The 72089-nt window shown below is 37.0% G+C and overlaps 1 protein-coding gene and 1 long non-coding RNA gene across 5 annotated transcripts; both read right to left on the bottom strand.

Annotated features, from left to right (window-relative positions):
- Nucleotides 1–23569: 23569 nt before the first annotated feature.
- Nucleotides 23570–27359, bottom strand: LOC145568860 (uncharacterized). 3 transcript variants are annotated; one of them, XR_014095990.1, is made up of 6 exons: nucleotides 27144–27359; nucleotides 26458–26601; nucleotides 24828–26352; nucleotides 24649–24747; nucleotides 24194–24255; nucleotides 23570–23786 (listed from the first exon to the last, which is right to left on the bottom strand). It is a non-coding gene; the product is annotated as an uncharacterized LOC145568860 (long non-coding RNA). The 3 variants fall into 3 exon arrangements; XR_014095989.1 differs by having other exon boundaries at nucleotides 24649–24981; nucleotides 26292–26352; XR_014095988.1 differs by having other exon boundaries at nucleotides 24649–26352.
- Nucleotides 27360–39052: 11693 nt separating this feature from the next.
- Nucleotides 39053–47735, bottom strand: LOC145567562 (uncharacterized). 2 transcript variants are annotated; one of them, XM_081626867.1, is made up of 10 exons: nucleotides 47651–47735; nucleotides 47248–47319; nucleotides 47077–47151; nucleotides 46278–46361; nucleotides 44528–44608; nucleotides 42207–42276; nucleotides 40975–41066; nucleotides 40055–40096; nucleotides 39852–39932; nucleotides 39053–39479 (listed from the first exon to the last, which is right to left on the bottom strand). In XM_081626867.1, the coding sequence occupies exons 1-10, from the start codon at nucleotides 47675–47677 to the stop codon at nucleotides 39408–39410; spliced, it is 696 nt and encodes a 231-aa protein (XP_081482993.1). In that variant the 5' UTR covers nucleotides 47678–47735; the 3' UTR covers nucleotides 39053–39407. The 2 variants fall into 2 exon arrangements, with proteins under 2 accessions (XP_081482993.1, XP_081482994.1); XM_081626868.1 differs by lacking the exon at nucleotides 44528–44608.
- Nucleotides 47736–72089: the final 24354 nt, after the last annotated feature.

Raw genomic sequence — 72089 nt, 5'->3', positions numbered from 1 at the left:
TACACTATTAAAAATTAGAAAAATAAAACCCAAACAAACTATATTCCACTTGTTTGCAGAATTCACTATTATCTAACTATAATTTTCCAATAGTGTTTTAACCAACACTTCCATTATTACTGTCACCTTTACGCCTTCATAAACAGTCTTTGCCACCTCAATGACTTCCTTTACCACCTATGACATTAAATTCAACAATTGACTTGATTAATAACAATAATAATAGCTACTACAATAGAACTAATAGAAAAACTATCATCAAAGAAGAAAAAAAAAAAAATCCCTCTACCTTTCCCTCTCCTCCACATCAAATTTTAACGAAATATTTTTTTTTCATCCCACCAACTAAGAGTATTGTCAATGGTTTCCCATTTTGGGTAGGTATGAAGAGAGAGAAAAAAACAAAAAAAAAAAACTTAAAATAATAAAATAAAGTACTTTTGTGGGAAATGGTCCATGACCAAGTCATGACCATGCCCACTTGTTAATTATGGCATTGAATGTTATTTTGACACTTGTGCAACATAGAGTGGTTGCTGAGATTTTTTATTATAATTTTTTGAATGTGTATGAGCTCACATGGGAATTGGGAGGAGAAGAGAAGGATGGGTAAATTTTTTTGGGAAGTGTCACATGGTAGCAGATTGTTGATTTTGCAATTTTAAATCTAATGGTTTGAAATTAAAATGAAACATGAACATTGTAAATTTTGCAATGGTCATAACTTTTAAAATACAAACTTTTTTTTTTAAAAAAAAAAAAAAATATACCAAGAACTCTAATTTTTTCCCTTGTATAAAATGAGTGTAATTTTGCGGTATTTTAACCACACTTTTTTTTTTCATCAATTATTACTCCCATATTTAGTAAGCAAAATTTTGTGGTAACCCAAGCCTAGTAAAATTAAAACTTTTGGAGATGAATATCCCAAATTCCCAAAGGAATAAAATCCCACAAAATCCAAAAACTCATCACAATTCCAAAATAATCCAAATATTCATCCTTTTTTTTTTTAATCATCCCATTGATCTCAACTCTTATTTGGAAACTAATTTAACACAATTGAGTGAAAGTAGTAGTAGTAGTAATAATAATAATAATAATAATAATAATAATAATAATGAAAAATTACAAAAAACCACCTTTTATAACAACTTTTTTGTAAAAATACACCTTATAATTTTTTTTTTATTGTAAAAACACACCTAAAACCACATTTTTTTTCGAGGTCACACCTTAGCCCGGTTTCTGACCTTTGACTTGGTTTTCAGGTGTTGACCTGCACGTGAGGAGCACGTGTTCCGGTCACACCCCCCTTTTATTATTCTTTCCCCCTTTTTTTCCCTCCAACTTTACCCTCTAATTTAAGTTTCTCTCTCCTCTCTTCCCTCTTTACTTCACTCTGTCTTCTCACATCACCATTACTACTCTGCAAGGGAGTTCTAAAAAGTATGAAGCGGGTTAAGTATGAAGCTCGATGTCAGGCAATTGGATATGGTTTCATTCCCTTCTCCTTTTCTTCGCTTGGGGAATTAGAGAAAGAGGCTGTTGCGTTACTGAAGCGGATTCAAAGGTTCTCGATGACGCAAGACATTGGGGCTCGTGCTGCAGCTCATATCTTCACTAGGGTAGGATTTGCAATAGCTAGAGGAGTGGGGGCCCAGATTGTATCTCGGCTTCCCACTAATTTATTGTAGGTTGTATGGCTTTTGGTTTTGAGATAATAATAATAATGCCAATAATTATAATAAATAATAATATTAATAATAATTTTTTGGTAGGTTTCTCGGCATATTTCAGGCGTACTTCAGTCAGGTGAAGTGTTCGTGGCAGCGACTTCGGTTTCTTGTTGTTCAGGGTTTGATTTCCGGGCACAATTCAAGACAAAATCTGGTTTCTTTCGTGCGGTTTTCAGGCTTGCATGTTATAGCGTTACGGTCACTTCGTAGGGTTTCTATTTTGGATTCAGCGTGCGTGTTATCAGGCCCTTTTTACGGCAATCTAGTCGAGTTTTTCCGGCGGTCTTTTAAGGTGTGTTTCTGCTGCGTTTTCCGGCGTGTTTCTGGTGTGTTTTCAGGCTTCATTTCAGGCTGCTATTGCGGGTGTTTTAGGCTGCGGTTTTCTGGTGCAGTTTCGAGTGCATATTGTGGTTGTTTCTGGCATTTTTGGGGCGTGTTTTTTGGTGCAATTCTTTGGCAGTGGTTCGATTTTTGGTGCTGTTTAGCAGCTTTCAAGGGCTGTTTTTGGGGGCAGTTTTGTGGTTCGTCTAGGTGCTGTTCGGTGGTCCATTTGGGTTCTTCTTAGGTGCAGTTTTCTGGTCGGTTTTCTAGTCATTATGGTGCAGTATTGAGGTGTTTTTGGTGCTGTTTTTGGCGAGTTTTGCGGCAATCAGCGTTGGTGCAGTTTTAGTGTGGTTTTGGTGCTGTTTTTGGTGTAAATTTGGATGCAGTTTTGGTGTGGTTTTGGGGCAGTTTTGGGTACTGTATTGGTGTGATTTTAGTGCTGTTTTGGGTGCAGTTTGTTGTATTTTTGGGTCATTTTTGGTGTAGTTTGTGTGGTACTAGATTGTGTGATCTTCTCGTGGCAAGTTGGGCCCATTTGTGGGTCTTAATGGGTGTCGTGATGGCCGGGGTAATGGGCTCACAAAAACCTCTTTGACCACTCATCTTTGTGACCGTCATTGTTGTGCAAATGCGCGGGATATGACCCGACACTCTCTTACTTCTGATTTAGCTATTTTCTTGGAGGCTGAGTCAACCTTTTGTCGTATGGGCATTTGGCTTTGTGGGGAGTGTTTCAAGACACATTCTCTTCGTATGAAGTGTCGACATGGTTCTGGTTTTGATAATTTCGAGGCCCCTCCTGATTCTGGGGATAGTGTTGTTCGGTTTGTTCTTTTTGGTTTTCCTAAACCGCATGGTCCTGCTTCTGAGGTATCTAATCCTGTTCTGAGGGTGCCTAGTGAGCCTCATTTAGCTTTTGATGTTGCTCTTCTTGATGGTTTGCTTTCTAAGCGATTTCGTTCGGTGAAATCTATCCCTCCTAAGTGTCGCTTGGGTTTTTCTCGGGTTCTCAAAGGTGCCCTTGATAAGGTGATTGGAAAGTCTGATGACATCTCTTGTTGGGTTCTATTGCTTGTGTTGCCTCTTTGTGTCCTTAAAACCTTTTCTCCGAGGAGTAGTCGAGAGTGTTCTTTAGGGGTCAGGCGACAATGGCAGGAAGAGAGTATCACCGCTGCTATTTGTTCTTTGGTGTGAGCCTGGTGGTTTTGTGCAGCTTGTGTGAGACACATTGCCTGATGTGTCTCCAACTTTGTTGGATGCTGACGAGGACCATGATTTGTCCGAGCGTAATATTAAGCAGTGTAAGAGAAAGATTTCTGACGGACATTACACTGCTGCGGTTAGGTTTCGTCTTCTGGTCTTGCCCCTTACAATGATGCTACTCTTGTAGATTTGCACGCTAAGCACCCTTCCTTTCCTGCTCCTATCTTACCGGATATTCCCATTGATCAACACCTTATTGCTACTCCTACTGTTGTTTTGGATCAGATTAGGGGTTTTCCATGAGGTACATCATGTGGTAGAGACGGTTTGCATGCTCAACACCTTATGGATTGTTTGAGTGGTGCTGCAGTTGCTATTTCAGATGAGTTGGTGGACTCTATTACGCAGGTGGTTAATCTTTTTCTCGCTGGGAAATGTCTTGCTGAGTTGGGAGAATACATTGCTAGTGCTCCTCTTACACCACTTGTTAAGCCTGGCGGTAGTACTCGACATATTGCTGTGAGTACCGTTTGGAGGCATCTGGTTTCAAAGGTTGGGGCTGCTTTAATTGGTCCGCGTCTGGGAAGCTATCTAGGACGTCTTCAGTTTGGTGTTGGAGTGCCTGTGGGTGGTGAGGCTATTCTTCATGTTGTTAATTGATTGGTTGAGGTGCGTGGTGATGATGTTGGCCTCTCCATGTTGCTAGTGGATTTCCAGAATGCATTTAATTTGGTAGAGTGTTGCATGAGGTTTGTCTCCGTTGTCCAGCCCTCTCGCGATGGGTTGAATTCTGTTACTCTACTCCAGTTAGACTGTTTTACGGGGAGCATATCTTATGGTCATGTCAGGGAGTGCAACAGGGTGATCCTCTAGGCCCTTTGCTTTTTGCTTTGGTTCTACATCCGTTAGTGTGTCAAATCAGGGATTCTTTTGACTTGTGCTTGCAAGCTTGGCATTTAGATGACGAGACTATTATTGGTGACACCTTAGTGGTAGGAAAGGTTTTGGAGTTAATTTTATCGGAGGGACCTCGTCTCGGACTCCATGTCAACGCTGAGAAAACAGAAGTATTCTGGCCATCGGAGGATCCTCGTAGCCGTCTTGCGGCGTCTTTCCTCCGGATATTGGTCGACTTGTGCATGGTGTTAAGTTGCTGGGTGGTCCTGTCAGTGCTAATTCCTTTTTCTGTGGTGAGCTTGTTTCGCAGAGAGTGTTGAAGACCGTTGTGCTAATGGATGCTGTTGCTAAGCTCGATGATCCCCAACGCGAGTTGTTGCTTCTCCGTGTGTGTACTGGGGTTTCAAAACTCTACTTTGCTATGCGCACTTGTCCTCCTCGTCTTTTTGAAACAGCACAGGTTTCTTTTGACGTGGCCCTTCGGGCTTCTTTAGAGCGCATTGTAACAGCTTCGGGGCTTGGTTTTGGTGATTGGCAATGGCGACTTGCCACCTTACCTTTTGCTTATGGTGGTTTGGGTGTCTATTCAGCAGGTGATGTTCGGCATTATGCTTTCCTTGCGTCGCGTCTATAGTCCTTTAGTCTTCAAGCTACACTTCTTCGCGATTTTGGAATTATTGGTCTGGGACCGGCTTTCGATGGTGCTCTCGGTCTTTTTGACAAGACTGTGGAAACTGACCTTATGAGTAACCCTAGTGAGATCGCTGCCCCCAGACTCATGAAAAAGTTGGCAGATATATATTTCACGAAGGTCACTGCATCTGCGGATTCCACTTTCTCCTTAACTTCGCGTTAGGTAGCCTTATGGAAGTCCCAGCAGGGGGATCACTCTTCTACCTGGTTGCGGACAGTCCCGATATCGGGTTTGGGTCAGACTATGAATGGTAAGACTTACCGTAGTGTTCTTTGCTACCGGTTGGGTGTTCCTTTATTCTCCGTTTCAACACCGTGTTCTGCTTGCTCAAGGGTTTTTGATGGGGATATTTATGGGGATCATGAAGTGTCTTGTGCTGGGATGGTGGGTATTAAATATCAGCACAATGTTGTTCGTGACACCCTTGTTGATATTTGTTTTCGGTCTGGGATTTCTACTCGAAAGGAGGTTAACGTTGGGTTGACTGGAGCGAATGACGGGGCTCTACGACCAGCAAATGTGTTGCTTTATTCCTGGGATAGAGGCCTTGATGTATGTGTTGACTTGACGGGGTCTTCACCTTTGACACAATCGGGGTTGTCTGACTTCGTTCCTGGTCGTATTGTGTTGGCGGCGGCTCAGCGGAAGCGGGACAAGTATGGGGTGCGTTGCAGGGCTATTGGCTATGGTTTTCTTCCTTTCTCCTTTTCTTCATTGGGGGAATTAGAGAAGGATGCTATTGCGTTGCTAAATCGGGTTCAGGCGTTCGCTAAGACTCAGGATATTGGTGCTCGTGCAGCTACTCACATCTTCAGTAGGATTGAGTTCACTATAGCTAGAGGGGTGGGGGCCCAGATTGTATCTCGGCTCCCCACCAATTTCTTGTAAATTGATTGGCTTTGTAGGTTTTTTGATATTTTATAATAATAATAATAATAATAATAATAATAATAATAATAATAATAATAACAATAATAGGAAGTACCTAGTAGTGTAATAATGATATGTAGGTAGTTGTAGGTAATGTTTAGTAGAATCAAGTAGTGTAACCATAGATTATAGTAGTAGTATACGTAATTAGTAAAGTAGGAGTAGTATGTAAGTAGTAGTAATAATAATAATAATAATAATAATAATAATAATAAGGTAGTAAAAATATAGGAATATGAAGTAGTAAGCCATAATAATAAGTAGTTTAGCTCTCCTTTCTACTACTACCAAAATTCAACGACTAACTGGTCTTTGATTGAAACAGGTGCACGAGAAAGAATAGGGGAGTAGGAGAAGGAAAGTGAGAAGAAGAGTTTAGAGAAGGAAATGGGGTGAAGCATGCGGTTCACCTCTCATGGCTATTTATAGCTCTAACTTAGCACTATTACAACTACATCCATTAATGCAAGGAGTTGGACTTATTAATACAATTAGAAGACTCCTTAGTCTCCTACTTGCCGACATGAGCTTATATGGTTTCAATTTTTTTAGTAGTATTGAAGAAGAATGCTAGGTTGGTTGACATACTTTTGTGTAGTACTAGTGTACTACAAATATGAATTGGGCTTGAGTATATTAAGAATTAAATTTGGTACTTTGTTGCTTGTATCGGAAACAAGTGTTTTGATCGGGAACATAGCAGTGATAGCACTAAAGGTTAAAAATCTGATTTTTGGTTACGACAAATTTTTTACTTGACTCGTATAATTAAAACCTTTATGAAGTATAATTATGAAATTATCTTTGTAAAATCATATAAATATTTTTGTATAATAAAATATTTCGGAAAAATCCATAGTTAATAATTAGTAAACGGCTTAAAAAATACGGGGTATTACATATTGGGTGTTCAAGCTTCCCTTCAAGCAATGAATCTAGCAAAAACAAAGGTAAGAGTTAAATGACGAATATGCCATCAGGAGTATGGCAAAATTGGTTGGACACAGTCCAAAACATTAACATAACACGACAAATTGAAACAGAAATTGAACTTACAAGATTGAAGTATCGAAGAGAAAAAGAAGTAGAGTTGTTTCAAGTGGAAAGAGAAAAAGACTCAGTTAGAAAGAGAAAGAGAAGAAAGAAAGCAAAGGAAAAGTAATTTGAATTTGTTCAAACATCTTGATTCGAAGCCATACTTATATGAAGCAGATCAGGAGCTGAGGAATAGTTTGTTGAAGAAGATATTTCCATCAGATTAGTTCAAGTGTTCGCTTTAAGTTATTGTGTTTGGTTCTAATTAGTTATGTTTACCATTGTTGTATTTCTTTTTTTCCATAATTAATAAATTTAAGGTCAAGTGTGTTTTAGATATTAATAATTGTTTTTATTGTATTGTAGTTTTAATTAATAATACATGTTTAATTAATGGTGTTCTTTTTGAATAAATATATTATTTTATGAATTATTTACTAATGTACTGGTGCATTGATGTACATATCACTGCAAAATGTATCAATTATTTTTTGAAGTGTATAGTGCATTGATGTATATATCACTGCAAAAAGTATTAATTATTTTCTCAAACGTATAGTGTATTAATATATGTATTACTGCAACAAGTACTAATTATTTACTGAAAAAATTGGTGCATTGATAATATACTGCAGAAAGTATCAATATATAAGCATCTTTGCAGATATAAATTATCACAAAAACAATTGATATGATTACTCAGTGGAAGACATTTATTGTTTTGAGTAATGTAGTTATTGTGTGTACGTATGTGTATTGTGTATTGATAACATACATACACCATTGTTCTATAAAATGGTTTATATCAATTTGCATTTCATTCAACCTTTTATTCTCAAATTAATCTGTCTTTCATAAAATAGGTCTTCAAAGGAAACTTCTAATTCCTCTTCCAGTTCTTCAATTCTGAAAATGTTTCCAACCTACTCACCTAATTATCGAATGACAGTGATGATGGACATTATGAAAGGCGTAGACAAGCAAATAGAGTGTTGATTGAATGATGGATCAAGTAATAATGTCAAATCCAATTTTGATATATATTAAGCTTTAATTAAAATTCCGAGGGCATCAAGGAAACATGTTGAAAGAAATCGTGAAGATGGACAAGCTCATTTATGTAATGACTACTTTGCAAATCCTCCCATGTTCCTCGCACATTTATTCGATCGAAGATTTTGAATGAAGCAACATGTCTTTTTCCGTATAAAAAATACTTTGGAAGAACGTCAACATTGTAGAAATGCACATCGGCATGATGTTAATAGCATACTGCACCTCAACTGATTCTATGGATGACTACATTTGGATTAGTGGACCTCTTGCAAGACATTGCTTACAACATTTTGTAGAAGGTATTGTCTCTTATTTTAGCGATGAATACCTTAGGAAACCCAATGAAGAAGATTTGGTAAGACTACTAAGAATTTGAGAATGAAGAGGTTTCCCAAGAATGCTCGGATCTATCAATTGCATGCATTAGCGGTGGAAGAATTGCCCTCTTAGAGTGAAGGGGTATTTTCTGGAAAAGCCGGTAAGCCCAGATTAATTTTGAAAGCTGTGGCGTCATATGATCTTTGGATCTAGCATGCTTTTTTCGGGATACCAGGTAGTCGTAATGATACCAATGTTCTTGATAGACCTCCATTATTTAATGATTTGTTTGAAGGTGGTGCATCACCTATTAATTATGTCGTAAACAACCACTAGTACAATATGGGATATTACCCCACTGATGCCCGCTATATATCCTAAATGAGCGGCATTTATTCCCACCATATCCCTCCCACAAAATGAAAAAGAGGATCTTTTTACTAAGAAACAAGAAAGTAAGCGGAAGGACGTTGAGCATGCTTTGGGGTAATACAGACTCGCTTTGCAATAATAAGAAATCATACTCTTGCTCGTGATGTATCAATGTTAGGAAAAATTATGCTAGCTTTGCAATATGATCATTGAGGATAAAGGAGCTGAGATACACGTGCAACGTATAGGTATTATGATACGACTATATATGATCAAGCATCACCTCCATCCTCAAGTAGCAGAAATAATAATGAACTCTTCCAATTCCAAAATAGTGAAAGTCGAATTGCAAGTTTGGATAATTACATGTGTAATAGAACTGGTGTTCGTGATGAAGATATGCATATAGCCCTAAAGTCGGATTAAGTGGAATATTTATGGCTAAAGTTTAGGGGTAGTGATAGACATAATAATCGACAATAATGTATTATTGCAATTTTAACATTAACTTCATCTAAATAATCATGATTTCTTTTGTTTTATAAAGGTTCTATGTATCATTGTATTTTTAATATTTGTTATTGTATCATCTTATCATTTTTTTAATCACTTAACGATTATTAGATCACAATTTACATTAGAAATTAATAATTAATAATTACATTTAATTAACGATGATTAAATAATTTAGGAAAATTTGAGAAAAGTAATCCCAACTTTCGCTTGTTCGTTCAAAATAATCTCAACTTTGGATTATTTTTAAATAATCCGAATTTTTGGAGTCATTCGCTCAAAATGATCCCAACTTGTCACCCAACCTGTTAAATCAGGTTAATATGACATGTGTCATCACGTCATTGGTTGAAAATAAAAAAAATTAAAAAAAATCAAAAATAAAGGAAAAACTTCAAAAATAAAAAATAAAAAATTAACCCCAACCACCGACCACCTCACCACCACCCTCTTCTTCCCAGCCAGATCTGCCTCCGGAGATCCCGACCACCGCCAACAACCCTCCTTCATGCTAGCACCGACTCCCAGACTATCCCTCCCTCACGCCGGCACTATCACCTCTCTCCTCCTTCCCCCTAAATCACATAAGCTCCACTGCAACCCGAAACCGTAAAAACACACAGCCCACCGCACAAACCCCCAAATCGTCTCTCCCCCACTCTCGGAACACTAGCGGGTGGGGGAACGACGAATTAGGGGTTTTGTGCGGTGGGCTGGGTTTTTTATAAAGAGTTTTCGGGTTTAGTGTAGGAGGTTTTGGGGGGAAAAGCGTTGGAAAAGGATGATACTGGTGGTAGGGGAGGGGGTCTTGGTTGCATCGGTAGGAGAAGGTTCTTTGCGCCTGTGGGGGAAGGGGTCTGGCCGTCTGGGCTGAGTTGGTGAGAGGAGGGACGCCGGAGGTCGGTGGTGGTGGGGTTGTTGTGGGTTGGGGCTGGGTGTTTCTATTTATTTTTTTTTTTGTTTTTTTTAAAAATTTTTTCAACCTTTCACATGGTGACACGTGTCACAAACACTAAAAATTTTTTACCTCTTGAGTCGGTTACCAGTCAGTTTGGGTTATTTTGAGCGAATGACCTCCTAAGTTTGGATTATTTAAAAATAATCCAAAGTTGAGATTATTTTGAGCGAACGGGCGAAAGTTGGGATTATTTTTTTTTTTCATTTTTTCCAATAATTTTATCATTTATTATTAATTATTTAATTCATTAATGCATTAATTGTAGTGGTGAGGTAGAGTAAAAGTAGGAAAGAGAAAATCAATGATTACAAACTAGAAGGATAACCAATGGGAGGGCATGGACATAAGTAGGCATGAGAGTGGCATGAATGAGGTGAAAGAGAAAGCAATTGATAAAAAATGTAATGACCATGGTGCCCATTGACATGGTGGTCATCCATTGGCTATAATCTAACAATAAACCCAAAAATTCCCTCACCACTCTCTTTCTTACTTTTTACCATACCCCACCATATTCTCTCTCTTACTTATTTTCAATTTTTATTTTATTAATTACTAAATCCATAATTTTTCTTACCCATATAATTGCCAATAATTAATTGTAATTTATTAATATTATGTCTTTAATTAATTATGAACTAATTAAAGAACAATGATTAATTTAACGTATAATAGTTATGAATTAGTGAAAGAATTACTTGAAGAAATCAATTACGAATTATTTGCTAAATATGTAAGAAAGACACAAGTAATAAAACTAGAAATGCATTACAAAAAAAAAAAAATAAATAAATAAATAAATAAATAAAAATAAATAAATAAAAAAAATAAATAAAAAAAAATAAAGTGAAATAAGATTACGATACATGAATATTAAAGCGTCATTACAAAATAATGAAAGTAAAACAACGACAAATAAATTTCATTTCTAATTGAGATGCTGATAGATTTTAAGGATTATTGTCACCAAACTTTTGTCAAATGTGCTTTATCAAGTCATCTTTTAGGGATTGGTGAATTCATCTATTACGCATATTGTCCCTTTTATCCAAGTATTTGTTAATGTCGATAGGACGCCCTATTTGAAACTGAAAAGTCTCATCATTAATTATGGCATCACTTGTACTCGCTTCACCTCTACAAAGCATACTCGAAATTATGGTACCACTTGTACTCGTTTCGTAATATCTTGTTATTACTTCAACATTCTTATAAGTATCTCATTCATCCTCTACTATCATGTTATGAATGATTATACAAGCCTTCATGATGTCATCTAGCACATTTTCATTATAAGCAAGAGCTGATTGTCGTACAATTATGAACCTACACAAAATGCATGTTCAACATCTTTAAGGGTAGCGGCTTGCTGTTCAGCAAAAAATATATGCTTAAGAGTTTGAGGATTCGTAAATCCTTGCACAAAAGTAGCCTAACACGGATAAATACCATCGTCTAGGTAGTAAGCCATGCATGTTGTATTCATAGTCGTTGACACTAAACTTTATTGGAAGTGCACAACTTTGCTAAACATCAGTAATAATCGGTGAACGATAAAGTACATTAAGGTTATTAGAAGAACCTAAAATACCGAAAAAAGAATGCCCTATCCATAGATCTTCATCTGCGACTGCTTCTAAATTGAGGGTTGCATTCTTATTTCGTCCACAATATTGACCTTTCCGTGCATATTGGGCAATTCTTCCACTCCCAATGCATACAATCAATACTGCCAAAGTGCTAATCATGTATGGAAAACCTCGTAAGTCAATTCTGTAAAGGATCTTTTGTAGGTCTTTGTTTATCGGGTTTCGTAAATATTTAGCTTCAAATTCCTTGATTATCCCTTCATAAAATTATTTTAGACATTTCCGCGCAGCTGTTTGACCTATACATAGATACTCGTCAACTGTGTTTGGAGCCACCCCATAGGCTAACATTCTCATTGCCATAATGCATTTCTGGAGTCCAGATAATCCCAACTTCCCAACTCCATTTCGCTTTGCTGGAAAACTCATCATTTTCTACAATCTTAATCACAATCTTACAATACAGTGGCCACTTAATTCGAAGCTAACCTTCGGAGAAACTGATTCTCATTATATTATATACTGGAGGATCCGCAAAGAAGTCTTTGAAAATTTGGCTATGCCCTTGATCTTGATTTCTACACATTTGAACCACAACATGAACATCTGTATTATTACGACGTTGGTTTTGTGGGTGGAGGTGTTGGGTACAATATATATGGTAAGTGATTGTTGGCAAGGTCGTTAATGACTTAATTGGTGAAATCCTTCATTACTATCAGATGAACTTGAGCTTGAATAGCTTTTTAAAAACAACATTATTTGTGTTAAATTTAGTAAAAATTCTGTGGATGTTTTGAGTGTGTATTGCAAACCATTCACATAGTCTTTATATAGAATGAAATGGGCACATTTGTTCAGATACTACGATTCACATAGTTGGTATAACAATTTTCAATCTTAAGGTGATTATGACTACACAATGCCAACAAATAACATAGATGTGACTATAGAGGCACACATTTCATTGTGATAAGGATTACACAATCCATAAATAGACATGTATGCGACTTTCAGAGGCACACAAACATTGTGAAAAGGACTTTACAAAACCATAAAGACTAAACAATGTTATAAAACATGCATTACACAATACCGTAAAGATTACACAATGTTATCGATAAGTGTACGATAAGTGTACACAATGTCATAAACAAGACTACACAATGTCATAAATAAGATTACACATAGTATAGGGGCGTAATCAAGAGGGGGTTAGGGTAAGCCATGGCCACCCCCTTGATTTGATTTAAGAATTAATTTTCTATCTTAGTATGATATAAATTCCATAGTTAAGTTGGTTAAGATGTGAGATTTTAAGGATTTCTTTTTTACAGCTAGAGTTAGACTCCTTACACCACTATTATTTTTATTTTTTTAATCTTCCAATCATTAGATATCAACGCATCACTGATTATTCCCCAACTTTCACATTATTTATTAGCGGGCTTGTTTCATTTTGGATATGTAAGGAGGGTGTGTCCATCGTAGGGGATCCTTCTCCTTATACACCCATGACCCTTTAAAAGCCTAGGACTTTACACTTGTTAAGGTGTATTAGGATTTGAATTTCTGACTGTTTAGGGGACCTTGAATTAGAGTTGATCCTATCATTAAGATTTTTTGTAAGAAACAAGTAAGGAGTCGCCAATGAGTTTTAGGAAAACTCATAAACCTCGTTTTTTCCTTTCTCCCAAGTAGAGTTCAAGGGATATTTAGCATGAATCATAAGTTTACCCCATGCCCAAATTGGTCTACGTGTACCAGAAATGAGTTCAGGAGCGAGGGTAATAAAATAACGTTTCCTTTAGAGGGAATCGCTATTCTAGCCCTAGTGCGGCTTCTACTAGCTCTTCCTTTTCACAATTTCATCACCAACAATATATGCAACGTGGCTCTTAAAAACTAAGTTAGTTGATTTTATTTACAAGCATTAATCATGTAGGAATTACATTGTAAAAGTCGTTATTCTTTTGTTATTCAAATTCGTGAAAAGAACAAGAAATAAACAATGTTCGCCTTGACTTAGGTGATAAAACAATCGATTAATTATTCAAATTCTAGTCTTGATTAACACAAGAATGCTCTATGTGAATTAAATTAATTAAAAGTTTGTTTAAAGTTGATCAAACAACACTATTTATTCATTTAAATTTATTTAAACAATAAAAGAAAAGTGATTTATCTATGTGCTCTAGAAACTAAACGTTCTTCTTTTATATTAAATCTCCGTTTAATTCGTTTATGGAATTTCTTTCTTCTTCTTACCTCCAAGGACTTCAATGGATTCAATTAAGGTTGGAAAGTATTTGGGAAGAGAGAAGAAAAGTAGTATGATAGTAAGAGAACTTGAGAGATTAGGGTTTTGAGAATGCCAGGGTTAGAGTTCTGATTTTTCCGTCCCCTTTAGGGTTGAACGAAGACCCCTATTTATAGGTGTAGGAATATAGGTTTAGGGTTTTAGATCCGCGCCATCAGGTGGTGTGCACAACTCGGTGAGTCACACTTGGTGCAGGCGCGCGCATCTCACTGAGTTGCGCTCGGTGCGGTTTGCCTTATACGAAAATCGTTTTTAAAACTTCCATAACTTTTGATTGCAAAGTCGGATTAAGGCATGTGAGATATCATTGGAAATCTATGAATGTCTACTTTCCATAGTCATTATAATTAGGTTAAGATATGTTATGGATCAAAAGATATGGTTGTTGGAGTGTAAGGGTGTCGGTTTTAGGATCCGGTTTAATGTTTTGATCATAACTTCTTCGTTTTAACTTGGAATTGGGCTTATAATATACCTTTGGAAAGCTCTTTTAAAGTTCTATCCATCTTTATTATCCTTGCATAGAAATTTGTAGGTTGGTTTATCTGATTGGCTCGGTTTTTAACAATGTAAGATCCATTGGATCCAATCATTGTATTTGACGCATTTTGGGTCCGTTATTAATCAAGTTTAAACATTTATAAGCATGTTTTAGGCCTAATTATTAATCGGATAAGGCTCTAAGATAACTTGGTCTCAAATATGGGTTTTACCTTACTTCATAATTATTTCTTAGTCCATAAACACTTCAACTTTGATCTAGCATGAAGAACGGATTTTTGTAACATCATCGCACTTCCTGTCAAGACAAGAGGCCAAAAGTAGGTTTCTACAGGATCTTATTAAGTTCTTGTCTAAAAAAATATATGGAGTATTAAAAAAAAGTCAATTATTAGTATTTAGGTAGTATTTAGCTTTTTTTTTTTATTCAATTATGTTTAACCTTAGCCTCCTTAATGTAAAATTTTTGGTTCTGCTTTGACATAGTACCATGAATAAACAACACTACATAATGCCAAGCTAAGAGACTAAGTGTTTACTTTATTAAATAATTACCTGTACAGTTCCTTGACTAATTTCTACTTAAACTTCTCTTCCATTTTGTTCAGCGATGTCTTAGACAACAATGCTTGCAACGTATCGAATTTCTTATTTAGTTTATCTGCCTGCATCTTTGCTTGTTGGATTTGGTGATTTTTCTCCTCCAACTCTATTTGTCTTTGCCTTTTCAATTTCCTTCTCCATATCAAAATCTAGCTAGTTTCTTTTGTTTAAGAGTAACCTATACATTGCGTTTATCATTGTAGTTTATCATTGTAAACTTTCATTTGTTCACCCATAACAATAAAATCTTTTGATGCTACCCATTTGCCTTTTCTTCTGACCTTAGCTTTCTTACATCATCTAGGCAACTTAAATTATACCTCCAAATGCGAAGCAACTAGTAACATCATCTCTTGTTCTCTTACCACTACCGCTGCTATTTTCGAGATCAGTTTTTGCCTTGTGTTCAGCATTAACTTTCTTCCTTTCTTCCTTATTCTGACCCCACCTCATGAACTTTCTCCACTTTGGATATTCGTTCACCTTACCCAACGGATATTGATATTTGAAATTCCTTGATGCATTTTGACAAGACCTTCGAAACAGTTCAAGGGCATTTTTAATGACATCCTTTTCATTATATCCACTTCTCATTATTTTACACGCTTCTTTCATAACACTTGCCCAGATGAGTATGTTGGCACCATCCTCTTCCAATGAGTCTCCAACATGTTCTTGTTCCACTTCAGAATCTTATGTGGTCGAGATGGATGAGCCGCTTCATTTACTTGATGTATATCACTCCAAAGGCCAGCAAATTTTCTATCTTTGGTAATAATTTTGTCAAAGAAATTAGTGAAGTAAGCCTCAATTAGAGCCTCTTCTTATTTAATAGACCAATCATGGGTATTTGTTACAACTAGAAGTGGCTTATTTCATTCCGGAGGACACTATGGTGTCTCTTGAACGGTTTCTTCTTCGTCACTGATCAGTTTGTTGACTATTGCTTCCTTGATAGTTGTAGACACCCAAATGTGTCTCCCCAAAAACCAAACCCAGTGATGAATACCTTTCACGTCATTAATTATCGAACGAAGTGAAAGTGTGAAAAGTCTTGTGATGCGGTCATTTTTAATAAATTATTTTCTTTCTATTTTCGAAAATGTACTCTATTTATGAAAATAGCCAGTCTAATTTAGTTTGGTCCATGATATAGATCCAATAATAGTGTAGTTGGATGGGGCTTGAACAGACCTTTCCAACGATATATTATAAGCCCAATTCCGATGAATAATGAGGAAGTTATGGCCAAAATACTAAACTGGGCTTAAACTGGATTTTACCTACGACCCAATGATCATGTGGAGGGTCCAAAGGTTTAATCCCATTCCTAAACTAATTAGGATTTATTAGAAGCTTCTATATGTTTCTAAAAGATCTTAATTATCCTTTTTGAAAAGATAAGATCAAAGAATTTGATATTGAATAAAACTTCTCTTTTTGAGAGTCCTTGTTCTGTGCGAAATGGAATATGTTCAGATATTATTTTCGTGCCTCATAATTTTTATCTAAATCTTATATATTTGGATAGATCTTGAAATTATCTTTCCAATGATATATTATAATATTAATTCCGATCTATAACGAAAAAGATATGAAAGAAATACAAAACTCTATCCAAAATTGAAACCTGCCACTTTTCCGGCCATATCTTTTATTCTACAAAAGATTTTAATCTGATTTTAATTGGGTTGGAAAGTAGACTTCAAGAGCTTCCCAATGATATATTATATGACTTATTTTGACTTTTGGATCAAAAGATTTGATAAAAACAAAATCCGCAAAAAACTATCGCAGAGCCAAACGACAGCCTTGTCGCACGACGAAAGACTCTGTCGCCATGCGTGATTCTTGTCGTTTTGCGCCAACTCTATTCCGATTTGAATTCTAACTCTTTTCTATCGTTTCGGACTATTTTCTCTATAAATAGGGTCGATATTCCTCGTTTTGAAATCACCAACAATCACCAATCATCTATCTTCTCTCTCTATGTTAAAGCTTATTCTCTCTCTATTCTTTTTCTAAGCCTAGCCCTTTACAAAATACATCATTCACGAGACTTAGACACACCTAGCCAAGTTCGAAGTTGTCTTCGCCCTAGACGTGAAAGGTTAATACTTTCTGAGGGTGTGGTCCCAAATCTGTATTTCAATTATTTAATTTAATTGTTTGATTTAATATTTTCCTTGAAGTTACTAACATGTGTATTTGTTATTAGAAAGAGATACGAGGCATCGAAGTAAGTAATTACTTTAATCATTCTTTTGATGTAGAAAAGCATGTATATTATTTTATTCCTAGTATCATGTTAGGATGTTATTTATTGCTTTCTAGTATCATGTTTAGGTTGCTTCCTATTTCTTCTATCATGTTAGTATCATGTTCGGGCTAAAGCTTTGATCTTTATTGTTTAGTGACATGTTAGGTTTTGTTATTAATCTTGTTAGTATCATGCCTAGGATCTTGCTAATATTATTATGCTTTATTGAGATTATTATGATGATGATTGTTGTTATTATGTTGCTTGATATATATTATTGTTATTACTTGATCACGCCCTCTCTTGCAGGATCAAAGGGAATTTGTACTTGTAATCACGCTTAATAAGATAATTAATAATCTTGTTTAGGTTAATTTGATTATAATTCAAGTGATCGCCAATAATTTGCTTGTGTATTAATATTCAACCAACATAGATTAAACAGGTTTAGGATTAATATATTGATTGTATGTTAGCCAGAAAACGCACATGAATATGAGAAGAATAAAGTACAGGCCTATTTTTAGGGCAGGTTCAATCTCTTTTAGGTTGGATTTGTACCTTCATCCCCGAATATCCAGTCATGGTTCCAGACCACTATGGAGTTAGCGATCTCATGGATCGTGAAGGGGTGTAGCCTTCACCCTGTGAACGGTTTACAAATTCCTAAAACTTGTTGGCGACTCTTTTGCTCTACCTTCCTTCCCTTTGGACGCCACCATGCTTAAGTGTACGATCACAGTGGGGCTCACTTGTGGGATGCTTGAAATATTCCCTACGATAGTTTTGTAGAGATTGGTTGTAATTTTGAGAACTAGGGAAATTTTTTTGGTAAGTGGGTGGAGTTGTTTCTTCTGGAGGTGGTTGTTATGGAGAAATATTAGGAAAATTTCATTCCTCCATATAAGTGATGAAGGATAAAAGTCGTTTACATTTTGTCAATGATTGAAATTAATAGGATCCATTTTTACTTTAAAAAATTTGAACAAAATATCAAAATTAATATTTAGGGGATGATGTTTGATTAAGCACTTAAATAATATAGTTAAGGAATTTAAAGAGCGGAAAATGACTTTTGTATCTGTGTCAAAATATGGAAAAATGGGTGTCTACTTATAGAGAAAAAAAATTATAACCATTAGTGAATTTTAATATTTTATTTTTTTTTAAAAAAATAAATGATTGAATACAAAATAGTTGTTTTGAACTAAAATGGTAACATTTGTACCGTTAGAATAAGGCTCGTCCCGAAAGGGACATGTATAAGCCTTTCATTGGCTAACAATTTATTTTACTTTAGCATTTGTATTTGTACCGTTGCTGAATTTTTTTTATGATTAATTGTAGGTGGGGCCCACAATTAATTAATCAAAAAGATCTACAAACTATACCCCACCCTTTGTCGGTAAACTTCAGCACGAGAGAAAATGAGAATTTTTTCTCCAAAAAATCTCTAGATTTTTTTGGGGATATTCTTTGGTGGGGTAATATTTTATCCAAAAAAAATAATTCTAGAATAGAAAAACACATTGGTGTAAATGCTCTTACATGCTTTTTCTTCTTCTTTCCCCTATGTTTGTTATTTGTATTCAATATTTTTCTTTCTTGGTTTCACATTAGAACTCTTCACAAACATTTTGTGGACCTTCTAAAAATTGTGGATAAAACTATCATTTTCAGAGCTCTGCCCCTGTCTACAATTAGGATCGGAAACTGAATCATCGTGATCTTCAAGGTAAAATTTAGCGTACGATCCGCTTTCTTCATTGTCACCATCATACGCCTCAAGTGGTTGCTTTTAGCTTAGTTTCCCCTTTTTTGCTTGCCAATGTTACTTGCACTAGCCATAGGTTGATACTGTTGGGTTTCGGAAAGTTCGACTTTCCGAGGAACAAACCCGACCCCAAGACCTGCTCACAATTAATATAACTAAAAAGCGTAATTAACAAGATAAAGAGAAAAGACAATATTACCCTTGATGTGCGCTTCGCTCGCTCAACGAGCTCTTACTTAGAAAGCTTCGAGTTTCGCACGTGTGTAGACCTCCGATATATTTCCACCCACAACTCGACCCGTCCGGCCTCTACTCGGAGTTTAGCCAAGCTAGACCAAAAATAAACTTACTCGAGTTTTTAATTAACTTAAAGGTTTTCTCTCTCTTTAGAGATGCCTTATTGAGTTCAACTCAAGTGAATTTCTCAAATCCCAATACATGGGTATTAATAGAGAATTCCCACCAACATTCCTCTTTCCCATCAATGTGGGAGAGTTGGTAAAAAATCATTTTTCCATTTTATTTTTAATTCAAAAACAAAAGAAAAAAGCAAAGCAATAATTAATCAACAAGTGACAAGCAAGGAGGGAGAGAGTAGGTGACGACCACAAGGGGGGGACCAAAGCCTTGCCCCCCATAGCATCCCCAAACCGCCTCACACATGCACAAAACCGAAGCCACTCACACGGCGCCACATAGCGCCTTACCTTGGGCACCAAGGCGTGCCCAACTGGCAGTCTTGTGCTCAGTTGGGCCTGCTCGTGTGCGTGTGAGTGTGCGGGCTGCTTGCTGCCTTGGCCCACCAAGTCGTGCATGCTTGCGAGCTGTTGGCCGAGGCTGCTGCGTGCCTGCTGCTAGTAGTGCTAGCACACTTGCACGCTGCTAGCTCGCTGGCGTTGCTATCTTGCTAGTTGTGTGCACTTGCTAGCGTTGCTAGCATTGGCGTGCTAGCATGCCGTGACACGCACTTGCCAACACTGCTAGCAGGCTCGGCTTGGTGCGGCGCGCATGCTAGCTGCCATGCTAACACCACTTGCCCCTAGCATTCGGTTTGCTCGGGGCATTTCGATGTTCGGGTAATTTTGTAATTGTTGAATAATTGATTTTTTACCGTCTCGTCTTTTATTAATTCGACTCGACTTGCGACCCTCGGTCTCGACGCTCCTAGCTCAATTTCCGATGTCTATGTTCATAATACTCGAGAGACTCATTAATTCCTTTTGGATTAATTCGTCGTGACAGATCGTTAGTTGCTTGGTCATTCTTATCAATCTCCCACTTGTCCTTCCCGGCGCAAGTGCGCTTTTGTATATAGCCTATTTCCTATGTCACTTAATGTCTCTTCATGAACTATAAGGTAAGATTATTCATCATCCTTATTACTTCCAGAAGTGTTTCTCGAAATCCGAGTTCGACTATCAATAAGCAGCTGATTTCTTAAAATCCATCTTAGCACGGCCATGCATTTTCACAATCTCGCTTTTCGAGAGGCCTTGTAAACAACAAAGACATGTTCCCTATGGTTAATAGGGGGACATTCCCAGTCTTGTACTTTTAGTAAGAGAACCTAGCCACCCGAGTGTTGGCGTTATAATCCCCATGTACGGCAGACATGACAAACATCAAAACGGACTAGTAATCAAACAAGAGAACTCACAATACTCACAAATCTTTTAAAGTATTCTCATAGGTCGATTCGATATGGTTCTAAACCAATACCCGTGCAAATGATTTATGACAATCATCTCCTTATAGCACAATAAACGGTGCTATAAATCAAACTACACACTAATCTCAAGTGGTCATTAATCGTCCATCATTTAAATGACCTCTATTAGGGATAATTTTCGATTAATAATATTCAATGTTCACTTAATAGATGTTTCTTTATCTAAGACTGGTCTTGATACCTTATTTTGAATATTCTCATAATCAAATGGACTCAATATTTAATCGTAAACAACAATTAAATAGAAACAGAGTGATAAAATTGCATGAAATTAAATTACTCCAAAATTTGAATGGTTCATCATAATGTTTTACATTAAAATGTTCAAAATTAATTAAAATACCTAACAAGGAAATCAAAGCTAATCACCAACGTGCTTGATTCCCATTGCCTTAACGTGCTTGTTGTGCTTCACTTGAGGCAAGGTTTAGTAAGTGGATCTGCTACATTGTCATCCGTTCCAACTTTACAAATTCTGATTTCACCCTCTGACTTCCATTCCCTTATAATGTGAAACCGCTGCTTGACATGTTTGACCTTCTAATGTTCCCTTGGCTCTCTAGCCTGAGCAATAGCTCCATTGTTGTCACTATAGAGGGCTATTGGACCCTTGATTGAGGGTACAATATCAAGTTCACCAATGAACTTACGAATCCAAACTGCCTCCTTAGCTGCTTCAGCAACTGCCAAGTATTCGACTTCAGTTGTAGAATCTGCAGTTGTGCTTTGCTTAGCACTCTTCCAACTAAACGCTCTTCCATTTAGACTAAATAGTTATCCTGACTGCGATTTGAAATCATCTCTGTCTGTTTGGAAGCTTGCGACGGTGTAACCTTCAACTAATTTATTTGAGCCACCATATACCAGGAATTTATCCTTGTTCCTTTTTAGGTACTTTAGGATATTCTTGGCCACAGTCCAATGCGCCTCTCCTGGATCTGATTTGTATCGGCTCGTAGCACTCAAGGCATATGATACATTTGGCCTAGTACATATCATGTCATACATGATCGATCCAATAAGCGAAGCATATGGAATCTGGTTTATCCTTTCTCGCTCATCAGGTGTCTTTGGACACTGCTTCTTGCTTAGGGTTATGCCATGTGACATGGGTAGGTGACCTCTCTTGGCCTCCTCCATGTTGAATCGTGCCGATACCTTATCAATGTAAGTACTTTGGCTCAATCCAATAATCCTTTTAGATCTATCCTTGTAGATCATGATGCCCAATATATATTGTGCCTCTCCCAAGTCTTTCATTAAAAAACATTTTCCAAGCCAGGCCTTTACAGACTCTAGCATCAGAATGCTATTTCCAATGAGCAATATGTCATCGACATATAAGACTAGGAAGGCGATGTCACTCCCACTAATCTTCTTGTAAACACAAGATTCATATGGATTCTTGATAAAACCAAACTTACCGATGGCTTCAGCGAATCGCAGATTCTAACTTCTGCTTGCTTGCTTTAACCCATAAATGGACTTCATACCTTCCCATTATTGTTTTGGTCGACAAAACCTTCAGGCTGTGTCATGTACACAGTTTCTTCCAAAATTCCATTTAAGAAGGCGGTTTTGATGTCCATCTGCCATATTTCATAATTGTAATATGCAGCAATTACTAGGATGATCCGAACGGACTTGAACATTGCGATAGGAGAAAAGGTTTCATCAAGATTAACACCATGAATTTGCCTATAACCTTTTGCTAGCGGTCTAGCTTTGTAAATGAATGCATTTCCATCTTTATCGGTTTTCAATTTGAAATTCCATTTACATCCGATAGGTGTATAACCTTCGTGTAAATCAACCAAGTCCCGTACGGTACTTGATTTTCAAACATGGAGTCCATTTCAGATCTCATGGCTTCTTGCCATTTAGAAGAGTCGGAGCTTTCCATAGCTTGCTTGTAGGTTCGTCTCCATCCCCAACTAGGATGTCTTGATTCTCGGTTAATACGACACCAAGATATCTATCAGGTTGAGACTTTGGCCTATGTGACCTACGTAGGATAATGGACTGAGCATTTGCAATGTCGGTTGACTTTGCATAGTTTGACCAATGTCAACAGATGCTGTTTGAGCACTTTGACTATCAATTTGATTTTGTTGCTCGTCCTCTCGAACTTCATCGAGTTCGATTTTCTTCCCACTTATCATTTTGAAAAGGTGTTCCTTCTCCAAAAAGACACCATCGTGAGCAACAAACACATTGTTGTAGAAGTAATACCCCTTGGTTTCTTTTGGGTAGCCCATAAAAAAAACCTTGTCAAATTTGGGGTGAACTTTGTCATAGATTAATCTTTTGACATATGCTTCGCATCCCTAGATCTTGAGAGAAAATAACCTAGGAGGTTTCTTCGTCCATAATTCGTACCACTAGTGGAAAAATAGCTAACCATAACGGGCAAAAATAGTCTATCCGTAACGGACAACGAGCGTTACGTATGCTGCCGTTACGGATAGGCTATGTTATTCGTAACGGGCGCTGCCCGTTACAAATAACAGGCCCGTTATTTGTAACGGAAAGTTTGACTGCCCGTTACAAATAACGGGGTTATTTGTAACGGATAGTTTGACTGCCCGTTACAAATAACCCGTTATTTGTAACGGACATTTAAACCACCCATTACAAATAAAAGGTTATTTGTAACAGGCTTTTGGTTTGCCCGTTACGAATACAATTGAAGCCAAATTTAAAAAAAAAAATGCAGCAGGTGATACCTACCTGACAATCTGCTATATATGATGCCAAATTTTAATTATTATTATTAAAATTCAATAATAATAAATGTAAAATTTAATTAATTATAAAATCAAAGATACAACTTTTACAAATGTCCAAATTGACTTTACAAACAACTCCCTAACATGAGTCAAAAGCTACTACATAAATAATACTCCTGGTTCTTGAACACTTGCTTCAAATTTCTGATCTCATGTTGAGGCTGATGAACTGGAGCGGACTGCTAGAAAACCAAACAAGAATAAGGAAAAGAACAGAAGCCAGAGAACAAAAAGTGACAACAAAAAGTGAAGGCAAATAAATGGTCCAAGTAGGCAAAAATGGTACATAATAAAAGCATAAAAATAGGCTATAGGCATTGTTTCTATTATCTCCTGATCTACATCTTAAATCAATATTCCTATTCGCATAAAATTGGCTAAAGTAATATCCTCAAGAAGTGCTTAGTAATAAAAAAAAGGCAATTGGGTAACAACTGAAATGGGCCAGATCCCAGTGGTGCAACTAGTGGTGAGACCGTGAGACTAGTGACCATTTTTTAGATTACCAAGTATATCAAAGATAGGAGGGGGGACGGGGGATACCTCGATCAACTATCAGAATATTCCGAATATGAGAAAAAGTACTTACAACTTCTCATTCAGAACAGTCAGAGAGTGGCATCCTCTTCTTGTGTTCATACTCTTTAATTGCTGCATTTGAAGAGTTTTATTAATAAATGAGATGGTCTCAGAGTTTGTGGTGAAGGAAAAAGAATTTTTTTTTAAAAAAAAACGATTAGATTGAAAGGGTAACAAATAACAATAAGCATCAATCATGGGTTTAAGTTAGAATGTTAGATACATGAATGAACACTACAAATTGGATAGGCATAAAACACCTTGAAAGATTCTAAAAATTCAAAATGCCAGAAAATTATTCTTAGCACTAGTTCTTCCTTAAAGTCATCAGTAATCGAGGAGAAAAAATTAAAAGCAATATGCATGACTTTAAGGAAGAACCAGTGATATGCAATAATACAAACTGATATGTTGTTATATTTCATTAATATATATGAGCAATATTATGCGTCTAAAGAAGAAAACCTGGCTGTTATTGAACCACCATAAGCCGAAAACAGATGAAAAGCAGATCATTCAATTTCCAGGCTTTAATAGTTATAGGCGCACCCTGATGACTTGTCCCTGAATCAAAGGTGAAAAATGACAAAAAGGGAGTAAGGATTATGCAGATTAAGGAATCAATAAACAAGGCAGTCACAAACCTTATATAATATAGACTTTTTTGAAGTTGAAAACCAAGCAAGGCAGAATCTAAAAATCATGTTTTCAAGATCGTTTATGCAGATGTTCTGTCACGCAAGCTACCATCATCAGGAAAACCCGAATTTTATGAGGTTGGTTCTTACATAATGCGTCCTGTTTCAATTGAAATGGGAGTCTGAGACATGACATAATAGCACAGGTTATAGATCAATTAATTAAAAACTATAAATCGGACAGCCTAATTAACCTTACAGAGTTAATGATAGTCAATAACATGCTTCAATCTTACGTATAAGTTTGGCCTTTTCTAGTTTTTTATATATGTTATAGTGCACACAAACTTCTTGTAAATTTATTTTAATTTCCTGAGGGAAAATGTATAATGATGTAATTACCAAAAAAGAAAAGAATTTTACTGCTTAGTTAAAAGAAAAATAACCAAATAAGCATACATATGAAACATGCTAGAGAAACAATTCAAAAATCTAAATATAATCAACACAATCCTGTTAAACGCAAGGAAGCTAAAGTGTGAACCAGATAATAAACATCTGTTTCTAAAATATAATTATATCTCAATAAAAATTAGGTAATAAACATCAGAACATACTACACTGGAATTATAAACTAATCAGGACACTGGAATTATAAAAAGAAGAAAACCCGATTGTTATGGAACTACCAAAAGTCGAGAACAGATGAAGTCTGAAGTCTGAAGAGCATGTTACTTGCAACTTCTCATTTTGGAAAGGGGAATTCTATTCTTAACACCAACCTACCATTAGAAATAACTCTATATTGAAGGCAAGAACTTCACCTGTTAACTTTAATAAAAAAATGATTAGTTAGAACTCTAGACTTCTAGAGTAAATCAAAACGATAAAAAAGCAAACTAAATATGGTCAGTTCCCTTAATTCGCTCTCCATTCTCAAGCAAAGTCATGTAATAAAATTATGCAAAATATCAAACTAAAACCTACTGTCAGATGCAGAACAATCCATCCAATGATTTTCTTACACTTAATAGCCTAGCAACAGGTTCTTTACATGCTGATCATGCCTCCAACATTATAAATTTGTATTTGTATTTAATTCTATTATATCCTTATAAAGATCTCAACAACAACAACAATGTAACATCTTGAATACCCAATCCCACAATCAAATCTCATACACTGCCAAAATGGCCACAAAATCTAACTTATAAAGCCCACTAGTAGCAAAGACTTGGTCTAAAATTTTTTAAGAAAAAAGATCAGATATATTGCAGACACTACACAATGATGATTCACAAATCACAACCACAGTTACACCATTTCACATTTAGCAAATTGCATTAAAATAAGCAAGAAGAAGATAGGGTAGCAGAAACATAAATCACACGGCACAACCTTTGCGCTTATATCCCAATAAAAAATTTCAACACCTACACAAAAAAATTAATGAAAATGCTATTATTAGACCTTCTTGATCTTGTTATCTCCACCAGCCTGTGCATTAGCAAGTAATTTGGCCCCAAAACTCCTGTAAACAAAGTTAGCATAAATTTAGGGTTTAGAAATTCAATTATAAATAATCGAATTCAATTTGAAAAAATAATATACGAATTTCGATTTATTTGGGGAAAACCTTGTAATTAGTCTTTAATTTGTAGTTTGCCTTCAACATCTCGAATTGTAACAAGATTACCAATATCATTTAAAGATGTTCTGTTTCTGCCCTGTCCTTCTGCTGCGTTCTTTTGCTTGCTTCCGCCATTATTATTACCTTCAACTGCAAAATTATTTCTTGAATATTAAATTTAGTGAAATAATAAGGAATTTTATCAAAAGAAAAATATAACATAATGAAACCCAGAAAAATAAGAGGACAATTAAATTTTGGGGCAAAATTAATAGAACCCAGAAAATCAATTCGACATTAAACGAGTTGCAGATCCCAAACATTCAAATCAACAACAGACAATTGACAATCGATAAATTAAAATCCACGAACACAGAAAAATGAAAAGATGAAGATTACCCAGAAATTATTTCGAACACAAAACGATTTGAAAATGACGAAATTACAAATACGAAATACAAAAGGCGGTGATGGAAACCTTTCAACACGAATCAGAAAAACACAGATCTATATGATTTCAAGAAATTTGACAATAAAATGTTGTCAAAATGTTCTCAATATTGAATTAAAATCAAAAATCTGAAAACCCTTGGGTTCCGAAAATATGAAATTGTAAATTTGAGAAAAATAAAAACTCAAAAAACACGAAAAAATGAAATAATTTAAAGTGAAAAGAAGAAAAAAGCACAAACCTTCAGTGAAAATCATTTCGCGAGGGGGAAACGACGAGAGGTAGGTTTGCATCAGCTCCTTGCGCCACTGCCACCGTTGCTAGGACTGACCGACCGACCGACCGACGTGCTGTAAACATGAATAGAGGAAGAAGAGAAAAAAGATGAAGAAGGAGGAGAGAGAGAGATTGAGAAAGAAGATAAGAGAAAGGATGAGAGAGAGAGAGAGAGAGAGAGAGAGAGAGAGAGGAGAGCGTTGAGGAACAAAAGCGGCGAAAGAGATTCAGAGTAATAAAACCCTAGCGCTTGAATTAGGTGTAACGGGCATAATATTTGCCTGTTACAAATATTAATTATTCGTAACGAGCATTTATTTGTCCGTTACGAATATTAACTGTTTGTATCGGGCAATTATTTACCCGTTACAAATGACTTTTTCTATGACAGTTATATATTTTGCCCGTTACAATTACTCTTTTGGTAACTAAATTAATCATGCCCGTTACAAATAGGGTGTTACAAATTACAATTTTTCCACTAGTGTATGGAGTCTTTGCTACAGTTTTTGACGGAGCACGGTTCAGTGTTAGTGCCGCGGTTAGAAGTGCATGTCCCCAGAAAGAGACATGAAGATCACTAAGACCCATTGTTGATCGTACCATGTCTAGCAAGGTTCGATTTCTTCTTTTGGATACTCTGTTCCATTGAGGAGTTCCTGGAGGTGTCAATTATGAAAATATACCATGTTCTTTCAGATGGTCATCGAATTCTTGGCTTAAGTATTCACCACCTCGATCTGATCGAAGGGCTTTGATTTTCTTGCCAAGCTGATTTTCAACTTCATTGTGAAATTCTTTGAATTTCTCAAACGATTCAGATTTATTCGACATAAGGTAGACATATCCATATGTACTATAGTCGTCCGTGAAGGTGATAAAATATCGATGGTCGTTCCTTGTGGTTGTGCTCATCGGTCCACATACATCGGTGTGTATTAGGCCCAATAAGTCACCTGTCCGTTCTCCCAACTGGGAGAATGGTTGCTTTATCATCTTGCCTAATAGACATGCTTCGCAATTTTCAAACGGCCATAAATCAAATGAGTCAAGAATACCTTCTTGTAGAAGTTTCTTGATGCGTTTGATGTTAATGTGGCCAAGACGACAATGCCACAAGTGTGTTTCATTTGACTCAATGGTCTTAGCCTTTTTATTGGTATTATTAACATTATAAACTTCTTTGTCTAACGAAAGCACATAAAGACCATTTTCAGAATGTGCAATACCATATAAAACATTATCGAGATAAAAACGAACATTCATTGCTTTTACTCGAACTCAAATCCTTTGGTGTCCAACGCCGAAATTGAAATGATGTTTTTGGTAATATTAGGAACATGATAACAATTTTCAAGTTCTAATACAAGCTCGGAGGGCAAAGATAAACTGAGAGTTCCTACGGATACGGTTGTAATTCTGGCTCCATTGTCGATCCTGAGTTCAACCTCTCCCTTCTTTAGCCTTCTAGTTCTCCTTAGTCCCTGAGAATCAGAACAAAGGTGTGAGCCACATCCGGTTCTAATACCCATGATGTTGTGCTAGCGAAGTTTAAGTCTATAGCGAAAATTCCTGATGTAGAAGTAATGGTGTCGTTCTTCTTATCTTCCTTGAATTTGAGGCAATCTCTCTTCCAATGTCCCTTCTTCTTGCAGTAGAAACATTCAGAATCAGATTTAGAAGAGACTACCTTCTTCTCCTTGTTGTCTTTGGTAGCTTTTGACTTAGGTGGAAAGGTCTTCTTACCCTTCCCCTTAAAGCCTTTCTTCTTCTTGCCTAAGCGCTTGAATGGATTGCCCTTCTTGACCATAAGCATGTCATGCTTTCCCTCATCCTTGAGCGTTTTCTCTGCTTGCTTCAACATACCATGAAGCTCGGTGAGGGTTTTCTCCATGATGTGCATGTTATAGTTCATCTTGAACTAATCATAGCCTTTGTGCAACGAGTGGAGAATAATGTCAATTTCCATCTCGGTCGAATTACCCCGCATCAAGCCATTCCATGTTCACAAATAAACTGATCATTTTGAGTACATGTGGGCTGACTGGGTCTCCTTTCTTGAGCTTGCTCTCAAGGATCTTCCTGTGGGTTTCGAACCTTTCTGTTCGGGCCTGCTCTTGGAACATACTCTGAAGTTCAGAAATGATCTTAGAAGTCGTCTCCTTCTCAAAGAAAGTCTTCTGAAGGTCGAGAGACATAGTGGCCAACATGATGCATTTGACATCCTGATTGGCAGTTTGCCATCGGCTCAGGGCAGCCTGAGTCACTTCCTCATTGAGAGTCTCGGGCATTTCCGTATCTAGGACGTATTCCTTTTGCTCTTGCATGAGAAATATACGCAAGTTTCTGTTTCCAATCAAGAAAATTTGGCCTACTCAGTTTCTCCTTGTCGAGAATTGGTTGTTTGAGTTATTTGCAGACATGTTTCTACAATTGAAAGAATTTGAAATGAAAAACCATTCATAATACTTAAATAAGATTGAATTCATGCATATATATTTCACACTTATTTAAACGTCTTATTCACACATTAAATTTGTCCTTATTTGGTGAGAATAAGTCGATTCCAAGATCCAAAGAATCAATGAGTAGTTAAGCATGCTTTGGCTTGTCTTAACACTTATTACTCTAAGGTAAGCAATTCTTTGCTAATGGCTCCAAGTCACTCTCGGTTAGATTAATCGTCGCATCTAATGCTCTTGTAACAATTTATCTTTTTTGCCATGACATGTTAGGACTCCATCACTCATATCGTTGAGTCTAACTAAAACCAACATGTATTATGATGTCTTATTTTGGCAAACCAATCAACATAACTTACGTCCTAGGAAAGCAGTAATGCCTCGCTTTGGCGTAACCCATTACTATTCTCAATAGTTTGGTAAGTGTTGTTTTGGAATGGCAAGTTTTACTCAATATTTTATGGACCTAGGGATTCTATGTTGGTTGATTTAAGTAAACTTTATTAATCATCGCAACATTCGAAATCCTAAACATGCATCTAATATATCATTCATATATATATATATTATATATATATTATATATATATATATATATATATATATATATATATATATATATATATATATATATATATCTCGAAAACATAAGTAAATAATGCATTTAGCAACTAGCATGACCCTTTGAGTCTTCAAGGGTCTTGATTTGCAACTTCATGGCTTCGTTTTCTAAGAAACTCTATCTTCAGGACATAACCAAAATAATGCAACTACTAGTATCTACAATTAGGACTAATCTAAATATTAAGGTACAAAATACACAACGGTTCGTAGACCGTATTTAGACTTACAAAAATACATGACGGAACGCAGTCCATATTTTCTATCCTGATCGGGCCTCACTAGTTGTCATTTCTGAAAACCCGTGAGAGAATATACATTCCATTCATCCATTCACTATATGTGAATGACCCATGCATTTTACAACGAAAAACAAGTAACAATTCATAAATACGCGTAAACTAGTAACTAACTTAGGTGGTTAATCCGATTAACTTGCCTAATTAAAACTAGTCAAAGTTGTTAACCGATTATGTGATTAAACACAATTAAAATAGCTCAAATAAATAATGAAGCTCCCACTAAATTCCGCATCCAACTTAATTAATCCGATTAATCAAGCCGATAAACCCAATATTTTTCCAAATTAAAAATTTGCAAGTGCCGCTCAAAACTCAGGTCTAGCCTTAAAAATTAAATTAAATTAAATAAACATAAATAAAATAATTAAAACGGCAATAAAACGCAAAATTGGATAGCCCTAAACACGCCCAAGTGCCTAGCAGCAAACCTTGTGCTAGGCACCAAGGCTTCGGGTGCCTTTGCATGGGCTCCCCGCACAGCCACGTCAAGCGTCACCCCGTAGCCTAGAGCACCGCAAAGCACGTAATGCTGCCTACGGGGCGTGCTCGCGACGTTTGGCAAGTGAAGGCCCTTTGTGGGCTTGCTGCTGTGCGGGCTTATGCTGCCTCGCAGCAGCCTGCCGCACACAAGGTACACAGCAGCTCCTTCGCACATGCACCAACGCACAGCCCGTGTCCTCGGCAGCCACATGGGAGCTGCAGTGCAACCCGGCTGGGCGAGTGATGCTTGTGGCTTGTGCCTCGGTTTGCGTGGATGTGCCTCGGGATTATTTTCCGAATTTTCGTGTGACATTTATTATCAATTCTAAATTAATTTTAGAATCAATATTTTGAGCAAAAAAAATGAAAATCAAAACAAGTCTAACTAAATAAAATTCATTCAAGTGCACAAACCAAATTAATCCAAGAACTATTCTTTAAATAAAATTTGGTTCAACTTGATGCAACAAAATAAAGGGCTACTCTCACTAGTAATTTAACCAACATAAATTAATCATGAGATTTAACAAAATTAAAAGGGATTTGGAATAATGAACATAAATATTCAATGAAAAATTCCAACTTTAACTTGTGAATCTTTGAAAAATTATATCTTCCAATATGAAGATTAATTAAAATTCAATCACAAGTTTGAAAACTTTATGATTCCAATCAACTTAATAAATGATTAAATCAAGAAAGTTCAATAAACAATCATGGAATTTAGTAACACAAAGTTCCAACCAATTAAAATAATTAAAGGTTAGATCTTTAGTACTAAAGAGCCTCAAAACACAAACTTTTCACACTTAAAGCAATTTATTTACAATTATGTGAAAATTTGAGCCAACCATTCAACACCAATTACTACAAAGTAATCATGCTCAAAAGTGGTCTTAAATTGCAAAAGCATAAAGGAAAGAACCAAACACATAATCACAATTTATATGCCATTAAGATTCAAGGTTTAAAAGATTTAAAAATTTTCGTCAAAACGAAAAATCCCTCGAAACAGACATTTTTGGCAGAATTTGGCTTTTTCCAATCCTAACAGGGTTAGAATGTTTTCAGAACATCGATTCCACCCAAAATTCACTAGTTTTGAGTGAAAATCTGGGTTCGGGAGCCAAATTTCTAATTAAAAAAAGATTAAAATTAATAAAATCGAGCTACTAATCTAATCAGCAACAACAACCAGAAATTAAATCCATTTTAAAAACCTTGAAAATATTAGTTACAAAAATTAATGAGTGTAGACATCTACTTTTGGCCTCCTGTCCCGACAGGAAGTGCTATGACGATAAATAAAACCATCTTCGTATTGGATCAAAGTGAAGAATACTTATGGATGACTGGCTAAACCGCAAAGACACAAAAAGACTAGCCTAACCCAAAAACAAATACAAACAAGGTCCAATTAACTAAACCCGATCATAATTAGGCTTAAGCCCGTGCTTAAGACCCAATAATGACGGATTTAGAGGCGCCTAGGTTAAATTTAATGATGCCGCAGAAAAAGCCGCGCGCATCTCAATGAGTCGCGCTGGTCTGGCGCGCGCAACTAATTCAGTTGCGCGCAACACCCAGCGCAACTGCTAGTGATGCGCTCGCGAAAGATTCAGAATTTCATAAAAATATAAAATCGAATTTTGCCATAATGCCGCGCGCAAGACATCCAGTTACGCTGCCCATAGCAGCGTAACTAAATCACTTGCGTTGGGATGCCGCGCGCAACTCATCCAGATGCGCGCAACACCTGCTGCGGCAGAATGCTTAAAACCCTAATTGAACCCATTCCTTATAAATAGAGGCTTAATATGAGGCTTAAACAGACAGAAATTAACCTAAAACTCTGGCAGAAATCTTGTGAACTTGTGTGCTACCAAACCCTCTTGTCCTAAACACTCACCCCATTTGATATTTTGTTACTACGGTGGAGGTTCCCGAACAAGAAGGAGTCCATAAGTGTTCTAAATGGAGATCTAGCAAAGAGAAGTGGTAAAATCCCGAGCACTTAGATAAATCATCTTTATTTTCTGGAAAAATTGACATTTGCTACCAGCGAAAACACCCCGTGTCATATTTACTACCTGTTTACAAAAATATTTTAAATTACTACCACACAAATTCCTTAACTGTATATATTGCTACCACTTAACAGAATCCGTTAAGGTTCCATTAAGTGGGCCCCGTATTTCATTAAATAATAATTTAAATTATATAAAAAAAAAACTTAAAAAAAAAAAAATCTCAAACACCTCCCTTCCCCTTTCCCTTTGCTGGCGGCCAATTGTTTCCCCGAAACCGGCGAACCCCACCTCCTCCATTTCCCCTCCTGCTAACCACCCCTAACCTCGTGGTCGGTGCACCACCCGCCCGCTGCTAAACTGTCACCTCCGCCGCGAAATTCCACCAAATTCTTCATCGGCGGCGCCCCGACCTTTCCCCCACCCCTACGCAGCCAATGAACCCCTTTCCCCTCCGTGTTGCCCCGACCACCAGCCCCAAACCACCAGCCAATCAAAATCCTAAGTATCGAAATCGAAATCAAATTCGTAATCATAAACCACCGGCCCCAAACCACCGAAATCGAAACCCTCGTTTAGGGTGGTTTGGGGCTGGTGGTTTAGAATTAGGGATAGCCGAAAGGTAAGGGAAGGGGAGAGGGTTGATTTCGGTGTGGGGAATAGGGAGGGGGGCGATTTCCGGTGGGGGAAAGGGAAAGGGAGTGGTTTCCGGTACGGGGTGGGTGTCGGGGCAACAACAACGGGAAAAGGGAGGGGGGTTGTCTACGTAGGTGGGAGAAAAGGAGGGAGTGGGTTCGCGCCGGCAGGGGGGAGGGGGTTGCAGTTGAGGGGACGAGTGGGCTGCAAGGTGGTTGAACGGTGACTACGCCCAACTAGCCGTTGTTGTGGGCCCCTCAAACAGAAACAGTAACGGGGTTAGTCACTGGTAAACTACAATTAGGGAATTATGGTGGTAGTAATATAAAATATTTTTTTAAACAGGTAGTAAATCTGATACGTGGTGCTTTTGCTGGTTGTAAATGTGAATTTTTCCTTATTTTCTTGTTTAAAGGAACTTTAATCAATTAATTAGTGTTGTTTGACCACTTTAAAAGGATTTCTTAATTAATCAATTCCACATAGTATCTTGCGTTAAATAAGATTAGAATTGAATAATTAATTGATTGATTAATCACTTAAGCCAAGGCGAATCTTGTTTATTTTTACTCCTTTCACGAATTTGAATTAAATAAAGAATAACGACTTTGCAATGTAATTCCTACGTGATTGATGCATGTAAATAAAATTACCAACTTAGTTTTAGGTATCGCGTTGCGTATATTGTTTGGTGATGAAATTGTGAAAAAGGAAGAGTTAGTAGAGGCCGCATTAGGGCTAGAATAGCGATTCCCCTCTAAAGGGAACGTTATTTTAGTACCCTCGCTCCCGAACTCATTTCTGGTTTATATAGACCAATTTGGGCATGGGTAAACTTACGATTCGTGCTAATTATCCCATGAACTCCACATAGGAGAAAGGCATGAACGAGGTTTATGAGTTTTCCTAAAACTCATTGGCGACTCCTACTTGTTTCTTACAAAAAAGCGTAATGACAGAATCAATTCTAATTCAAGGTCCCCCAAACAGTCAAGAATTCAAATCCTAATACACCCTAATAAGTGTAAAGTCCTAGGCTTCTAAAGGGCCATGGGCATCTAAGGAGAAGGATCCCCTACGATGTGACCACCCTCCTTACAATGAGCAAGGCTCCGATACCGCTGTTGGGTTTCGGAAAGTCCGACTTTCCGCGGAACAAAACCCGACCCCAAGACCCGCTCACAATTAATAAAACTAAAAAGCATATTTAACAAGATAAAGAGAAAAGACAATATTTCCCTTGATGCGCGCTTTGCTCGCTCAACGACCTCTTACTTGAAAAGCTTCGAGTCCCGCACGTGAGAAGACCTCCGACGGAAATCCACCCGCAACTCGACCCGTCCGGCCTCTACTCGGAGTTTAGCCGAGCTAGACCAAAAATAAACTTACTCGAGTTTTTAATGAACTTAAAGGTTTTTTCTCTTAGGAGATGCCTTATTGAGTTCAACTTAAGTGGGTTTCTCAAATCCCAATACATGGGTATTTATAGAGAATTCCCACTAACATTCCTCTCTCCCATCAATGTGGGAGAGTTGGTAATTGTTGATTAATTGATTTTTTGCCGTCTTGTCTTTATTAATTCGACTCAACTTGTGACCCTCGGTCTCGACGCTCCTAGCTCGATTTCCGACGTCTATGTTCATAATACTCGAGAGACTAGACTCGTTAATTCCTTTCGAATTAATTCGTCGTGGCGGATCGTTGGTTGCTTGGGTGTGACCTGAAGGGTTCAGTCAAGATTAAGCTATAATATTAATTATACATTAATATTACTGATCGGAAGAGGCCTCTAACTAGGCATTCCGATCACTTGACCTTACTGAATAATTAGCTTTCTAATAATTTTGAACCCTCTATCGGAATAATACACTTGTTCGAAGGACATCATTCATATCAGTTGATATAACTTATCATTACAAACTCACCCCCCAAATTCGCCCTTGACTTGAACTTCTTTACCACCACTGCTGGAACAAAATTTTTGACAACACATAAGAATTTTGTAAGCTTGCATAATCACAAATGGAACATACAAAATTACCCTCAAAATTCTCTTTAATACATTTTCCAAAAATTACTCTCAAAATACTTTTTAATATACTTTCCATATTCATTTGCCAAAATTTCCATATATTCTTGCAAATTTTCCATACATTTGCCAAATCTTTATCATATATTGCCATTACGTCAGTACTAACAACTACTATTACTGAAAGTTGTTCCTATCATGATCACATGATAAATTTAATGAACAAATATGAAGAACAAACCCCATAATAAATAACATTATTGGACATGCTAACAAAACCCAGAAAAAACAAGATTTCATACAATGAACCAATTCAATAACCTGTAATTCGCTAACTAAAGTAGGCTTTACATGCATTTTATTATAATAAGCCCTAGATAAATATTGCATTAAAGAAACCCACAATTCAGATAAACATAAGCACCAACTGAACATCCAACTTACTATGAAATTAAACAACTATATATCTACAAGCAATAATGATTTAAAATTACAAAAACACAGGTCATTGTTGTATAGAAGATTAAAATTACAAATCCTTGCAACGACTTAAAAATTGGAAAACCTAATCTAAAAATTGACTACTGATTGGAGGACGCAAAAACAATCAACAAATTATAATAACCAAAACACTTAAATTATTTTAACATTTAATTGAAGAATTCATAAATAATCAACAACTTAACATTCAGAGAGTGAGGAATAGCTCAAGTGGTTAGAGCTTCTCTTTCGGTCCAGATGATCCAGGGATCGATTCTCATCACCTGCCCTTGTGGCTCTCTAAATACAAAAAAAAAAAAAAAAAAAAAAAAAGAAAAAGAAACTTAACATTCAAGACAATATACAATAACTGAAATTCAAGACAAAATTAAGAAATAATTCAGGAACGAAAATTTCAGCTCCAATCATTTCATTTCAGTTCAGTTCCTAATTTCCTTCTCTCATAAAATATTCATTTTAGTTCAGTTTAGTTCAGTTCAGCTCTAATCAGTTCAGTTTAGTTCAGCTCGGCTCTAATCAGTTCAGTTTAGTTTAGTTCAGCTCCAATCAGTTCAGCTCAGCTCAGTTAAGTAAATCAGAACATGTCCTAAGAAAACCCTAGACGAGAAAACCATCGGCGCCACGCAAATGAAACGAAGAACTGAACCACAAACATAATCGCAAATAACACAGTCTAGTACGATTTATGCAATTTTTTTACAACAATCATTACATTCATGTAAAATGCGTGACAAATGTTACCTTTTGGCCATAAATGCATCGGACTCAAGCTTTAACATGGCCGGAAAATGATTGAATTTGAGGAGTTGCCAGAATTATGGGGAAAGTTAAAATAATTTCAGCTCGTAAGGAAACCCTAGCCTTTCCCTCTCTCTTCTCTCTCCTAAACTCTAGCCTCCATTGTTAGTTTTTAAGGGCTTCCATTGGATTTCACCGGTGGAAAGCCTCAACCTTTGTTTTTTATTGCTTTCTTAGGTTATAATAATGACTCCCTCGAAAGAAAGGGTTTAACATCATTTGAAAGACAAGGTTTTTCCGATCTCCTTCCATAAACAAGGTTTTTCAAGCTCAAGACAAGGTGTTATTTGCGTTTAATTTGGTCTCCATTTATGCTGGGCTACGATTGATTATTGCTTGGATTCAAATTACGAACTCATCAACACAAGAATTATTTTTCTCTAAAAATTATGAAGCGGCGGCGAATCCACTCAAAAAGTTGTATCAGACAACGAATTCATAGCCTTCCCCTATTAATTCTTGTTTGACTTTGTTAAATTTGTTTTTGTTATCGTTAATTGTATATTTTAGATGTCGTATGACTTTAATTAATGAGATTTAGTGTCCTTTAGGACTTCTTTTTAAGAAAATATTATGGGGAAAGAGACTTTTTTTTTAAGAAAATATTATGGGGAAAGAGACTTTTTTTTAAGAAATATTATGGGGAAAGAGATTTTTTTTAAGAAAATATTATGGGGAAAGAGACTTTAATTAATTGTATATTTTAGAACTTTTTTTTTTCATATAGTTCGAAAATAACAGGGGAAAGAGACTGGAAAATGACGAGGGAAAAGTAAATATTTCAAAAGTAAAGACTTTTACATTAAAAAAAATTGATCAATATTAACAATTGTCCTTTTTTCTACAAAACGTTCTTTTTTTTTTTATTATTATTTATTTATATTTTTTATTTTGTCTCCAAACGTCAATTTACCATTTTGACTCTAGAGTGCATTTGGACTCAAGTTATTAGTCTTAGAATTCCTGTTTGATTATACCACTTTGATCTGCACAAAGTTTTATGCAAGTGAGTTGAATTTGTTGAAATATATATTGTGTAATTAGGGTTTGTTAAAAAAAATGATAATGGGTGAATAATTTATGTAAAAATAAGGGATGTGAGGGAATAAAAATATTAAAAACATGCGATTAGGGGTAAAACTAGGACCAAAAGATTATAAAGTATTTCCATTTAATGAAGTGTTGCAATTAAAAAAACGCTTGATTTTAAGCAGTGTTTCACATAAAATAAACCATAGGATGTATTAAGGAGAGATAGTAGAGAGTAAGAGATTTATTAAATAAATTATGATCCATAAAGTGAGGTCATAAAAGGAATAAAGTGAAACTGAATAGAGCTTAGATTAATAGATAAAAAGAGTGAGTAGAACTTAGAGTCTACCACAATTTATATCTTACTCATGGAGTACCATAAATTCATGTTATTTTGATGTTAACTTCTTATTATTTCAATTTATATATATGTTATTTTTAGATAATATTATTTCGCCATTTTTCTCAGTCATCTTCCTCCCACACTCACTCTCTTTCTTCCTATTAGCTACTCCAACTCAAAATCACACACTTTCTCTTCCTTTCTTCTTCCAATTTTCTGGGTTTCCAGAAATCAACCTCTCATTCTCATTCTCTCTCTTCCTCTCACTACTCCAACTCCAAATCAAAGACACTTTCTCTCTCCTCTTTTATTCTTCCAATTTTCTGGGTTTCTTGGAAATCAATTGATTTGAAGCCATTTAAGGGTTTAAATGTGTTCATGTCTAGAAATTTAATATCTCCTGAAGTGTTTGATTCTCTTCACGATGACTTAAAACTCAATGATGCTAATGTTATTTTGATGTGAACTTATTATTATTCAATTTATATATATGTTATTTTTAAAAAAGTTTTTGTTATTTTATGTAAATTATAAATAGCATGAGTTGAGGTTGAAGTAGATAAGTAAATAACATATTGTTGTAACAAAATAACACAATATTTAAGCAAAATAACATAAAGGGTACGCAAAATAACTCAAACATATTGTGCAAGGAGTACCATGATCCATAGTAATCCAGGAGTATATAATACTAATTGAGAATCTACAAGAAAAGAAGCATATTACATAAATGAAAAGGCTGGCAAGTTAAAGTAATATTCAATAACAGTGTGAAATTTGTATTCTGGCTGCTTTCCAAGAATAGTTTCCATGAAACTAACAACATAATAATAGATGGCCAAAATTTAAACTCGGTTCATTAAGCCCTGTGTTCTGCTTCATCAATGAGACCAACTATTCTTGACTTAATCACAAATTAAATAAAGATCATATTTGCCATCAAGTGACCAAATACCCAATATCATCAGTTGCAAATTGCGAATTGCCTTAATCTCTGACCTACAGTGACTCTGCGATTAATCTCTCTGTTACTGCTTTCGGAAGGCCCATTACACTGTCGGTTGTCCCAACCTGCATGAGTAAATAACAATATTTTCAACATATGCCCAAGTCCCCTTCATATATGATGGTTTCACAAAGGGGTGCACTTAAATTGCGCTACACAATTCATTTCTTGATCAAGATCCAACTAGTTGACAGCTTCAGTAGTTATATTCAAGGTGAGTGAAATGATCTAGTATGACATCATATCGGATTGATGGTGTTATGTACTTATGTTTATGATAGATTCTGTGACTTTGAATCACCTTGGCACAATGATTTTATTTTTCAATGATGGCATATTCTGCACAAAGTTCAATTTCCGCATTCTTACTATATCATATAGAGTGGTCTAGAATAACTAATATTGCAGCAAATGAAAAGAGAGTGGAGAAGACCAACCACTTGCTTAACCAAGGGTTTTATGAGAGGATGTTCAATTATTAGAGCACCAGCAACATGCAGTACTGCACCCTCTGCGATCTGAAAATTGGAAGGAAAGGATCAAGTTACAGGCAAAAGGTTTTAAAATCATTCTCACACTATATCCGAAAGATTTTTGAGAGGCATAAGAAAGAATAAAGGATATTGAGGAGGATGCTTACAAGCTTGTCAATAGTATCATCTGGTATCTCATCAAACAAAATCTGCAAAGATGTCAGAGCATATGTATTACAGTCTTTCATCCGGGAACTAAAGATATAGATATACAGCTCTGGGCAGGTATGGCAGTAAAAGTGTCATGCGCACTTGTATCAGGTACATGCAAAATTAAAGTAGGAGGGCATTAACAAATATGTTTCTAAATACAAAAGGGTGAGTGACATATGAACATTCTGCCACAGTTTAGCATTCAAAAGTGCAACTATGGTTATTGAAACATCCTATAATGGAGATTATAAATCTAAAGTTAAATTTGATCTTTCTTTTAAGCTTCTCCACAAGATTCCATGCAAAGGATTTTTCTGCAGCATGTTTTTTTTTTTTTTTTTTTTTTTTTTTTTTTTTTTTTTTTGTATGAATGTATTTGAATCTCAAACTAATGGTGAAGTAATTTTCTGTAATTTGATAGGTTTACTCAATAAATAAATAAATAAAGATACAAAAAATGCAAAAAATAAAGTGGATTTTTTTCGTCTTCAAGAATAACCTGGATTTAGAAGAGTAGGTATACAAACATAAAGTTTACTTGTCTAAATCAGGAAGCTACATCATGAACCAATTAAATTACAAATGAAATAACCAATTTACAGCAAAATTTATTGACTAACAGGGCAGAAACTTGCTATTAACAGCTAAAACAGAAGAAAAAACAATGAAATAAACTAACATTTTTTCTCTACAGGGTTGGGATAGGCTAAGTTCATTAGAGGGGAAGACACAGATAAAGCAAAAGGTTTATGCAATAAGAAGCTTCTTCATTTTCTCCACTTGAACTCACTAAGTACAAGGAGTTTGTATTTTATCCAGATGATGAAACAGGTCTCAGTAAATTAATTTCAAATAAATCACACCAAAAATGTACCTCCACTCTATCCCATTCCCCTTTCCTGAAACCTGTCTGAAGGTTTGTCACAAGAACAGAGCTGACAGTTGAAGCCTTCCTTCCAGAATAATCTGTCAATGAGACAAACGAGAAACCAATTTGAGAAACATGACCACAGATGGCGCTCTCCAGTTCTCACTGTAACAAACTATCATAATTGCATAATACATCTAGCTTTACATTACCAAAGTGGTATTATTTAGAACTTAGGATACCAATGGAATGTCACTGGTCAATTTAGAATACTTAAACGATGAGCATTCAGAGCATGGCGATGAATAAATTATCACTCACGAGGTGGTAGACAGCAACTGCACCATTTTTTATTTTTATTTTTTTGGATAAGAAACTGCACCATTTTATAGCTGTTGATTCAAACCACAAATTGCCAACAATGGTGAATTAATTGTACTTATAAGTATAGATAACAGTCTGCAGAGCTACCTAGATGAACTTTCATCATCTTCTCTGTTTAATATTTGAAACCCCATTGACTTTGGAAAGAACCCTTCTCCAAAGAAAAATCTAAGCTCCGGTCAAGTCAATTACTACATTATTCTTCTTTACATTTGATAAGAATAAACGGAATGACAAACAAGATGGGAAGAAATCACATAGAAGCAGCAAGAGGGGTTCAAAACTACGAAGCTATTTCACAACACACGCCCCTCGTATATTCTCTCTTGATCAAACAAAGAGTAAGATTCCTAATGCTAATTGATCAAGTGCACTTCTACAATGCATGGCTGTTACCAAGAGCGTGACCATAGCTGTAATTCAACCTAGGTGGGCTGTTATTCTTATAGTTATTCTGCAGGGATCCACTTCCGTAGCTCTAGCAATTAGCAAGGGAAGCTCTAGCTTACAAGAGTTACAATCACTGTAGGACCTTCAAGGCCAGAGTGGGTTAGCAGTCAGCGTCTACTAAATATCTCATCAAACCAAGGACCCCTTTTAGGAATGTCAAACCGGACCTACAATAGCCAGTGTTCATCACCAAATAACCCTAAATCGAACAATGTAACAGCAGCCATATGGTGCGCTTTTGTTAACTAGTACTGATTCAAAGAAAGTAATTTAAGCCCAAGAAGGAACACAAGTCCAGTTCTATAATCAAACTACTGTATGACTTAAAGATACCAAAAATAAGTAAACACATCCCAATTAACACAAATTGATAGACAATGACACCCTCAGAGGCACATAGAAACCTTTTAAATACTGTCGAGCTTCCTCTTTGCCAGATGGTTTCTCCCTTATCATGCCTTCATAAACCACCACCTGGAATGAAAGAAAATGAGAAATAAGCAACAATCCTCACATTTTCCTCAAAAATAAATTTGTCCACAATGAAATGAAGTGAACAGATGTTGAAAATAGTAAATAAGACCCACATTAGCTTAATTATAGATGCTCATTTGGCTTTGCAAGATTTCAAATTTGGATATTTTACTCTAGTTTTCAATTTCACTAATAAAGTATCAGAACATTACTCTTTTTATAATTTTATACATCTTTTTTGCAAAGTACAAAGACGTTGAATAAAAGAGAGAAGAACACATAACAAATGAAAAGTGAGGAATTGATTTTATAGAAAAGCAGTTTCCCAAACCCAAGCCTGCACTATTGAGTTCTTCCAAGTCACATCTTCACGTAGCACCCTATAAGAGTTATAACCAACATACCAGTTTGACGCTGGTCAAATATTGAACTATGTTAACAGAAACCCTCAAAACATTACAACTTTTCTGTCACAAGTTGACTTTCTCGCTTACAAGTAAATCGTAAAGAGCGATACTAAATTTAGCGATTTAACAGGCCAAAATGTCTCCACATGGTCAAATCCACATTTAAAAAAGATGAATTTTATATATCCACTCTAAGTGAGACCAAACTTAACCACACTAAAATTGTGCAGTTCCAAAATGTCTCCACATGGTCAAATTGGACACAACTCAATGCTAAATTCATTAGCTGATCTTAACTTGTTTATCTTATAAAAGATTAATGGGAATGGCTGTTACTTGGTATTTCTTGGTACAACACCCAGCTTGAGAGACAGAGCAAAGACATAGAGAGCCAGAGAAGGCCATACCCTACTTCTTCACAGTTTTCCACGTACTGGACATAAATAGCTGCCTAAATCAGCAAACATGGCACCAACTAAAAAATGCATAAGCTGTTAATCAGCAGATTATAAATATGGGTTGCCAGATGCTGGATTCTACAGAAACCAAATAGAGTATGACTAATAAATTCTCAGTGAGAACTTAAAGCCAAGTTAATTATATTTTGTGTTTCCACAATAAGACTTTCATCTCATCAAAGAAACATGCTCTTTAACAATTGAAGGGTTAAGCACATGGGATGTGTATTCACAGCCTTGCTCTAGAAAGGAAATTTTGGCAATGGGCAATGAGAAGAATGCGTCTTTCCATAAAGAGAGTTGCTCTGAAAGCTATGATGAATTATCAAGATGTGCAGGGATTTAAAGTGTCGAGGACAAGTGCTCTCAGAATTATTTCTGGCAAATTCAATTAATTTTTTTTTTTTTTTTTGAAAAAAAAAAAAAAAATTCAATGTTTCTAGTATAGGAAGACAATGATGGAAATTAGAATATCAGATAATGATATTTTGACAACAGCAACTGCAGGCCTGAGGAATATTGTTGATTACAAGAATCACAACATTTTTTATGATAAAAGACGACCAAGGAAATCATATGCTTAGCATATATGATGCTGCCAAAGCTATTAACCTCAGAGGCTGGTCAAATCCATAGTGTGTAGGATAGCAAATACTTGAAGAAATTATATGCCTTTATTCCTAAGATTAATTAAATAAAATTGTTTATTGTAATGATAAATAGGAAGGTGAAGTGTCATATGATGTGGAGTCTCTAAACAATTAAGCACAGTAAGAGTGCGTACTGCATAGCCTACAATTGACAAGAGGGAATACTTATGACAGAAAGCATTCTTGGTTCTACACTTTGGAAACACTCAATAGCTCAAGAGAGTGCCATATCATTTTGCAGTTTTTGCTTGCTAATCATATTTAACTTGGCAAAAGTATCTATCCATTTATATTTCGGATATTGTTAGTTGAAGAATTTATTACTCCTGCTTCTTCTTAGTATGTTTTTGTTATACATTATTTCATATACAAAGGTAAGGACTATATGTGAATAAGATTCTACTTCCTGCGTGTCTCAAAACATGCATCATACTTTGACCACATTATATTACAATGTTGTTAGCCTATTAGGTTCATCTCAATTTATATCCTCAAAAGATCAGCCTTTATAATTTTTTCTAATACATAATTGTAGTTAGAAATGGACAAATTAGTGTGTTGGAAAACATAAAAGTCACAGTGATGTGATGTATTGAGAAACGGAAGATGTATCTCACTACAACATATGCCAGGTGAATAATTTCCAAAAGGAAAAAATATATTGCATAGAATAACTAGAATATCATTTTTAAAGGAAAACGAAAATAACAAAAAAGAAAAAAGAAACTATTTATACTTGGTCGGCTGTAATTAAGATAGTGGTTCCAGCATCAGTTCTGTGATCACCATTGGAAGGCTTTGTTAATGTGGCTTCTGCCTGAGAAGATATGGCGATAAATTAAGTAAATATGGAATCCACTACAACAGTAACATAACTTTTGCCAACATACACAACCACTGTCATACCACTGTCATCAGAGTATAAAAGATTATATTGTTGGAGCAAACTTCTATCGCTACAGATTTGATAATGTTGCGGACCTTGAGGCCATATTCCAATAGAAGGGTCATCAAGCATAAAACTAGATGAATGCAATCAAGAGTTTACATCGTATTTCAACCACAAAGCTAAAAAGAAATAATAAGTTACAACTAAGGATTAGCATTGGCCTCTGAATATGTCCATAAGATTGGTTTCAATGGCAGATTAGACAAGAAACAAGTGACAACATATCAAGAATTACAATCAGTCTGTCGATAAATCTATGGTCAGCTTAATTAGCTAATAATAAAATTGACTAGGGGAAACTAAGTTAATCCCGTGCGTTGCATGATTTAAATAGCTATCATTTTAAGATAGTAGTCATTATTTTTTATTCGAAAAATGTATAATCGCAATCTCGTTATTTTTTTAAGGAATTATTTATTTAGTCTTGGAACTTAAGAGGGAAGGGGAAAAAAATGACGCCCAATATAGTTTAGGCGGGAAAATTTTTCATAAGAAGTTGACATGTGTCCAACTGTCCATCAATGATGTCAGCATGGCCCGTTTTAGTAATAGTTAATAGATACAGGCATTGTGCTAATCTTAACCTCAACTGTACAACATTCACTAAACAAATAACAGATGATCACATGTAGCATTGACCACAAGTAAATCAACTCTCACAATGAATTTTCAAAAACATAAGAGAGGATGCGAAAGTCAAAAGTCACAACTATTAAAACAACAGTTCTTGTTCAAGGTGGTGCGTAGTCTCTGACTGAGTGATCAGTGGAGAGGCTATTTCTGATGTTCTGGTAGAGAATACAGAATTCTTTTTTCTTTGACTTTAGTAAGTAGACAATTATTATAATACTTTGTTAAATAAGATAGAACTTGAACAGCATCATGATAATAGAAAATCACAGCCGCAATAAATGCCCCCAGTACCTATGACGACTGAATTAAAAAAAGGACATGGAGACACATTTTACAGGTTGGCATACACACACACACACACAAAAAAAAAAAAAAAAAAAAAAAACAATGAATCACAGTATAGCATCAAAACAATCAACATCCTTATTAAAAATCCCCTGCAAATTTGCAGTAATAACATTAAATCTTGTTAATATACCAGCTTCGCCCACTCTATTAGCAAGCCACACTAGCTTTCTCACTCAAGGATTCTATAATCAAGCTCACAACACTAACTATGGAATTTTCTGATGTCTATGTTAACACTAATTAAGAAAAGGAGAAAGATTGAAGGGCACATTGAAAGAAAGATGAGATGAGACCACTTATTCAAAATATCATGTTCAACATAAGCACAAATTGAGCTGCCCAATAAATTTAAATATGATCAAGAGTCATGATTAAAAAAACAGCCAAAAGTAGAAAGCCTGTGTAAATTTTTACAAAAGTACATAAAAGAGTGTTAAAGACTTAATAAAGCACTCTCAGAAGACGAGCATTAAGCAAAATCTGAATAATTATGAAGTGCATAACAAATACTTCAGACAGTAGGGCAGCACACAGATAGAAAGAAGAGAAAGCATACTGTGTCAGCTGCAATGAGAAGCGTTGGCTCATTATCGTTCACTTGTTTATCAGCAATTTGAAGCTTTGAGATGACGGCATCAGCCTGAAGGATATCCACAACTCACCATTAGGCTTGTACGAGTTGGCTTCACAAGAAGAAATGTATTACACCGTCACAACTCTATTTGGAGATTATGAGGTATGCAACCACATATATTACAAGAATACATGAATACACTTTACGCCTTACATTACTCTTATTCTGTTATTTCACCTTAATATAATAGTGCCTATAGGACTGTAGAACACAGGTTCAAACTCGAACAAGAAAATCAAACTGCAAGGCCTCATAGTGACATACATACACTTGTATCTTATCCATTGGTCATGTCAAGCACTTGTATCTTATCCATTGGTCATGTCAAGCTCAAGTCAACTTTTAATTACAGGATGCTTAATACCTCCTCCGTCTTTATATTTACGCCCCATTTTTCATGCTCGGATTCCCTAAATGTATAACATTTCCCATAATGGTCCTACCACTTTACTCTCTTGTCGATTACATATGATCCAACTTTACTCTTTTGTCAATTACATATGGTCCAACTGGTTTAGTCACCCATCAAATTCCCCAAACTCTGGTGAGGCATACAAATAAGGACAGAGGGAGTAAACTCTCTACAAAGTACAAATAAACCAAAATGCATTGAACACGAAAAATCGCAAAGTAGTTTACATATTCACTAAGCTCGCAAAGGAACACAACATATGAAGTTGAGCAAACATCTCAAACTTAAATAGGGAATAAAAGATTGCACCTTCGCCTCAGCAAGGGCCATGACCAAATCTTCCGGCTTTTCTTTGCGGATAGCTTTTTCATCAATATCTGCAGTCTGCAGGACAAACATAATTCTATACTTCGTATTTAAAAACCCAGAAAACTAAAAACAAAAGCAGCAGAAAAATCAAGTAATCAACCATGAATTTACCATAATTGTGAATTCATAACCCATTTCCACCATTATTTCTCTTCTTGCTTTTGATTTAGAGCCCAAAATTATCTGCACCAAACCCCATAATATGTTCATTATCAAATACAATTTTCAATCAATATCAGTAAATGGATTAATATATCCATAATATAAGTAAAAAAAAAAAAAAAAAAAAGAAAATCTTCAAAATGCTGCTAATTAATTTCTTCAAAATTAAAATTATTGCCAAATTATTCTGGAAAGTTGATAATCTAAAGTCCATAAACAAGGAACAAGACCCAGATAGGCAATTAATGTAGAGTACTAAGAGTGGAAATTTGAGTTTAATTACACTAATCTTTCGAAAAATACTAGTTTAAGTTTGTAGATAAGAAGAACAAATTAGCTTTAGAGAAAGTACCTTGAATGTGGGAGCAGCGGAATCCATCCTAGCTCTTTCTTTCTGACTCTCTGAACAAAAAAAAATAAGGTGAGGAGGACGTTATTGCTAACTACTTTAAATAAGCTTTTTTTTTTTATTTTTTATTTTTATTTTTTATTTTTTATTTTTTTTTTAACAATAACTTTAAATAAGCTAGATGTATCCATCAAAAAAACAAAAAAAAAAAAAAAAGCTTGATGTAGACCATGCGTATTGAAGTGAGAAAATCTTTCGGTTTTTTTATTTTTTTTTTATTTTTTTTTTGTTAAGGATGCCCACCTGATTTACTGGGAGTTTGGCTTTGACCCTGATTATTGGATGAGTCTTCTAATAAGAGTTTTTGCATACGGTGAATCTCAAACTCGAGACTTCCCTAAGTGACATCAAGTTGTTTACCACTTAAGCTAACTGTTGTTGGTGAGAAAAAACAAGCTAAAGGTTACGGGGTATTTTCAAGTTTCACTTATCCCTATCCCCATCCCCATCTTTAAAAAAAGTTAACCAAACTCTTATAAATAGAGTTATGTCAATTATAAATAGTGTTATGGTGTAGTTTATGCTTTAGAATGTTTATCAATTTATTCGTTTGATGTTAGTTGACTCTTTTATTGAATTCTTAAGAATAGTGTGTGGAAAATTGTACCGAAAATTTTTCATTTACATATTTTTCCTCATTATTAATGTTACCAACTACAAATGTTCTGACATTATACCAAATTAAAAAAAAAATCCCAGACATGGCTAGTTTTGCATGAGACATGGCTAACTGTGAGCGTTAGCCACCCTAGCCATAAACAAAAGATGTATTTTAATGGGTGTTTTGGATGTTTTTGTCCCTCGGGAGAGTTACGGCTTGAAGACTGGTCTGACTACGCCTGTACCTGCAAAATAACGAAGACTCTGGGTGGTTGGAGCTCCGCCTCCGCCTCCGACTCCGACGATCAAGTTAGAACGTCTTTGGAGAATGTAAAAAGGTGCGGAAAGTAAACTGAGATCTTCTCGGATTTCGAGATCAGGTGTTTCTCTGATGTAAGAGAATGTAGGGTATGCTGTAATAAATTCTAGATGTCCCCAAAATAGGGGGAATCTCCCTATTTATAGGGTCATTGGAAAATGTGCCCCTGATTAGGTCACTCTGACCTAATTCTGTTGGGTTTCGCCGAATTCCGGCTTTCTCGGGATTTGGGTCCTTGAAGGCCGCCTTTTCTCCCATATTCTGGGAATGACACGTGTCAAATGGAGATTGGTCCAATTAGGACTAATCTGGGTCTGACACGTGTGTCAGACCTGGTTGGGCCACGTGGCATGGGTAAAATTACTCAAATCATTTGCCCCTCACAAATGTGATGTGGCGCGCCACGTGGCATATGTGACACGTGTCACTCAACCACCTTTTTTTTACTGTGAAATTTTAACCTTTCACATTACGGGGGAATTACAAGAATGCCCCTGTATTTACCCCTCTATAAATACAGGTTTACCCTCCCTATTTTGGACATTTCCAAAACTTTTTAGAGAGAGAAAGTCAAAAGTTTCTAGAGAGAGAGAGAGAGAGAGTCTGACTACTCTCTGTGTTAAAACACAAACGTCGTTTCTTTTCCGTCTGCCCCAACCGGTTTAGCAACCGCTTGTGTTATATACAAGCAAGGTCACCTTTAGCCAACCTACTGCAGTCGGTCAACTCTTATCCATCCCTTTTCAGAGTCAGATTCTTAAAGGTATCGTCTCTACCCCCTTCAGCTCATTCTTTTTCATTTATATACTTTCATTCAATAAATGGATTCATCATCAACACACGACACGGCCTAGGTCAGTAGTCATCCGGTCTCTTGGTACGGCTAAGTCTAGGACTGGGAGTGCCTGCTTTGGGTGCATGGAGCAATTTTGTACATCCCCCCAACCGACCGTCTTTGTGTCTGTGCAGGACACAATGGCTAGAACCAAACAAACAACCACTAGACGACGGAGAAGAGACGGTACATTGGAAGTGCCGTCTGATGAAGTGACCCCGGTTGAGGGGGGAGAGATGCAGGATGATTCGGGAGAGTACTCCCCGTCTGGGGTCCCTAGGACCCCTAGTGATACAATTTTAGGTGACGCTAAGGGTAGAGACGGCAAGTAAGCTCTCTCCCAAGTTGAATTTGATGAGGTTGGCCCCGAAGACAGAGACGGGGAGGGGTCGGCGTCTGACTCGGGGTCAGACGGCGAAGAAGTCTCTCAGGAGGGAGACGGGGGAAATTCCGCCTCAGGGTCTAGCTCTGAGGATAGCAGCGATGCTCCTCTATCCCCGCTTGAGGATAGTGAGGTTAAGGAGAGGAAAAATTAGGAAACGAAGGCAGACCCCTTTGAAATCCACGTCTCTGCCAAAGGTAGAGAGAGCATGGCGAAGGGGATTGAAAACTTTGTACTCAAACGGCCCCTGGGGGAAGGATATACAATCCGGGTGCCGCCTACGCTGGGTACCTTCTCCTGGAAGGATGATCAGGAGAATGCCAATGCCTACTTTGGCTGCTATGAGGCAACGTTTTTGGCTCGCCTCCGGTTCCCCCTTCCATGACGCTGTGAAAGCCATCCTGAGAGGCTATGGCCTAGGCGTTTGGCAGTTAACCCTAAACTCACGGGCTAATATCCTTGGATATGTCACCGCCTGCGAAATGTAGGGGCTGAATCCCGGCTTGGAGGCTTTTGCGCACATGCACTATCTTAGTCGCAGCCCAGACGGTTGGAGAGCGTAGTACACTTTGACCACTTATCCCAAATATCAAATGACCATGGACAAGGTGTCTAAGTATGACAACTAGAAACACTGGTTCTATCCACTGTCTGCCCCCACCTAGCGGGAAAATTTTGAACTGCGCCGGTATAATAAGAAGCCTGACCTTCTTGGTCAGAAATGTGCCCTCCCCCGGATCCCAGAGGATGACTATGACAAAATCATAGAGCCGGGGTTCTTTGAGCTTAACACCGAGACTCTCTCAACCGGGGACATAATAAAGGTTCCAAATAATTGGATACCCATGTGTGCATGGCAGAGAGACGAGGCGTTCTTGTCCGCCTGCGGGTTGAGCAAAATGTTCACAAAGAGTATGTTTACTGCACATCCGGCAAAATGCCGTTTGTACTATTGCTCTGCCAGTTAATTATGCTATTGAACTGAGTGTTTGTTTGTTTTTGCAGAAGAGGATTTGAGGATGCTTCCTGACGAGAAGACCCCCAAACTGTCCTCCTCCCAAATTCGCAAGGATCTGGCGGAGGCCACAACAGCTGAGATAAAGGCTAAGGTAAGAACCCGTCTGGCCCTTTATTTCGACATTCACTAGAGAGAATTGCCGGTTGTATGTCTGATACATTTGCAGGATGGGGAGGTCCCAAAATCCTTCAGCAAGCTGTTCAAGCGGGGACGAGACGACACCGCCTTACTAGTAGAAAAAACGTCATTTGTAACCCCCTATTTGTAACCAACAATACTTTTTTAGTTACAATTAGTATATTTGTAACTAACAATTAAAAAATCCGTTACAAATAATTAGTAATAACTTGGTATGACTCATGTAATCGTAACTGACTAAGATTTGTTGGTTACAAGTAATTGTTATTGTAACTAACAATTTAATTGACTGTTACGACTACTATACTTATATTTTATGTAAATATATATTTGTAACTATCAACACATAGTCGGTTACAAATACTAATTTCATTTTATTTTAATTTATTTTTTCCAATAAAGAAATAGAAAAAACTAAGCCCCCCAAAATAAAAAAAACCCTCGACCTCCCCTATTACCCCCAACCTTAGTCTAAAATTCCCCCCAAAATAAAAAAAACTCCCACAAAAATTCCCCCCAATTAACCCAGAAAAATTGGTTTTCTTTTGAAGACCACCACCAGCAAATTGGACTTGAAGACTGCCATCCACTTGCGCTTGAAGACCGCCGAAGTTCAGCCGGAGTTCTGCCTTCCACAATCGCTGGAGTTCCGCTACAGTTCCACAATCGTTGGAGTTCCGCTGGGTTGAAGACCGCCGGAGTTCCATCGGCTAGTTCGACCATTAGCCACCGTCAAGCAGCTTCAACACTTATTAGGGTATGTTCGAGAATTATTTGGGTTTTTTTTACATGTAAATTGGGCTCTTTTACTTCTTTGGCTGTTGTACTCTAGAAATCCTAGGGCTATGCTTCTTTATTTTGCAAGTTCTGATTGTTATGTGTTTGAATTTCTGAATTCTGAGGGCTATGCTTGAAATTTGAGAGTCTTGCTATGCTTGTATGATTTTGTGGTGCTAAGAGTTTGGGGGTAAATGCTATTGAAATCTGATTTGGAAAAAACCAGGGGGGAATTTATTTAATAAATGGGAAAAATCGTAATAACACTGCTCATAAGTGAACAGTAGCAACTTCTCATATTTTAAAGGGTATAGATTAGGAAAAGCACTCAACTTCTTTATGCTGACAAAACTTCCTTGAGACCACCTATATTAAAAATGAGTGATCAACAAGATAACAACAGTTCAGAACACCTGGAAAATTATACACAATGACACAGCAATAATGGACCTTCTATACTGGCCACTGATGCTACCATGCTTTCACCAAAGAAATTCACAATCAGAGATCCAAACTACTAATAAGCAGCAAATCCATGTGAATCCTTGAATATAGGACCAACACAACCTCAAGGGTCATAAGAACATCAATCTTACTTCTTCATACTAAATACTGACACTAATTAAAACATGTATGCAACCATACTCAAATGTTGTCTAATCATTATGTGAGTTTGATTTGATTATATTGAATTTAAATTTATATTGAATTATAATGGATTCAAATTTCTGTTTCAATTTTTTGTCTAAATTTTCAGTCTATATTGTATTTAATACCTATTTCAATTTTGGGTTGTGTAATGTTTCTTAATGCTTTGATTAGCTTGGTTTTAAGTGTTATATGTGTTATTTCACTGTGGACTGAGGTGGATTTTGTCGATCTTGGGTTTATGACATTTTAGATATAAAGTCCATCTGCCTTAATTAGTGTGCGTTATATCATGGATATATATACTTTGTCGTTCAAAATCTAGTTATGAATCACGTCATAACTGGGTAGATATTTTGCTTTTTTGGTGTTGAATATAACATGTTATTACATTTTATAAATGAATCGTGAATGGATGTATGATGCAATTTGAACTTCACCTGCATATTTGGAAGGAGTTAAGGAGTTTTGTAAAATTCCTGTGCAACATCAGTGAAGTGTTGTTGTTGAACAAAGACTTACTAGGGCAAGACCTATCTTCTGCCCTTGTTGTCATTGCAAGAACGTGAAGAGGTGGGATGACATTAAGAAAATAGAGGAACATTTGATTATTCATGGGTTCATGTCAGACTACACCGTTTGGTACTGGCATGGTGAAAAACTTATTCCTATGGACAATTCATCTTTTGTTAATAATGATACCGAACTTGATAGGGAGTCGGGTGGTAGTGATAATAATGATGGCAGTTCATCTTCAACACTTTTGTTTTTTTTTTGGAGCAGCGAAAATTCCACATTGATGATCCTGAAGGTGCTAAGGAAAAGAACTTTCATGTAGCTGTTGGGAACAGATTTAGGCGGCACAACTCATGGTAAAATGCTCGCTTTAGCACAAAGACCGAAGCTCCTGCCGAAGATTCACCTAGTGCAAAAATGAAGCTGTGGGAACTTTATGAGGGTTTCATCTCAGAGCTGCAGTGGAAAGATTTTGAGGCATATTACACATTAGAAGAATTCAAGGTATGTAATTATTAGTGTTAAATGTTTTAAGAATGAGATGACTATGAATATAATACTAATATGGTTATTACTTAACAACTTAAAAGTGAAAGGGGGAAGGAAAATGCAAAACAAACAAATATCGACATCACTTAGGGCAAAGAAGCTATGGGAGGGCTCGAGTACACTGGAAAAAGTCAAATAGACTTCCCTCGGTCTCTGAATCATCAACCACGAGCAACACCACTGAATTAAGTACTACTACGTCATTAAATGAAAGGCTGATGCATCGTTCTCTTGCATGGGTCTTAGCACGTCAAATTAAGTTACCCGATGGATCATGGGGTATAGACCTAAAAGATGTAGAAACTGTTGCAATTGCTAAATCAGTAGTAAGTTTTATTCTCATAGTGTATTTATATTATGCAAGCTCTTCAGCTACATGTTTTTAATAGTTAACCTTGCATTAACCTTACTATAATTAATCGTCATTTTTATCATGTAGTTAGAGAACATGAAAACGAAGTCCGTAGAGAGACAAGAAGGAACAAGTTCATGTGAAGAGCGAGGCATTGATGCCCTAACCTTAGCATTAGGGAAAAAGGATAATCGTGGCCATGTCAAAGGACTTGGCAGGTGTGGGGTTGGTGTTGGCCTTACTCAAGCATTTGGGAAGAAAGATCGAAAGGGGAAAAGATCAAGCCATAATAGCTGTTCTTTTAGTGAATTGGAAGCAATGAAAGATTCATTAACTCAGGAATTTGAAGCAAAATTTGAAGAAAGGTTGAGTCAACGGGTAGCTGAGGAGATTCAAACTTATCTGGCTAATTTGATTCCTCGCTCAAACTCAACATTGCCAATAATGCCAGCAATTACTGAACTTCAATCGCCCCTTGCAAACAATCTTAATCAAATTAAAGCACCACGTGTGATACAGGTAAATGTGAAATATTAAGATATTTGTATCTCATAATTTAAATTTCAAATAATAAGATAATATGTCTTCAATATTCAACAATGTAGGTCCCGACTCCATGTTTTCTTGCGTTGAATGATGAGTACAATGAGAACAAAGTGGTCGTGGCAGATGGAACAGCACAACCATGTTTGGACAGGGTTACTCATAACCTTACCATGAATCCGAAGCACTATAGAGTTAGTGTGGACTATCCTTACCCCGACTATGCCTCTCTTGATCTATCGGTGAAGGCTCCAGATGGTGAAACTAAGTTGAATAAAGCGACAATCTACTTTGTGGAATGGCCCATCCATTTAGTGATTTTCAAAGATGAGGTATAATGTTTTCTACATTCAAAAATTTAATTATGAGTATGTTAAATGTTTTTTTTTTTTTTTTTTTTTTTTTTTTTTAAACTTAATAATAACTTAATAAATATTAAATTTAAAAGGACATGGGACCACCGATAAAGAAGGCTAAATCAGTAGAAGCCAATGAGAAAGTTGATAGTTGTGGGTTAAATCAGGGCAGTCAACTACTAAAGGCTTTGACCTACTTGATGATAGCATTGTTGGTAGTTTGAGTGAGTGTTGTGAGATGTTGTATTGGTGCATGAGCTCTGATATTGACAAGTATGATACTATAACGGTATTATTGAAGGCTCCTTATTTCTATCAAGATGAGGATAAAGAAACTTTTGTTACAGCTATGGACGTATCAGAACTTCTTAAAGGAGCATGGGCTAATGTTTCATTGTTTCATGTCTACATTTTGTAAGCTTTTTACACTTTAATCTGTATGTGTAATTGAAAGATATTTACATATCCCATCCTATATGTAAGTAAGCAAATTTTGTTTTGTAGGTACCTAATTCATATGCACATTTTCATTTTAAATATAACCGAGATCACATTCCTTTGTCCTCAAAGGATTTCGGTAGCTGAAATCGAGCATGATTATCTCCAAGTTCATGGGTATGTTAAAAAGACTTTTATGTCCAAACTTGAAAAGGAGGATAAGCATTGCAAATTCATGTTAGCACCATATGTTCAAAGGTATGTCCTACGACACATGCTTAGTTATTTAATAATGTATATGTTTGTGAATTACAAGTTAATTAAAGTCTTATGGAATGTCATTTTTTGTATAGTAATAATTGGGTTCTTTTGGTAATAAACTTACAATTGGGCCTTGTGTTCGAGTTTAATCCTGCCACTTGTCCTAAAAAGACCCCAAGAAAATTGAGATTGGGTGATATACTAATAAAGTAAGTGAAGAAAGAACATCATTTTCACATAATAAATTCAAAGGTTATGAAATATGTTGCTATTTTTTTATTATAATTTTTTTTACAGGGCATACAAGGTGTATTGGTCTAAATTGAAGGGTAATGTTTTGAAAAGTAGAAGGAAAAAATTGCTATTTAAGCAAATGGAGGTACATAAGTGATATCCTTTACGTTACACAAAATTATGTATGCATGCATTAGTATTTTAATGGGTATGTAATTGTGGGCTTTGATGTTTAAATTCTAGTGTGCTCAACAAAAAGGAGAAACTAAGTGTGGATATTACGTCATGAGATACATTTATGAGGTTGTTGTTGGTCACAGTGAGTGCGAGGGTAATTTAGAGGAGGTAAGTGACGTGTGATTGTTTCTTTGAAATAATTAAAATTATCCTTTTGAATGTATTTGAATATATAATATTTGTTTGTATTTTTCCAGGTATATTCTGCAAGGAAAATGGCTTATGATGAAAGGGAATTGAATGAAACTCGAGAACAGTGGGCAAATTTCTTTAGAAGAAAATATTTGTTGAATGAACCAATTTAGTTATATTTTCATCGAATGCATAACTAATTTGATTGCTTATGTAGTTATGGTGAGCTTTTTTGTTGATTAGTGAATGGATTTATTGATGTGTGACATTTAATTTGTTATGTTGAATGATGACTTCATTTATTGGTGAATGGTAATGATGTTAGAGTAGTGTTGTGAGTACAGGTTTATGTACAGGTTTTTATTAATCAATATCAACTTGAAGTTGGGATGTTCGTAAAATAGGGGAGATGTTGTCCGTTTTCCTGTAGGAAAATGAGATTTTATATGTGTCTATGTAATCAAACCTGCAGGAACTATCTATGACATCTTCTCCGTGTATAAATTATTTGGACGGAAAAAAAAATCAATTATTTATAACCAACAAATTAATCGTTAGTTACAAATAGCTTGAAGTATTATCATAAATTGAAGGTATAATTGTAACTGACAATAAATATGGTAGTTACGAATAAACATATAATCGTAACGGACAATTAACATGATAGTTACAAATAATAGCTTAATTGTAACTAACATTTAAAAAGTTAGTTACAATAAACTGTGAAATTAGGCTATAAAATGGGGTATTTGTAACTAACATTTAGAGAGAGTCCGTTACAATTGCCTAACTTTTTGTAACTAACAGTGTTGTTTACAAAAGCCTAATAGTATTTGTAACTCCTGTATACGTAACGGACAAAGTTGGTTATAAAAAGCCCGTTTTTGTCAGTTATAAATGACGTTTTTTCTACTAGTGCCTCTACTCCTGCTAAGTATGTCAAGACTGTTTCCAGACAGACGACCCCATATGGTTCTTCTGGAAAAAACCGTTTGTGCATCGGGGGGAAGAACATTACACTGGGAGGCTTCGGACTTGGCTAGGGATTCTCTGGCTCCATCTGGCCTCTCTACGCCTGTAGGTGATGTAAACCTACAGGCTTCTAAAGGTATATATAATCCTTTCAAAACACCGCCTGAGCTTAGCTGGCCCTAGCGAGTGAAATCTCACTCTCAACAGATCTCTTCGTCGGACAGCCGGCAACAAGCTGGTGCCGCCTATATAGCTCACTTACCCACTATTAAATATGGTGCAGATCAGTCCCCCCGATGACCGGACGTGCAGGCGCATGCCAAGGCCATGCTTGCAGCCGTCTCCAAGAAGGAGAAGGATGTCATTCCAGGCATAGAGACGTTCAACCTGGAATGCATCTTGAGCCTCCTATCTGAGGTATGACTGTCTCTTGAGAAATAGTAAGTATACTTTCGCCTGTATTTTTCATACCATTTGTGTCTGCAGGCTATGCTTAGGGTTGAAGGGCTCAAGCGGCCATACACCCGGAAGAGAGATGAGGTAAAAAGAGCTAATAAATAGGCTAGGGATTCTGAAGATGTTGCACAATATCAATGTACAATAAATGAACTTGAATCTAAAGTCGTGGAAGTGAAACAGGCGGAGCAAATCAGGGGCCTCACTACAACTTTGGAGAAGGCCAAGAAGAAAGCCAATGATGTTGAAACCTCTCTAAAAAAGGCTCAGGATGACCTCAAGGCTCTACAGGATGCTGCCTAGGAGAATACTGATCTCAAAGCAGAGGTTGAGCGTCTGAAGCAGGATGCTGAGCAGGTCTAGAAGAACATCAAGGCTACAATTGAGGCGGAGCAAAACCGCCTCATTGCTGAGAATGAGACCGACTTAGACACCCAAATGAAGATTGCATGGGGATGCGCTTTATCCGGGGAAGGAGTATGGTATGTGGGCATTGACTTTCCAATACGTTGAAGATGTAGTGTATAAGAGAGAGAAAGGACTGTCAGAGCCTGCATCATTTAAAGCCTGGGTGAATGTTGAGCTTGAGGAGCCGGCTGAGAAGCTTCCTGGACACGGTGAGGCGGTTGAGCTCCACTCCGAGGAAGAGAACGAAAAGCAGCCTAAGGAGCAGAACCAGGCGGACCAACCTTAGTTTTCAGCGGTAGTATGCCAAATTTATTTCTTCCGGCCTGTGAGCCGTATTTGAATGTTTAGATCAACAATTTTTAGTCTTTTCCTTTCCGAATGATGATCTGGTTCAACATTTTCCCTGGCTCTTCATGGTCGGGTTATATCTATGAAAATGCCAACTGAGTCGGTTTTGCAGTTTTGAATTTAAATTTGCATTTAAATTTTTCTTATATATATATTTGAATTTTTGCCTAACTCCATAAGAGCATGCGGCAAGTATCAACCCGGCTGTACTTGCCCTTGGGCGGATGTATGGTTGATTTCAGTATTTTGCCGATTGATTGGCTTAGGAACTTGTGATACTTTAAAGAGTATGGGAAGTTCCTAAGTCAATCAATCACAGTAGTGATTGCCCCAAACCAATCGCACAGCCGTCCAAATACTGAAGCGGGCAGCCGTCAAACCAGGCGGTGAAACCGATGAGTTGCGCTTCATCTCTTCCGCCTGGGGTATCTGCAATCCATTATACTCAATGTCCCTTTGTCCCATTGGGGCAACTTGTATAATTTCGTTAAATTATCTAAGTTAGACTTCAATCGGCAACTAACTGATGCCACTAGGCATCCGGCTTTTGAGCTTAATCATTCTTTAGATTATTTTGGTCAGACGGCTATGAGTTGACCAAATTAGGTCGTTCAATAATCTTTGCCGTCTGCATGAGTATGTAGAGCACTTGGTTACTAGGATAAGAGATACTCTCTGCGATGATTCCACCTGGATGGGCGTTGCCGGATGCCTTACTCATGTTGGAGCAGACGAATTTATAAAATGGAATATCATCCGGCCATTGGCCTCATAGTTTAAACATTAATTTAGTCACTAAGTTTTTAACTTAGTTTAATTTATTCAGTTGACCGTCTGTGCATTGCACATGCGGTATTTTAACACTACGCATGTATATATACGAGTTAAATAATAGAATTGAAAATAAAAAGCAACTTTTTCATTGATGGGCTTTTCATTTACAAAAATTTACAAATCTCAGAAGTAGTACTTTTTCAAGTTGTCTACATTCCAAGTTCTAGGCAATCGCCTGCCGTCTGGAGTTTCCAGGCGGTAGGTGCCATTTCATACTTCTTCATAGATCCGGTAGGGGCCTTCCCAATTAGGAGTTAGCTTTCCATGCTCATTGGCCCTGTCGGTTGCCTCCATTTTTCGTAACACAAAGTCCCTAACTTTTAAGGGCTGTTTGTGCATTCTTTTGTTGTAGGCACGGGTCGTTCTCAGACGGTAAATCTCATGACGCAAGGCGGTATTGCCCATACGTTCCGGGAGTGAGTCTAATGCTAGCCGCATGGCCTCCCAGTTTTCCTTTTCACCGTATAGCATGACTCGTAGAGTCGGCTCATAATGCTCGATGGGCAAGACGACTTCAGCACCGTAAACCATGAGAAACGAGGTTTCACTGGTTGCCCCTTTTTCCGTTGTCTGGATGGCCCATAGGACACGAATCAATTCTTCAGCCCATATGCCAACAGCTCTTTCAATTTTCTTCTTGATGCCGTCTGAGATGAGTTTGTTGAAGGCTTCAACTTGGCCGTTTGCTTGGGGTCGGCCGACTGATGCAAAACAATTTGAGATCCCTTGATCTCCCAACCAAGTCTTTAGCTGAGGCGTCTCAAACTGAGGGCCATTATCAAACACCATAGACATAGGTACCCCATACTGGGTGATGATATTCTTCCAAATGAAAGAGATGACATCCTTCGTCTTGATGCTCTTGACCGCCTCTGCTTCCACTCACTTGTTGAAATAATCCACAGCCACTAGAATATAGCGTTTTCCGCCTGGTGTAGGCGTATAAGGACCTAAAATGTCCATGCCTCATTTAGAAAATGGGACTCAGCTGTGGATTGCTGTCAGGTCAGTGGCCGGCTGATGGACGAGCTTGCCAAATTTTTGGCACTTGTCATTTTTTTTTACCATTTCCATGGCGTCTGCCTCAAGTGTAGGCCAGAAGTAGCCTTGTCGTCTTGTCTTGACAGCCAAGGATCTGCCGCCTATGTGGGAGACACAATATCCCGAGTGCAGATCTTCGAGAACTTCTTCCCCCTTTTCTAGGGTAACACACTTCAACAACGGCTTTAGAAAACCCGCCTTGAAGAGTTCTCCGTTTTTCATCTCGAAGTTTGCAGCACGTTTCTTTAATACGGCCGCCTCCTAGGGTGAATCAGGAAGCGTACCGTCTGTCAGATATGCCCGGATGCCATCCATCCAGGTAGAGCTTCGGTCAAGTATTCCAATGGGTTCTTCGTCAAATATACTCTGTTTTTCCATAATTCCCAGAAGATTAACCAAGGCGTATCACAGGAGGCGGAGGATGCCAATTTCGACAGAGCATCCGCTTGATTGTTTTTAGACCTGGGCACTTGACTTAGATGAAATTCTTCAAGTGTCCCGGCTTCAGCTTTGACTGCCTGCAAGTACTTGATCATTGCTAGATGGGTGGCTTCATAATCACCATGGTATTGGCTAACGACCAGTTGAGAATCTGAGCAGACGTCAATTTTTGTTGCCCCTGCCGCCTTGCACATGCGGATGCCGGTCAACAAGGCTTCATATTCCGCCTCATTGTTTGAGGCCTAGAACTTGAACCGTAGTGCATATTAATATTTATCTCCTTTCGAAGACTAACAGTTTATACCTGCACCACAGCGGTTCATTATAGAGCTCCCGTCTACATACACTTTCCAAACCTGATCAAGGTTGTCCGGAGCAACCGGCCTTGTCATTTCGACAATGAAGTCGGCAAACGCCTGACCCTTCACTACCTTTCTTGGTTCTTAGGTGATTTCAAGACTTTGCATTTCAATAGCCCATTTGAGCATTCTGCTAGATGACTCTAAGGTCGTCATTAGCCGCTTGAGGGGTTGATCTACGTAGATCACCATCGGATGTGCCAAGAAGTAAGGCTTCAACTTCTTAACAGCCATGTAGAGAGCAAGGCCAAAATTTTCAACCATGGGGTACCGGAGTTCAGCATTTATGAGAACATGGCTAATGAAATAGACCGGGAGCTGAATACCGTCTCTCTCAACAAGGAAAACGGCACTGAGGGCATGATCTGAGACGGCTAGGTACATGTAAAGTGTCTCCTTTGGCAGAGGGCTAACAAGCCTTGGCAAGGAGTGTAAATGTACGTTCTTTTAATTTTTGAAAGGCCGCCTCAACATCTTCCCCCCATTCGAATCTAGCCTTCTTCCTAGTTGCTTGGAAGAAGTAAAGGAATTTGTCATCTGACCGGCTGAGGAATCTCCTAAGCGCAGCCAGGAAACCGGTAAGCCTCTGAGCTTCCTTGACAGTGCGGGGTGACTTCATGTCAATCACCTCCTGTATCTTCTCGGGGTTAGCCTCTATCCCCCTTTGATCAATCAGGAATTCGAGAAACTTCCCAGACTCAACACCAAAAACACACTTTTTGGGATTCAACATGACCTTATGCCGCTTGAGTGTGGTGAAGGTTTCTCGGAGATCAGCAAGGTGATTCGTCTGTATCTTGGATTTGACTATCATGTCATCAATATAAGCCTCTACATTCCTCCCAATCTGATTAATGAAGACTGTATTAATCATCGGTTGGAAAGTAGCCGGCGCATTCTTCAAGCCGAACGGGATCAGCGTATAACAGAATAGCCCCTGATGTGTGACGAAGGCCTTCTTCTCTTGATATTTTTTCCACAGGGCTCCACCAGAGTAAGAATCCATAAAACAGAATCGTCAAGGTCTATTGGCTCCTTTGGTTGACCAGCTGCAACAGCCGTTTGTTTGACGTCTGAGAGGTAACACTCCCTTGCCGTCTTCTTGTCCCCGTTGAGGGGGCCAATAGAGCCATCATCCTTTTCATACTCGAGCAGCATGAGAGCTAGGATGATGACGGCCTTACACTCCTTCAGAGTGGGTCGGCCAAGAATGATGTTAGGCGGTCAGCTCTTTTACCACCAAAAATCGGACGATCATATGTCGCCCTTTTCCCTTCTGCCCCAGCCGGATGGGTAGATCGATTTGTCCAACTGGGTGCACGACCCCTCCCCCAAAGCCAACTAGTGGATGTGAGACGTCGAGCAGGTTGTCCAGCTTATAGCTCAGCTTGGACAGACACTTGTAGCTGATGAGGTCAGAGGAGCTACTGGTGTCAATAAGGATCCGACCAACCAGATGGTTGGCGACCTTACATTCAATGACGACTGGGTCGTCATGCGGTTGGCGGACTTTGCCCCGATCCTTCTCAATGATGAGGGCGTTTTGGAAATGTTCCACTGGTGGACGCCTGTCCATCATCAATTGAGTGGATCATCTTCTTCAGATGATCCTTGGTGCCCCGGATAATCGGGCCACCGCATGCGAATCCACCTGCTATGGTGTAGACCGGATCCTTGTCAGTGTTCGAGCTACTAGTAGACTAGACAGTCTTAGATGATTGTCCCAGATTCTTCTTGGCAGTCTCTTTGGACTTCAAGACATAGGACTTCAGCGAGCCCTTATCAGCCAGACGGTCTAACGTCCGCTTGAGACTATAGCAGTCATTGGTGTTATGGCCTACTTCCTCATAGAAGTGACAATATTTATTCTTATTCCGCGACTGAACGGAACTCTTCATCGGATTCGGCTTCTCAATGGTCAGTCGGTCCTTTACCTCCATGAAGATGGAGTAGCAGTCTTTATTGAATTCGTATCGTGAGACTATAGACACCTAAAAATGTCTCTCCAAAACCAAACCCGATGATGAACAACCTTTCACCGCCATTATTGGTCGAGTTGAGTATTTAATCTTGGAGTGCTTAAATCCATATTTCCACTTCATAAACCAACCCAATTCATAGCCCATTTCCCCAAACATAACTTATTTTCCTCTTTTCGTGCCTTTAAACCCAAAATAATTCATTTCGTGTCCCTTAAAATCATTCATTTCGTGTAATTTTATAAAAATGTTTAGACCAGTTTATTTTGGTCCAAAATCTGGGTCCAATGATTTTATAGTTGAATGGGTCTTGAAAATAGATTTCCAACGATATATTATAAGCCCAAATCCGAGTTATAACAAATAAGTTATGGCCAAAATACTAAACTAAGCCCAAACCGAACCTAAGCCCACCTTACCTACGACCCAATGATCATGTGGAGGGTCCAAAAGCATTAATCCCATTCCTAAACAAATTAGTATTAATTAGAAGCTTCTATAAGTTTCTAAAAGATCTTAAATATCCTTTTTGAAAAGATAAGATTAAAGAGTTTGAAATTGAATAAAACTTTTCTTTTTGAAAGTCCTAATTCTATCCGAATTGAAAGACGTTCAAAGATAGTCAGATATTATTTTTGTGTCTCATATTTTTTATCCAAATATTAGATGATTGGATAGCCCTTGAAATTATCTTTCCAATGATATATTATAATATCAATTCCGAGCTATAACGGAAAAGATATGAATGAAATACGAAACTATATCCAAAACTGATACCATCTCACTATTTCGGCCATATCTTTTATTATACAAAATATTTGAATCTGATTCTAATTGGGTTAGAAAGTAGACTTCAACAGCTTTCCAACGACATATTATTTATTTTATTTCGATTTCTAGATCAAAAGATATGATAAAAACAAAAAATCGCAAAAACGGCTGTCTATCGGGTTTTATTAAGATTTTATTCGAATTTTATCTTATTTCTTTGACCCTTATTTTTTCATTATTAATAGAGGTCATATCATTCCTTTTTCAATCATCAACAAGCTTGATCATCAAATCTTTCTCTCTTCCTCTCTTTTACATCAAAAATCATTTTCTTCTCTCTCTCTCTCATACTCTAAGCCTTAAACCTATATTCCTAATTACACCATTCTCCCCTTAAGTACTCCAAGGAGTCCATACTCGACCCGGGGTTCCGTCCTCAAACCAAGGTGTGAAAGGTTCAAATAACTGAGGTTTTGGACCAAATCAACTCTTTTTATTTAATTTAATTTTCATTTGATTTATATTTTTTATTGAAGTTACTAACAATTTATTCATGATGTAGCAATTTTAAGGAACGCGCGGAATGTGAGTGATTAATTAATTTATTTACTCTTATTTTATTTTAATATTGCTAGTATCATGATTAGCTTAATTTATATTTGATTTGACTAATGCTATTATTGTTACATTGCTTCCAATATTAATGTTGATTCTATTATTATTTATGATCACCATATTGCATGTTTAAAGGGAATATGTAATTGAGAATCACGCCTAATAAGATAATTTGGACAACCGATTTAGGTTCCTTTAATCTTGTTATTTAATTCAAGTATCACAATATTTTAGAATTATGTGTTGCATTAATATTAAACCAATTTAGCATAATAACAGTTTGGAGCAAATTGAATCTTTGTTTGTATGCCTTTGAGATCACAAGAATCGATTTTCACTATAAGTATTGAGTAGAGGCCAATACGGGCGAATGTGACTCCATGACTCACTTCGTACCATCATCCCCGATCCTCCTTTCGTGGTTCCGAACCATATGGAGTTAGTTATCTCATGGATTATGAATGGGGTTTAACCTTCACGGGTCAATCGTTGTTGCCTTCATTGTCCCTTATTTGTGGTTGCCTTAAATGATACGTGAACGGTTTACAAGTTCCTTAAAAACTTGTTGGCGGCTCCCTACTTTCCTTGTCCCTAATTGTATTATGTCAATTCCCACTTCATATGAGTGCCAAGCATATTCACCACATGCTTAAACGTAGGCGCACTTCAAACGACGCCTATAATTTGGCGACTCCACCGGGGAGGATTCTTGGTTATTTATCGATTTGAGTGATCGATATTTAATTAAGATGAGTGGATGAGACTTGAAAGATTCTTGAAAAGTATTCATGTGATTAATTTGGCATTTTTTGCATATGCATAGACGTTTTAACGTCGCATTTAGGTCTGTCCCATAGGAAAAATTGAATAACTTGATTGCGAACGAAGGAAAAAAGGCGCCAATCAGATTTTCTAAGTACCGCGCCACGGCAGATGCTGCCGTGTCACGGCGCTAGACACCGTCACACGGTGTGCAGCACTGTGACATGGTACATTCTGCCGTATCACGGCAGTCCCAAAATCTTTCCAGTGGCTTATTTTCTCTTCTCACAGTCAGCTTCCTTCGGTTTTTTCTGAAAAAACGTGTGTGTTCTACATACGTCTTAGCCCCGGGGGATTTAAGCTCTATCAACCCAAAAACGCTCATGGCAATAAGGGTTCATCCGAGTTATCAAATCCACCAAAACCCTGGAGTTGAGTTCGATTTCATCACGAACTCGCGGAGCCGCTCGTTGGCATACACCCTCAAGGGAGGCTGCCTTGCTAACACGTCCAAACTCTTAACCATGGTACCCTTTGACACCCAAAGGTTGACCAATAGTTGAACATAGATCTTGACCTTAGGTTGCGAACTTTTTTTTGCATTATCGTGACTAAGTGCTACGTGGTTTATTTGGTGCTAACCCACATGTGTTTGTTCATTTTGTTTAACCTATGACCGAGGGTTTTTATTTCCACATAGTAATTAGTACGGACTTAAAACTGAATAAAACCTGGAAAAAACACAAAACTAGACCTGGAACTGTGCACCGTGTCACGGCAGCTCTGCCGTGCCACGGTGTGCAGTGCCGTGACACGGCGCTTTGTATCGTCTGACGGTGCACTGTACTGTGTCACAATAGTCAGCACCGTGACACGGTGCCCAGGAATTTGGTCCAGTCAGTGTACTTTGGTCTTTGTGCGTGCTTATGTGGTTCGCATGTTCGGTTTGATGTCATGTCTAGCTGTACGATCATAACACGCGTCCATAACCTCACTGAATCACTCACATGTTTGTAGACACCAAATTGTTTCTCCCCAAAACCAAACCCAGTGATGAATGTCTTTCACGTTGTGTTATTATCGAATTAGGTGAAAGTGGTTTGAAAGTCAAGTGTTGCGGTTTAGTTTTAATTAATTCTTTTCTCTCTGTTTTTGAAAATGACTTTATTTATTTGAAAATAGCCAAACCAGTTTAGTTTGGTCCATAATTAAGGTCCAATAATAGTGTAGATGGATGGGGCTCGAAGAGATCTTTCCAACGATATATTATAAGCCCGATTCCGATGAATAATGAGGAAGTTATGGCCAAAATACTAAACTGGGCCTGGTTAATTATTTTAAATACGGCCCAATGATCTAGAGGAGGGCCTAATGTTAATTATTATTCCTAAAATTATTAGGATTAATTATAGTTTTCTAGAAGTTTCTAGAAGGTTCTTTTTAATTATGATATTATTAGATTTAATAGTTAATTATCTTTAATAGATTTTTATTTGGAATAAAATATGGTTTTATTATCTTAAAAATATATTTTATCTTCTGTACGGATTCCGTAGATCAAGTTGATTAAAGATCGGATTCCGCGTGAAGAAAAACGCGCTAATACAGGCTGTCGCCAAACGACAAATCTGTCGCCACGCGACAGACATTGTCGCGTCGCGACAGAGTTAATTCCCGGTGACAGTGTGGAGTTTTATTCCTTATCAAATTCTATGATTTTCCGGATTATTTTCTTATAAATAGGGTCCGAATTCCTGTTTTCAAGATCATTCACAATCATCGACAAGCATCAATTCACATTCAATTATTCTTTTATTCTTTCTTTTCTCTCTTGAGCAATATAGCTTAATTCTTTCTTTCTCCCTCTCTCTTTATAAACTAGCTTTTTACATACAATATTCCGCATTCACAAGACTTAGAGTCTCTTAGCCAAGTTCGAAGTTGCCTTCGCCCTAGACGTGAAAGGTTGATAATTTCTGAGGGTTTGGTCCAAAACTAGTCTAAACTTTATTTAATTTGATTTTGATTTAATTCTTTAATTCTTTAATTATTATTGTTTATTATTTTCATTGAAGTTTACTAACTTGTGTATTTTGTTATTAGAAAGAGGTACGAGGTTTCAAAGTATGTAATCTTATTACTCTCTTTCAATGTAGAAAGCATGTTTATTTTTGATTAATTCCTAGTATCATGTTAGGATGTTATTTAATGCTTTCTAGTATCATGTTTAGGGTGCCTTTACTTATTTCTAATATCATGATATCATGTTAGTACCATGTTAGGTTTAAAGCTTTGATCTTTATTGCTTAGTGACATGCTGGGATTTGTTATTAATCTTGTTAGTATCATGCCTAGGATCTTGCTATTATATTAAGCTTTATTATGCCTTATCATGCTATTATCATTATTGTTATTGATTTATTATTATGTTGCTTGATATATTTTATTGTTATTGCTTGATCACACCTTTTATGCTTGTTTAAAGGGAATTTGTACTTGAAATCACGCTTAATAAGATAATTATTAATTTGGTTTAGGCTAATGTGATTTTAATTCAAGTGATCGCCAATAATAGTATTATTTGTGCATTAATTTCAACCAACATAGATAAACAGGTTAGGTTTAATATAATGTTTGTATGTTATTCGAAAAGCGTGCATGAATACGAGCAGAACAAAGTAGAGGCCTATTTTATAGGGCGGGTCCTTTCTTTTGTAGATTGGATTCGTACCCTCATCCCCGGACCCTGTTTGGTTCAAGACCTTATGGAGTAGTTGATGGTCCTTTTGGATTGTCTTTTGGGTTTACAAGTTCCTTAAAACTTGTTGGCGACTCTTTTTGCTCTTTTTCTTTCCCTTTGGAACGCTACCGTACTTTAGTGTATGATCACAGTGGGGTTCAAGTTTGGGGTTATCGTAATGCTTAAAATTTTCTCTACAGTTTTTGGCGACTCCACTAGGGAGGATTTCTATTTATATTCCTGAAATTTATTTAATTTTGGCAATTATTTAGAATGAGCGGATGAGACTCGAAAAATTCTAAATATTTCATGTGCGTGATTTGATTAACATTATTGTCATATGCATTAAAAGGTCCTCATGGGAGCACCCCATGAGTCAATCCATAGGAATTTTACACGTAGGAAATTTGAGAAATATCTTTCATGACTAGAATCGAAAAGATGATGCGAAATCTGGAAAATTCGAAGAACACAGAAACTTGCCAAGGCATGTAGGAACTAGCGTCTAGAAAACAGGGCTTGTCGCCCGTAAAAAGTTTCTGTCGCCTGGCGACAGAAGCTTTTTTGCGGCGACAGTCCCTGTAGTCTGGCGCCAAGTTCTTCCAATACCGAGCCAGGGGTCTGCCTTCTTGCTTTGACCATTTCTAGCATTGTTGGCTCGATTTTGCTTATTGATTGAGTCCTTTTCTCACTTTTTTGAACCCATATGTGTTCTACATATGGAAATAACCCTCTGGGGGTTCCTGCTTCACCTGCCCAATGGAATATTCCACTATCATGTGAAAAGTTCAGATTTGGGTACGTGTAATGTTTGTGAATCCACCAAACCATGGCGTCGAGTTCGATTTCATCACGCACTCGCGGAATCCTGTCCATTCGCTCCAACCCTCCCGGTAGGCTTGTGTGCAATGCATATGGATTCTTAACCATGGACCTTTTTGACTTAACCCATATCCTCGAACTTTAGAGAACTAGAGCTATGGTTAGGTTGCAAACTCATCTTGTGACTATGTGAACTACTTGCGCACCCTTGCTTGTATTTATTATATATGTGTTAACTGTTTGTTTGACTTGTGTTAAAGACTAAATAAATTGACTAATGACTAAAAGGACTTTGTCTAATTAATTAATTAATTTTGAATTAATTAAAGGTTAATAAATTAATCAATTCGACTTAATATGACTTTAGGTATGTCCATTTAGAGTAAAATTACTGGAAACAGTCCAGATTATTGTTCTAGCACTGGCACAGGAATTTGGACTGTGGCGCTGCAGTTTAGTGTCTGTCGCCTGGCGACAATTTTGTCGTCTGGCGACGGCTCTAAACCGTGGCGACAGTCCTGTTGTTTTAGCGACAGTCCAGTTCTCTTGCTCGAGTCATCATGACGAGTCTAAATTACAGTCTACTAATCAGATCAATCGATTTATTAATGGTACAAACCATGTTTAAGTCTTAAATTGAGTTTAGGCACTTAAAGTCCCATGGTCATACACTAGTAGTCAAAGCATGTCACTCACATACACATAAAGCACACACATAATATGTTTGTCACATTATGACCATGTCTAGAGAGTCTTGAATGCGTGTTTTCCGTCATTTTTTAGGGGGGTAAGTCGGATATTAATCCTCCAATTTTTAAATTCCCTTAAAATATATACTCCATTTTTTCACTTTTTCTTTTAAATCTTTTGAACATAAAATCAAGTCAATTAGAGTCGAGTATTAAAACAAATATGGTTTAAATTACAGCGCGTGGTCAAGAAAGGAAGGGCATTTAATCAAGGACAACACTTTTGTTCAAGTCTTACTTTTTGACAAACCAATCGGTAGGAAAAGGAAGGCTAAGAAAGCAATGGCTAGTTAAGAAGAACTTAATGAAGTCAAGGGACAGGTAGCCAACTTGGCTGAAATGTTGCAAAACCTATCGCTGCAAATAAGTAATCCTGAAAAACAAAAACAAATGGACCTAATCCAGGAAAGCTTGGGCAAACTGTCCAACGACTTTAGATTTCAAGAGATTAGCTCCAAAGGGGTCTCAGTGGATAAGGACCTTCTACCACAAAAGTTCAATCCCAATGACATCCCTAAGTTCAAGGCTATGGACAATCCTTATTTTCATTTAAGAGCTTTTGAAACTGTAATGAGTATTAAGGGGATAGATAGAAAAGCATTTCATTCTGTATTTTCATTATCCTTAGAAGCTGTATGTCAACAGTGGTACTTTTCACTTGATAAAGAAAAAACCTCTAGTTGGGAATCCATTGTGAGCTCTTTCATTGAAAGGTATAAATGCAATATACAAGTTGAAACCGATCATAGAGAATTAGAAATGCTAAAACAAAAAGAAAATGAGGGTTTCACCTCCTTCTTTAATAAATGGAGGGAAACTACTGCAAAAATGGTTGAAGTGCCTAGTGAAAAAGAATCCGTTAGAATGTTCATTAAGAATCTCCAAGAAAAATACTCCAAGCACCTTAAGTACCAAAGCAACTTAAACACTTTCAAAGCTGTATATGATATTGGAATTAACATTGAAGATGACCTTGCTAAACAAAAAGTTGCTAATAACAACTCAAGTAGTGGCTGGAAAAATAAGAAGAACGACAATCCTTCTTCATCCAAATCTACCCACTCGAATAATGTTAGCACTTTTCCTCTAAATGAAGTTTTGGCAATGAATAATAATCAAGGACAAAAGAAACCATTTAGGAAGAATTATACTCCTATTGGTATGAGTTATGACACCGCATTTGGTCGCTTACATGCAAAAGGTCTTATAACTCCAATTGGACCATTTGGGGACCCACCTGTCGAAAGGAGAACGGCTAGCTGGAACCCAAATGCACATTGCAAATATCATCAAGGTAGGGGTCATCCTACAGAAAATTGTTGGAGACTAAAGGAAGCCATTCAAGACTTGATCGATAGTAACAAGCTCCCATTACCTCCTGCAAGTAAGAAACCAAGTATCAATACCGCACCGCTGTCGGATTCCTTAGCTATTTCGGACGAAGAAAACCAAGAGGATCCATCTAGCCTCATAGAGTCTATCGAGACCATTGAAGAAGAAATCTTCAAAGATGCTCTCGAATTCCATGGCCAGGAACCTGCAACCAAGCAAGAAGTAGTGGCATTAACATTAATATTGACAGAATTGAAAAAGTTGATCTCACAAACCTTTGAGGCTATAAAAGAGAAAAATGAGTTACTTAAAAGTAGACCCCCACCTAAACAAAAGAAACCTTTTTCTCTCCAAGTAATTGACACTCCCAAAAAGAATAATAGAAAATATACTCCAATTGGGACGTCATACACAAACATGTTCAAAATGCTCTTCGAGAATGGAAAAGTTCAACCTCTCGAACCAAGACCATTTGAATCACTGAAAAGAATAGACAAATATTATTGTTCATATCATCAATTAGGGGGACATACAATAGAGCAATGCTTCAAGTTTAAGGACTTGGTTCAACGTTTGATTGATAAGAAGAAATTAGTTCAACTTCCACTAGATGCCATGATTAATGGAGTATGGGACAGTGACGATGAGGATGTTTACCTTAAAGACATTGAAGAAACTCCTTTATCAACAATATACCCAGTAAGTGACATTTGGGACGAGGAGGATTCACCCATAGATGTCCTCACTAGGTCCGGGAGAATACAACCTCCCATTTCAACACAACCTATACCTTCTATTCAGCAAATTCCCGTGCCTATTATAGAAGACAACGATGTTGTCAAACAGTTAAAAAAGACTAAAGTGGAAATGAATGTATGGAAACTTTTAGCCACATCTCGAGAACATAGAGTTGCAGTCATGGATGCATTGGCTAAAGTAGGCATAGATTCGGACACTACTCCTGAGGGACTTGCTAACTTCCTCACGAGTGACCTTCCAAGTCCAATCAATTTAGTCACTTTTTCGGATAAAGATCTACCACCGGAAGGTGACAAACACAATAAAGCTCTAAACCTCACAGTCATATGCAAAAGAATGAACGTCCCCATGACTCTTGTGGATAACGGTTCAGCAATTAATGTGTGCCCACTTAGAACCGCAAGAATGTTAGGAATAAGAGATGAGGATTTATCCCCATCAACCCAGGGCATAAGAGCTTATGATAACTCACGTCGTCAAGCACTAGGGACAATTACCATGAATATAACGGCGGGTGCAATTGAGCATGCCACTACATTTCAAGTAGTAGATATCAAGGCATCTTTTAACTTGCTATTGGGACGCCCTTGGCTTCATGATTTAAAAGCCGTTCCTTCATCTCTTCATCAACAAGTAAAGGCCATAGTTGGAGGCATTCC

This window comes from Chenopodium album, chromosome 11, assembly GCF_948465745.1.
Source record: "Chenopodium album chromosome 11, dcCheAlbu1.1, whole genome shotgun sequence".
NCBI lineage: Eukaryota > Viridiplantae > Streptophyta > Magnoliopsida > Caryophyllales > Amaranthaceae > Chenopodium > Chenopodium album.
Note: the sequence above shows the minus strand (reverse complement) of the source record. Positions and strands in the feature narration are given on the sequence as shown.

Excerpts from the sequence above, each read along its gene's own strand:
- LOC145567562 (XM_081626867.1), bottom strand. The coding sequence starts at position 47,677 with ATGGATTCCGCTGCTCCCACATTCAAG. Across the intron at positions 42,277-44,527 it reads TCTTAATTACAGCCGACCAA|GTGGTGGTTTATGAAGGCAT; the intron begins GTATAAATAGTT and ends CTTTCATTCCAG. Across the intron at positions 39,480-39,851 it reads AACCCTTGGTTAAGCAAGTG|GTTGGGACAACCGACAGTGT; the intron begins GTTGGTCTTCTC and ends TTACTCATGCAG.